We start from the raw sequence: 65,653 nt of genomic DNA on the forward strand, positions 1-65,653 counted from the left end.
AGCACATCTGGGGTAGAGAGGAGGTAGGCAAGAGCTGGGGAAAGGGGAAGGAGAAACTGTGGTTGGGATGTATTATGTGAGAGAAGAATCTACTTTCAACAAAATAAATGAAAATGAAGTCTTGCATGAGTGTTCCAATAATGTAACTTGCACTTTATATATCCCCTTTGATAATTGACCACAGTGCATAACACACTTAGAGTCATCATTATATAACTTGAAATGTATTCGTTATACTAACCTGGAAAGGAATTTTCAACAAACTTGCCTGTCTAGCCCAGCTGTAATGCAGTCTCGCTGAGTTCACGATCACCGTCCCTCTCTTTGAGGAAAAGATGCTAAAACTGGTCTACTTGGTGTTGGTTCACCCTTTCAGAAGAAAAAAAAATGGGTTGACTTGGGCTTCAAAAAAACTTGTCTAAATGACAAATGCCATTAACTTGTAGCTCCTTTGAGGACTATTCTGGACAGGATTTGAAGAACTGCCCTTCTTCTCTCTTCTGATAAGAAAGCAAATAAGAGCACATGTAAGGAGCTGTCCGGATATCGCCATTACAAGATGGTGCTGGCGATCATGCAGCTTGGAGGTAAACAAATCCTTCTTTGGTATTGCCACGTGGGACTGAGCGCCCTTTGCTTGTACATGCGCAATTGAGCCTTGTCACTGCCCAATCCCGAGGCTTCGGGCATCAGCAGACTGGTATTCAACAATCAGGACAGTACCCGAGTCCCTTTAACCTATAAAAGCAGATGCCACTTGGCCTTCGCTCTCTCTCGCTTTCTCTCTCTCTCTCTCTCTCTCTCTCTCTCGCTCTCTCTCGCTCGCTCGCTTTCTCTCTCTCTTCTTGTTCTCTTTTGTTTCTCTCTCTCTCGCTTTCCGCTCTCCCTTTAACCAAGAGGCTCCAATAAAATGTGATTTAAAAAGGATCCTCAACTTCGTGGTCGTTCTTCCTTGCTGGTCAAGGGGCGCTCCACAAGCACAAACCCTCAGAGTTGCTGTTCTAAGCAACTGCTAGGCAGACACACAGTCTAAGGAAAGTACTGGATGAGAATTACCAGAGCCAATGGCCCCAGTAGGAGGGGATTGGCCCAGGCTGCGCTGGAACAAGCAGTCTCAACATCTCAGCTTAAGCACTGAGTTAGACTTGAAAACAAAATTACCGAAGACCCTCCATCCTTTCTACACCAGGGTCACACCCACCACTGCGGCACCCTTCACTTCCAAGGGCTTGGATCAACCAAGTGTTTAATATTAAAGATTCCTATGTATTCTTCTGTCCTGAAAGGCCAGCCCTTAGCAAATTCTGTATCAGAGTAAGATATCGGGCTATGGCGTCTACCATATGGAAGCATGGCCTGCCCCTGGAGCATGTTGAATCAGAGCAGAACCCTGTCTGAAATTACAAGAGGAGACTAAAGGGAGCTAACAAGGACAGAGTGACAGGTCTACAGGCTTCTGAGGGTGTCAAGAGGAGCAGCTAGTAAGACTTTGTCTAAAGAAGGTTTTCATCTTGTGTTTGCTTCTTTAGTCCAATTTATCGACTCCCCATCTATAGAGTGTTTTGTAGATGCTGATCATACCCTCCCTCTTGTCTTTTCTTCTGTCCTGTAGGGAGGTCTGACACACATCTCTCCTGGATCTCCCTCCGTGACTTCTCCCCAAACTGTTGCTGCTGCTGGGCCATCTGTCAGGCTTCCAGCATCTGCATCTCTCTCTCCCAGCAGGCTGGGGACTCAGCCCAGGGATGATGCTGCAACCACATGGAACTGTGAAACCAACGAAAGGGCCAAGGAGAAAGAAGCTCATTTTGAGACTCACAGAAGAAACTCCAGGTATTTGCTCAAGATTCAGATAACCAAAATATGTAGGACAGAATCTTTGAAACACAAATTTGTTTTAAAGGGCTAATTCTCACCCCTAGTGATCATGAATTATGCCCTCCATGAAAGAACTATAAGGGGCTGTCATCAAATATGTAATGCTCGACCAATCAATCCAAACATGCTGAAGATCACTGAATAAAACCTCTCTAGTTTCAGATACAAAACAATGGAATTCAGAGTTGAAGATAAAGGGGACTTTACATACACTCTGCCCTCCTCACCCATGATTTCAACGCTTAAGTTTAACTAACACAAAATTAAAGTGATCAAAAAAAAAATTCCATCATCCTGAATATCTACAGGTTTATTTTTCTTGTACTTACTAAATAATAAAGTTTAACAACTATTTGCTTAGCACTTATATTGTATTAATTAATATATGCTATCAGGAGGTATTTAAAGTATATGAGCTTTATACAAACACTACACAAATAAGCATAAAGAAATTATGCATTGCAGAGTTTGATAGCCCTGGGTAAGTTCTGGAACTAATCTTTCATGGATACAATGGGACAACTCTGTGTGTGTGTGTGTTTGTGTGTGTGTGTGTGTGGGGCTGTCTGTCTGTCTGTCTTGTGTCTGTGAGTGTTTGTATGTCTGTGTGTGTCTGTATGTGTCTGTGTCTGTGTGTGTATTTATGTATGAATACAGCACACAAATACGTACAAATATGATTCGGTAAACTAGAAGAGTTAATAGTTACAGAATAAAGATCAAAGATCTTTTAAGAAGAACAAGGGTTTAAATAAGGAAAGGCTGTCTATTGTTGTTGATGGGGGTCTTAACTGTAGTTGGACCTTGAATGTGACTGAAAAAAATGATGGGGGTCTTAACTGTAGTTGGACCTTGAATGTGACTGAAAAAAATGATGGGGGTCTTAACTGTAGTTGGACCTTGAATGTGACTGAACAAAAGTAATACAAAAAGTGATCAAGAACAGAGAAGTAAGAATTGTCATTAACACTACAAAAAAAAAGAAGCCAAATTATTTCTGAGTGATTTGAAGATGTCAGGAGAAATAAAAGTAGGTATCCAGAAGGAAAACTATTGAGTAAGGGCAATTATGGATTCCAAGCAAAAGAAAATTAAAATAAAAGCACGTAGGAGTAGAATCTCTGAGCCAGGAAAATCCAAAAGCAGAGCCTGCATCAAACTGATGTTGTATGTTATCAGGAAGCACTTGTCCTGGGGGATATGGGCTACTTTGTGGGGAAGGATTTGACATACAAAAATGCATCCTTAAATCAATATAAATTAGAAAGCCTTTGCAATTCCTACTAAGAGGGAAGTTCTGATAAGTTGCAACCAAAGAATAAGTACAAGGCAAAGTACAGCAAGAGGCATCATTATTGTGTGTCTACGCTCCTCCAATCAAATAAAAGAATCACACTCTCAGCTGTTGGGGGTCTGTCCCTCACCCTCTAATCCACCTTTAATACCAGATTGTCCCTGGGAAGAATACCTGAGCCCTGGCCTCCTTCAGCCTCCAATTTATGCACATATCTCAGATTATCAGAAATCGTTCTGGTTTCTTATCATCAAAAATTCTCTCATAGGTCAGTTTTTTGTTTGTTTTATGAATGAAGTCATTCTGTAAGTATCTCATGTTTGCCTTTGCTGCAAAAAAAAAAACCTTAAAAACTGGGAAAACAAGGGTTATGAAGAACAACATTTACCAAAGTTTTGAAAGAATATTGGGCTTCCCAAGGGACACTCATCAATTGCAAATAATTCTAGTGCAGTTTTAAAGGAATGTGGGGACGTAGAAGCTAAAAATCACATAAAGTCTATAACACCCAAATTTGCAGGGTTTTTTTATCTGCACAAAACAGATGTTCACTGTGAACATCCCTAAGTAACTAACAAAGTATCAAAATTAATACAAATAAACATCTAGCTCTGTCCAGTAGAATAAGAAGTAAAGAAATAATTTTCAAACTTGTGTGTTTGCTTATGGAATTTTTGATATATAACACTATAGCTAATAACATATCTGTACACTTTCATACTAATACCCCAGCATACTAGATACAGGATAACTAATTAAGCAATACTCTTTTTGTTTTCCGAATCCTGTAAATCTGACATTCTCCCCAAACAATGTTATGACTTAAGCAAGAAATTCCACCATGACTCCCATTTTCTTTTCATTTTATACTACTCTGTATTTCCTGGTCTCTTGTGTATGTCCCTTTCCTATTCTCTCTCCCCAATATGTGAAAGGTTAGAAACTGCACTCCCTACTCCTAACCCACACTGGAGGAAAATGAAAACAAAACAGCAGAGCTTCCCCTGCCTGAGGCTCTGCATGGTTGATTTCCATAGGAAACAATCAACTTGACTCTGATGTGATTGTGTGGCTTTCAGAAGCCGGTTGAGGGGAGGTGGAAAGCAGAGGTGTCCCTGCCAGCTGCTTTAATGAGAGTCAGGACTGGGGCAGTAATTGTGACAGATGGGATATGAATATCAGACTGGCACCTTAGAAAAGTTTTTCTTGGGCCTGCTGAAGACAGAGAGGTGTCGGAATCAACTGTCCAAGCAATAAAGAATCCACACCTACCCTGCAGGTTTGGGGAGAGACTTGCCACCAAAACACGTTGCCTTCCAGAAGCACTGGTTTGTTAGAGTATGGCCACTAGATGAGCCATTCTTAGAGCGGTCACTGTGCCTGACATTGGATCTCTTGGCTCCTCTGGGTAGAAGCCTCACAATGCTTTCCCAGCCACGTCAATGCCCAGTCTTAAATGTGTTCCCTTAACAGTGTTCTTATATCAAGATAACACAGTCACTTCCAAATGGGGGGTTTGTCCATGGCTGCTTCTTTCAGTCAAGCTTTATATGAAATTCTTCTCTCTTTACAATTCTGCTTTATCGGAATTAAGTTTTTGACATGTAAACTTTCTTCCCTGGTAATGTATGCTACGATTTGTCCTTCTGATACATATACATCTTCAAAAAAAAAAAACTAAGGAAAGCTTTATGATGTTTTCTTTTCTGTTTTTAGACATTGTCTCACTTCGTAAATAAGAGTGGCTTCTAATTTGGGGGAATCATCCTGCCTCTGTCTTCGTAGGGCTGGAAGTACAGACGTGTGTTGCGCTGCTGTTACAGGCTCATCTTTTGCTTTTCATCCTGAGGCCGGATTCTGGTGACAATTTTTAAAAATGTCTGTGGAGATGATTTCGTTGCTATCCTGGCTGTCTCATGAGATTATAGATGTACCTGAAGCATGTAATACATTCGTCTTTAGTTAATGCCCAATACAGCAAGTGGAAGCCATTTTCAACAGTGAATAACAAAATTATGTTTATAGGTTAGTATTTGTTTAGTGCGTGTGTGCACCTTCTGTTATATAGAGAATCCCTCTTTATTATTAAATTGTCTCAAGAGGGTGACAGAGATAAGGAAAATTAAATTAAAGCTTAGGTATGCAGCTTGCTCACTACTACATAAGTGGTGACTACTAAGAAGGGGCTAGAACCCTGGTCCAACCCGAGGAGTTATCAGCGGACCTCTGTGTTCCATGAAGAACACTTTTCTCCTGCAACTTTGTTGTTTGTTCACTTCTGAGAGCAGTTTAGGAGATATGCACCTTTTGTGGAAATTTGCTGTTTTCCTACATGATGTGTAATACAAGTTTAAGGTAGAAAATAAGTGGGAATACAATGTTATAGATTCAACCCAAAATTTTCTTCTACAAAAGAAGTATATGAGGTGTAAATATTACAACTCTAGAGATACTTAAAGATAGTAACCAGAGGGAAACTTAATTATTAAATGATTGTATACAACAACCGGTAGTGAAAAGAACATTATTAAGGATGAGTGGTCCTTGGTTTTAATTCTCTATACCATAGTGAGATGGGGTAAGTTCATTTTGTTCATCTCACTAGCCCAATTGAATTAAAACACTATGGTCAGCCTAGATATTTAACTGTCTTAAATATTCTGTAATGTTTTGTGTTCTTCAACATCTTTAATAATTTAAATAGGGGATATCAGAAGAGCCTGAACTATATATAAGTAAGTTTTAAAATTATCTTTTAGATGATTAAAAGTGCATGTAGTGATATCAATAATCCAGGCAAGTTATGGGCAATAGAATATAGAGTTTGGGGATGTTTTCATTGAGTATTCTAGAGTAGTAAAGTATTGATCTTAATAAGCTAAATAATCTACTGTTAAGCATGTAGAAAGAGAGGCAGGTGATAGAAGATTTATCAGAAAAATCAGAAACTCGACAGTGAAAATCTGGATAGAAGAAAGATACATTCTTGCTCAGAGTCGCAGTATCATCTTTAGGCTCAGCATTGCTGCCCCTAGTCCTTCAGAATAGGACAGAAAGACTTCATTGCTTGAATTTTTTTAATTAATTGATTTTGAAAAACTTCTCCCTGTTGGAGCTTTTGCAAAACAAAGACAGATAAGCAAGGTTCCATCTTCATCTGAGCCCTATTTTCTGCAAAGCTGGATGCATTAAACCATAATCCTTTGGGCCTTAGGGAGCTGCCGCACTTTGACTATGACCCTTAATCCTCTCTTATAGGTCCCCTAGAGTAAGTGATACTGTGCTAACTGCCCGAATGGGACTCTGGTCACATCTGGTCCCAGGACTCTATGCTCTGCATAGAAACAGAAGGACAGATAAACAATTTGGAATTTTCTCCTATTCTCTTTTGAAGGGTACACCTTATTATACAATGTGCTGTGACCCTGACTCCATTTTTCCGCTAATGTGATTATATGCTAATTTGAGTTTTATTTTGCATCTGATTTTCATGCTATTTACTTTATTTTCAGATAAGCTAGGGTCCTCTCAACTATGAGTCCCATCATCCAGTATTGGGCATCAGTCCTTCCACGCTCTGTGACAAAAGGGTTCTCCAGTTGAAGTTGCTTTGTTGGATATTGGAGTGTATGAGAGAGTAGGTTTTTCTTTCCCTCTCTTTTTATTACCATTTTATCAGTCCTCAAAATGTCATTTGTTTAGTCCCTGACAAGCATCTATCATAGAAAATGGAAACTTCTAGCCAATTTAATATTTTACTAGAGAAATATAACAACATATCAGTGGATTCTGACTGAATTTGATAGATTTTATTTTACTTTTCTGTTTTCAATAGAAACATGGAAAGTACATGTTCACTTGCTAAACCTCCAAGTGGTATAGTCATTCTGTGTGGGAGATATAATCATTAGATGTGTTTTAAAGGCAAATTAGTCAAGTTACTGAGGAATGGTATGTGCTTAAAGCTAAAGTGTTAATAAAAAATCAGGACTGGGATAAGGTTTTCTGTCATTTGGTGAATAAAAGTTAAAAATGAAAACACAAAGTATATGACCATGACCATATCAAAATAAATTACTATTCAAACAGTCTTATCTAAATTCAATGTGAAAGATTGTTGTGCAACTCAAACCTAAACTTTAAGACATCTCAGATCAGAATAATTATAATCAGAGCAACAGATATAAGAAGGATAAAGGGGTTAACAAAACAATTAGCCAGAATTTTTGAAAATGTATCTTATTTTTTTAAAATTGATTTGCTTGGTTATCTCTTTGGAAACACAAAATTCCTTCAAATACATAATTCTTTCATTCTTCTCAGAAGCCCTGAATTTAGTGACCGTTACAGAACAACTTAAGACAGGTTTAATGCAATTGGTTTGAAAAAAGCAACCTAAGAAGTCAGTTTATCATCCAGTTTTAAAAAGATAAAAATGGAGATTGGAGATTCTGTTTAACAGATTACGGCACTTGCTGTTCTGGCAGAGAACCTGAGCTCAGCTCCCAACACCCACATGGCAGATCATAACTGTTCTTCTGTCCAGTTCCAGAGATCCAATGCCCTCTTCTGGCCTCTGTGGGCACCAGACATGTAAAGGTGCACAGGCACACATGAAGGAAAAATACTCATATATATACATATATACATATATGTTTACATAAGCAAATATTTTTTAAAAGTTAAACATATGTAAAACAAGTATGTAAATGTCTCTAATGAAAGGCAGAATGTGATTGGTTATATTGAAAAGGCCACATAGTGTCATGGATACTTAGGACTAAAAAGAAAAACCACAAAAACAGACCCCCTACTGGCTTCAAAGAACCTTCTGAGGAAGCATCCTTATTAAAAGATGGTTGCTAACTGTGCCAGCAGAGAGTAAGTAGAATGGGAACCCATAAACTCTTTAATGGTATAAGTAGAGGTGTCAACAAAGTAAATTATTATTGCCTTCTAAAACCCAAAGAACCTTGCCAAAACTGTGTATACTCTTCAAAAGAGGAAGTAGAAGGGTGGAGGTGGAAGACACAGGAAGTCAGAATGGGTTTAGATTGCACCTCCATCCAAGAATTGGGGGAAAGAAAGATCAGAGAAAAGTTGCTTTCTTCTGACCTGGCCATAAATAAGGACAAAAAATAAAACAGTAAAAACCCCTCCCAGTCTAACAGTCATTATTGTGAGCACTGTTGATCCTCATTGTGTTCATAAGATTGTGTCCAACCTCTAACGGCAGGCCTAGCTAGCCCAGATGGCGCTTTTCAACCGAGCCTGACTGCCTATTCTCTGGCTAGCATCAGACTCCAGCCAACACAAAACTCCCCTCTAATGGTAATTGAATCCACACTTTTATAGTTCATTACCTCCCTGATAGATTAGATTAGATCAGGCTGAGCTGTGGCTGCTTCTGCCATCGGTTTATGTTGGAGCAAAGAAAAGGAGAGGAGGCTGAAATGGGGGGGGGGGGCGCTAAAAAAGTGTGTGATAGAGTGATCTTTCTTTCCAGCCACCAATCCATTTCTTTTCACAACACCATCTCCAGCCCGCATGGACACACACACACACACACACACACACACGCACACCTTTTCCGAATGCCAAAAATTGAAAGCTGTAGTAAAATTCAAGAATGAAAGTGATATCTCAGAACTGAAGACTGTCTTGCCTAAATGACTTTGGTTAAAATAAAGATACTGAAGCTCAGATGAAGAAGGATATTCTCCAGAGTCTGAACCCAGAGAAGCCAGAGGTGGTTACCATGAAAATGTACTATACAGGACTATATGCAAGAGAGAGTGTTGAAGTGAGTTAATTTGACAGACAGGTCCAGTTTTGGGTCTCTGGATACACTTCTGTATGCAGGGAGGCCACATCAGTCCTGTGGCACCCCCAATAAGATAGAGCACAGCACAGGTCAGCAGCTGGCAAGATTTCTCCATGGGAAATGTTGACTCAGAGATACTTTATGCTTTGACATAGTCAAAACTCCAAGAGTTTGAGTTCACTCCCTGTACAACCGTCCTCCTGTCTCTTTTCCTAGGCATCAGAACTGCCCTATGCTCTGAAGGTTTTCCCTGCCTGTTCAAGCTGACTTTCCTTAATCCTTCATGAATATCTTTTAACCTTGAACTCCACCCTTTCAAAAAATTATCTTGCTTATCTAGTCCAGTTATTATCTGCTGCTCAGTCTCCTAAAGTGATATCCTTAGTCTCTACCTTACATTGGCGTAACACCCTCTACACACACACACACACACACACACACACACACACACAGTAACATATTTTCTCTATGCAGTAACCTTGGCTTTTTATTTTCATGAACTGAAAGACTTAGAAATTCATTATCATTTTTATGCATGTCTCCATTTTCTAGTGCCACGGATAAGAGAATTTAAGATAAATCTCCTTAGACAATGGGAAGTGGAGGGTGGTTTCCAGATGTGTTCACCCGTTTGGAGCCTGGATGCTTAAGAGCAATGAGCAGGAATCTTTTAGAATGCTCCTGGGGAACCCCATGCCCACTGCTTCATCTCGGTAAAGCCGCATTTTCCTAGAGAACGGTTCTCATTGCAATGTTGGAGGGATTCACGTAGAATTCAAAGAATGGATTATTTCTGCACAAATTCTGATTAAAATGTGTTCCCCAAACCTCAGCCAAAAAGATTAACAACTGCTCTATCTCCTACAACCAGCACATCTTCGTAAATAACTCCTAATCTCCCTACTGTTAGTTTATCTGCCAAGCATTAAACAGACAGGCTGATCCCTAAACTTGTGTTAAAAATAATGACATGATACAGCACTCTGGCTCCTGACAGTTGTTAAGCTCAGAGTAAGGGACCTCAAAGTCTCCTTTCCAGCTAACTCTATCCAAGGGTATATGAGCATTTAGAGAAGGGAGTAAAAGAACCCTGCCTAAATTTTAAAATTTCTGAAATCCTCAAAAAAAAATGGAAATAAAAATATTAAAAAATAAAGAGTTGCTACCATCAGAATAAACATAAAATCCCAAAATAACAAACACACAGAAGTTTGGATATGGAGGGATATGAGCTGTGGTTGATCACTGGCTATAATGAGGAAAGTCATGAGCTTCCAGCTTCACACTATGGTATTTACAAGTAACCCAACAGAATGGCTAGAAGAGGAAATTAGTTATCGAAAGGCTGGAATTCAACTCAGCTACTGTTCTCTTAGACACCCAGTGTTCTCATTTAAAAATCAAAATAATGCTTGCCATATTGCCAACAATAAGTCATGTGTCAGGTTTTATTAGTTATCGTCAAGTTATGGGAAAGATAGTTGAAATCCATTAATGTTTGTTCTTTGTTCTTACTTACAGGATAAAGGGGAGCCAGACACACAGTTGCTCAACACCTTTGCAACCGAGACTAAGTCCAGGCCATTGATAACAGTCACAGGTTATGGTCTCACACTGCAGCTTTCCTCGTGCCCTCTCTATGTCTACCCTCACTACTTAGTCTCTGTCCTCACATGGCTCAAATGTAACCATAAGGGCAGGATCTAGAGCAGCAGCTCTTGAGATAACATAAAAGCTACATGTTTAAGCTGGTGAGAAGCTAAGTTTCTGAGTCCTTGGCGCTGTATATTTTCCCCCAGTGAATCTTATTTATTCTTTTGAGATTTTTTTTTTAATTAGAGAAAGCTAGACTTCTAAACTTCTCAAGCCACAATTGTTGGTTTTTGTTTTACTATTCTTTGCTAAGTAGTCAGACAAGTGCCACAATAATACATAAGTACACATAAGTACACAAGTATTGTTTTATTTTATTGATTTTTATTGAGCTCTACATTTTTCTCTGCTCCCCTCCCTGACTCTCTCCTCCACTCAACCCTCTCCCAAGGTCCCCATGCTCCCAATTTACTCAGGAGATCTTGGTTTTTTCTACTTCCCATGTAGATTAGATCTATGTATGTCTCTATTAGGGTCCTCATTGTTGACTAGGTTCTCTGGGATTGTGATTTGTAGGCTGGTTTTCTTTGCTTTATGTTTAAAAACCACTTATGAGTGAGTACATGTGATAATTGTCTTTCTGAGTCTGTGTTACCTAACTCAAAATGATGTTTTCCATTTGCCTACAGAAGTCAATATGTCATTATTTTTTTCTGCTGTGTAGTACTCCATTGGTACACAAGTATTTTCATAGATGTCACTTCAGTAACCCAAAGGCACAGGGACAATTTAAGTTCTCATAAACTATGTATATCTTAATGAGAGATTCAAATTTTAGCTGCAAAGATCAAAACCTTCTAGAAACCAGAGAACTGTTTTCACTTTCATGCTAATTTAATACAAAAAGGTGAATTATAATTTTAAAGTGTCTCTGTATCATAAGTACTTTCATATTTGATGGTGTTAGGCTTTAAATGTGAAATGGCTTCCTTTGGTTCATGTGGTTGAGCTCCTGGTCCCCAGCTTGTGGTGTTATTTGGGAGGGCTGTTGAACTGTTAGGAGGTGGGTCATGACTACTCAGAGGTTCCTGAGGACAGGACTTTGTGGGTTATAGTAGAGTCCTGCCTGTAGTTACTTAATCTTGCTGACATGAGCTGCACCCTACCATCCCAGCCATTACTGACTGACCCAGCAATAAGTCACTGAAACCGTGAATTAAAATGAATCTGCCATCTCTTATTTTTCTTCTCTTAAGTACTTTGCCTCAGTAATGAGAAAATAATATGTAGGGACTGCTCTTGTACTTCACTTTCCCTTTTACTCATCAACTTTAATATGTTCTTGTGGTTTTGATTTTTTTGAGAGTTTCATAACGTGTGTTTTGATCATATTCACCCCTTCTCTGACTCTTCCAGGCTTATTCTTCTGCCATTCCTAACTCACCCAGCTTCATGTCTTTTTTCATGGAGATAAAACCCTATCAATACCCAAATATTCTTGAATGTATTTTCTCCCACTGGAGTGTGGTCAGCTTTCCAAAGGCTACACTCTTTGAGGAAACAATCTCTCCTTTTTCTGCTAGCTAATAATTGCCAGTAGTTCCACAGCTAAGGGTGAAGGTTTCTGTAATCTCCATGCTGGTTATTTATTTATTTATATTTTTGATCTGGCTTGAGCTTGCACAGGTCTTGTGAATGCTATTGCGGTCGTTATGTCTTCATGAGCGGCTGCTCTGCTGCGTTCTGAAGAGCCTGCTTTCTTGTATTCATCCTTCACCCCTGGCTCTTACGCTCTGTCTGTCCTCTCTTTCTCTAATGATGCCTGAGAATTCTAAAGTCTCTTGTTCGCTACACCTTGGCGAGCTGTGTGTCTCTGCGTGCATCTCCCACCACTGAGCATAGAGGTTTCTCTGATGAGGGCTGAGGGATGCATCGAGCTCTAACCGTGACCATCTCACTAGGAGTCAGGTCAGTGTTGTGCCTATTTATCCAGAATAATAGCTGCTTCTCCCCTAGGGCCTGTGACTGTTCTGGTCATGGGTTCCACGGCATTCTTTTTCTGCAAACATTTGGCCTCTTTAATTCCCAGAGAACACCTTTCCTTTCTTATCTAACTACATGACTCTTCCCTTTTTCCTTTCTACTCCACTGTTTCCCCACCTTTTCACACTTCACCTTCCAAATATTTTTATTAATCTGTTAAATTACTATTGTCAGTTTATAACCTCAGGAAAAAAATTAAGTTTACTTTTTCTGAGGTTCTTACCAAAAACATATACACTGTAACATGAGGAACCGGCTTGTTGGAGTTTCTGTCCTGCCCAGTACCCTACAGCCGGCAACTCCCAAGGAAAATCACACACAGGACTCCATAAGATTATAAACTGATTGGCCCATTAGCTCAGGTTTCTTGTTAATTCTTATAGCTTATATTAACCCATTATTCTCATCTATGTTAGCCATATGGCTTGGTACCTTTTTCAGCTGTCAGCTTACATGTTGCTGCTTCAGTGGTCTGTGCAGGAGTCGCAGAGGGAGCTTCCTGCTTTCTAGAATACTCCCAGGCTCTTTGCTCCACCCCTACTTCCTGTCTGGCTTTCCCGCCTATACTGCCTGCCTGGCCAATCAGCGTTTTATTAAAATATGATTGACAGAATACAGACAATTCTCCCACACCATCGTGCTCACCATAACTTTTGTTTTAATTTGTCTCTTGTTGCTGTGATAAAACACTTACCAAAACCAATTTGGGAAGAAAGGGTTTCTCTAGCTTATACTCCCAGGTCACTGTCCTTTACTGAGGAAGGTCAGTGCTGGAACCTGGAAGCAAGAACTGAAGCAGAGACCGTGGAGAATGCTGCTTACTGCATCACTTCCTCTTCCTTACTGCATCACTTCCTCTTCCTTACTGCATCACTTCCTCTTACTTGCTCAGCTACCTTTCTGATGCATTCTGAGTCTATCACCTTAGGGGAGAAATACTGTGCACAGTGAACATGGCCCTCCCACATCAATCATTGATCAAGAAATTTTCCCACAGACAGGCCCTCAGGCCAATCAGATGAATGAATTCCTCAACTGAGGTTCCCTCTTCCCAAGTGACTGACACAGACTAAGCAACACAGCTACTAAATAAGAACGTGCTGACATATTCCTAAGAAGCAGATGTCTGCTGATTCCCTTGCATTTTCCATAAGAGCACAAGGCACAGATCTTACACTTGCTAACAGCCGAGAAGAAAGAGCTGTCAGAAAACCATACATACATATTGTCATCCTTTTTTTATCTGAAAGTTGCATTTGCCCTTAATTTTAGGGGATGATGTCACAGTTATTACGGCAAATAAGAAGAGTAAATGGAAAAATAACTTAGTGACTACACGATTATTGGCAAATTTCAAGTTTTTCATTAACTTTTATCAAAACATCTTAGTATAAAAATTTATACTTATTATTATATATCATGATATAATTATATATTGTATATACACAATTATATGTTATATATCATTCTGTGTCTATCATAACTCCAAGGAAAGGTTAAATGTGCCCCCAATACTATGGCTCCTAAAACCAATAAAATGAGCACTTTTATTGGTATTTTTTTGGTATTTATTGGTATATTATTTGTGTTTTAATAAATAAAGCTTGCCTGAAGATCATTGCAAAGCAACCACACTAGTCAGCCATACAGGCCAGGCTGTGCTTACACACACATTTAATTCCAGCAGCCACACTAGTTAACCATAGAGGCCAGGCGGTGGTGGTGCAGGCCATTAATCCCAGCTCGAGAGAGGAATATGAAACAGGAGAAGACAGGTCTTACTCTCAGTCTCATCCTGAGCATTTGTGGAGGCAGGATAGCCATTTCGGTTTGAGGTAGAGGTAAGAGCCTGTGGCGGGCTGGTTTGCTTTTTTCATTTTTCAGGTTGAACCCCAGTATCTGTCTCTGGGTTTTTATTATTCGTACTTCAAGGCACAGAGTTGCTTTCAGACCAAAGGATTCAAAGGAGAGGGCAGAGATGCCTGCTGGACATGCCCTTAGAGGCAGATGCCATTTCCTCGGGAAGTATAGCACATTTGCTGGCAAACGAAATCTCCCTCTAGGGCAGGCAAGGGAGGACAATACAGACACGTCACCACCCACCATCTGTCGTGAAAACCAACAACAGCTGACAGGGAGGCAGCTCAAATCCTGCCTCCACCCCCAGACTAACGTCAGCAACCCTTTTGCCTGATCTCCTGAAGGCTGGCAGGGAGTGAGAGGAGAGGTAGGGATTATCCACAGGGGAGTATGGGGATCAAATTTGGGGTCACCCTGCCCAGATTGCTTGCACTTCTCTTACCACAACCCCCAAAGCATCAGATTTTCAGTGCGAGATGAAGGAGCAAAACACATCAGGTAAGTAGAGGTTAGAGTAAAAGAGCCCAGAAAAGCAAGCCCTTTATAGATGAGCAGACAGACTGTTGTGTCTTGATGTCTAAGACCTCAGAGGGAGAATGACATGTGAGAGAGCCGACCTAGGGTTGGAGAATAGCCAACAGAAACAATTGAAAGAACAAAAGAACCAAGCAAAGCCAAGTGTAATACAAATAGAAATCCCAGAATCAAGGTGGTTCCTGAGAGAAAAGGCATTCAGAACTGTCATGGAGAAAACACTCAGCTCTTCCCCGCTTGTAACAGAACCAGTATATATAAGAGAATCAGAAGACCTGGCCTCTGTGCTGCCCACCACAGGAAAGTTCTTTATTAGTTCAAGAAATCTTCTTCTCTGATTCATGAGTAGCATAAGTGGATGTTCTCGGGACAAAAAAAAAAAAAAATACATTTAAAAACTCTGAGACAAAGCCAAAGATGTGACAAACCTTAATAATAAAATTATATTTCCATCCCCAATACAGAAATTCAGAACCTCGAATTTCTAGGAGACCTGATCTGAGGAGTTTAGGCCCAGATGGTGAATCCATGAAAGAGGTGGAATTATACTGTTATTTTCTTCTATCTTTCAACATTTCCTTAGGAAACTTAGAACTGGGAAGTTTAGGTCTGTTTATTTGAAAAAAAGGCGAAGACCCTGTGGGCTTTCCCCTGTCTATTTTGGGTATAGCTTCTGACTTTACTAGGAGACACAGTCTCACAGCAAACTCCCTGATTCCCTGGCTCTTACAATCTTACTATTTCCTGACTTTAAAAATCCTTTATTCTGAAAGTTTCCCTTATCCTTAGGTGCTGGAATGTTTTCTAGATGTATCCTTAGGACTGGGCTCCACAACTACATTTTGATTGATTGTACTGGTCTCTATCTGTTGCAAAGACAAGTTTCCTTAGTCTTCTCCAGGAAGAGAACACCAATTAGTTATTCAAGACCAAATGATCAGCCCTGAAAACATATATACAAGTAACATAATACAGGCTGAGCAGGTTACAGCTAAGAATATAAATGTATATGCACGTACATACATGTATGCAACAGCTGTCAATGAAAAAAGAGGCCATGAATTTTAAAGAGGGAGAGGGGAGACAGAAAAAATGATGTAATTATAATGTTAAATATAAAAGAAAAATTCAAAATAATAAATCTTTTAAAAGTAGCCTCACTAGTTCTACAAATTGAGAACTCATTAATCAACGAAGATAGTATTTATAGTCAGTTTTTCTTGTCATTGTAAGAGAAACAACTTAAAAGAGAGAAATTTATTCTAACTCATACTTTATGGAAATTCAGGTGGTGCTGGTGGAAGAAATAAGGTCAACAGTAGCAACATTTGTGGAGACAAGGACGTGGGTCTATATGTGTTACATCTTGGTAGATCAGAGAGCAGAGACCATGGACCAAAGTGAGGCCCATCTTCTAGCAACTCACTTCCTATTCCAGTCTTCCAAAACTGTACCACCATGGGGGACCAGTGTTCAAACTCATGAGCCACTGACTGATAGTTTACCTCTAAACTATAGCATTCTAGTCCTAGACTTCATAGGTTCATGATTATGTCATATTGAAAAATGCATTCAGTTCAATCTCAGGAATCTTCACAGTGATAAATTATTGGAAATGTGCAAATGTCCCAAGTCTCTTTTGAGACTCAAGGCAAACTCTTATTTGAGTGTCCTTGTAAAAATAAAAATAACCAAGATTTATGCTTTTAATTACAATGACACTAAGCATCTCCATTCCTATGGGTAGAAAAAAGAACATAGCAAGGGGAGGACGAGACAAGGTAAGATGAAAATGCAGAATGGCAAACCCCAAGCCCAGAAGTTCTATACCTGATATCTAGAGCTTGTGTTGGCATCAACTATGGGCCACAGTGGTTTTGGGTATCTCCACACCCACAGGCCAATCACTTGCAGCACACATGGCCTCCTTCCTGGGCCAGCTCTCCTTCTGCCTTCACTTTCTCTTTATGATTCTTTTTTATTTTATGTGCACTTGTGTTTTGCCTGCTTGTCTGTGTAAGGGTGTTGGATTCCCTGGAACTAGGGTTACAGACAGTTGTAGGCTGCCATGTGGGGGCTGGGATTTGAACCCGGGTCCTCTGGAAGAGCAGCCAGTGCTCTTAACCACTGAACAATCACTGCAGCCCCACTTTTTCCTAACAGATATTTCATGTTTCTGGTATTTCCAAAATCCCGGGATCCCTGTTGAAAATTAGGTTTTGCTGTCACTGCTTCATAGACAGTCAGGGACTGTCTTCAGGGAATTCGCTCTTGTTATACATTTTCTGACCTCTTCAGCTGTTTTGTGGAACCATGGTGTAAGATATAATAACCTTTCTTTCATATTCTTCTGGAGACCAGATCTGAGGCACAGGAAGAGCATTGTCAGATTTATTATATCAAAAACTCCAGTCCTGGCACCATTTCTGTGGTAGTTAGCTTATCTGGTTGCTGTGACAATTTTATGAGGGATATTTACCCTAGTTCATGGTTTAAGAAGAGGGTTCATATCGCCTCAGAGAAGACATGGTAGCGAAAGAAAAATTACAGCGTGATTTGATATATCTCAATCAATAAGACTTGGAGAGCTTAAGACAGACAGAATTAGAGCCAAACTGTAGCCCTCAAGGTCCACTCATAGCCACCCATTTTCTCAGCTACGCTCTCCCTTCTAAAAGCTCCGAAACCCATCCAATCAGCAGCAGCAGCTGGGGATCATGTGTTTGCACATGAGTCTCTGTGGGAAATCATACTGGCTTTATTTCCCATAATCTGGAGGAGGATAACAGACCAAATTCAGTGTGTACATTGCTTGCTTAAAGTTTCAGCTGTCTATGTTCTCAAAAACAAAAATGATTTTCTTTGGATAATTCCAGTTATCAGATACAAACAGTTTATGACTTCCACCTATATATCCAGTACATTTCCACTAGGTAAGTCTGGAGCTTAAAATTTTTCCTACCTCTACCCCCCTACCTTTTTTTAGAAAACTTGAATTTAGAGTTTTGTCCTCTCCCTATTGCAGTAGCATAAATAAAATCTCACCTAACAATTTTCTAATGAAAGTTCTGGTTAGACAATCTCTGTGGCATGTTTTTTTTTCTAGAAAATGACATTCCCTAATTGGCAATTAATTTTTTTTACACATCAAATTTACAACTAAAGCTTTTCGTTGATTTAACAAACATTTACCACAATGCCTTGAACTAAGTCACGCCTTAACTTGGTTTTCACTGAAATATGATATCTATTAAGTTCTGGTAGGTATAATCTATAACAGAAGATTTAAAAGTTAGGCCAAGTGGGTTACTTCTCTGTTTGTTATTGGTCAACAAGGCACCAAAGTCCCACACCCCAAACAACACAGGCTATTGTCATTGCTCTTGATTACTTACCAACTAGATGGTAAAACCCTATTGCTAAAGTCAAACAAACTTTTGTTGCAGGACATAGAAAATATAAATTTGAACCACTGTCCACTGAGAGTTAGTTTCTGGGGGTATCTTCATTCACTCTTAGCCAGAGAGGGTCAGTCTGTTCAAGATGTGCTTACAAATTAAGGACTTCTCTTTGTCACAGTAGGCTTCTCAGGTGGAATTTAACTCCCTAGTATAACCTTCCCAACCTGTTTCTGAGATGTGTATCTTCTTTTCGCTTTAGAATAGATACTGCATATTTTCCTTGTCTGCCTAAGGATAAAAGAAATCTAAACAATAATACAAAAGTTATGTCACATTTGAGTGTTTGTTGACAATAGCTAACACAAACTACTGCTACCATCTAATGTTAGAGATGGAAAGGAATTTATTATGCTGGAGAGTAAGGGGAACACTCATCCATTGTTGGTGGAATTGCAAACTCGTGCAACCACTTTGGAAATCAGTGTGGCGGTTTCTCAGGAAACTAGGAGTCAACCTACCTCAGGATCCAGCAATTCCACTCTTAGGAATATACCCAAGAGATGCCCAATCATACTACAAAAGCATTTGTTCAACTATGTTCGTAGCAGCACTATTTGTAATAGCCAGAACCTGGAAACAACCCAGGTGTCCCTCAATGGAAGAATGGGTAAAGGATGTGTGGCACATATACACATTAGAGTTCTACTCAGCGGTAAAAAAAAAAAAAAAACAATGACATCTTGAATTTTGCATGCAAATGGATGAAAATAGAAAACACTTTACTGAGTGAGATAACCCAGACCCAAAAAAATGAATGTAGTATGTACTCACTAATAAGTGAATCCTAGTCATAAACAAAGGATATTGAGTCTATAATTCGTGATCCTAGAGAAGCTAAATAAGAAGGTGAAAACAAAGAAAACATATATTTATCCTTCTGGATATTTAAAGTAGACAAGATTGCCCAGAAAAAGTTAGGAGCACGGGGGTGGGGGTGAGGTGGGGGGAAAAGGAGATGGGGAGAGAGAAGGGAGAAGAGGAGGATTGGGGATAGCTTGGGGGAATGGGGTAGTTGAGATGGAGGAAAGGTGGATATGGGAACAGGGAAGAAGATATCTTAATTAAGGGAGCCATTTTAGGGTTGACAAGAGACTTGGCTCTAGAGGGGTTCCCAGGTGTCCAAGGAGATGTCCCCAGCTTGTTCCTTGGGCAGCTGAGGAGAGGGTGCCTGAACTGGCCTTATCCCATAGCCACTATGATGATTATATTGCATATCACTATAGAACCTTCATCTGGCGATGGATGGAGATAGAGACAGAGACCCACATTGGAGCGCTGGACTGAGCTCCCAGGTCCAGCTGAAAAGCAGAAGGAGGGAGAACATGAGCAAGGAAGTCAGGACCACGAGGGGTGCATCCACCCACTGAGACACTGGGACTGATCTAATGGGAGCTCACCAAGGCCAGCTGGACTGGGAGTGATGAAGCATGTAATCAAAATGTACACTCTGAATGTGGCTGGCAATGAAGGCTGACTGAGAAGCCAAGGACCATGGCACTGGGTTTTGATTCTACCGCATGGACTGGTTTTGTGGTAACCTGGTTTGTTTGGATGCTCACCTTTATAGACCTAGATGGAGGGTGGAGGACCTTTGACTTCCCACTGGGCAGGGAACCCTGACTGCTCTTAGGACTGAAGAGGGATGGGGAAGTGGGGAGGGAGAGGGAAAAGGGAGGTGGGGAGAAGGTGGAAATTTTTAATAAATAAATAATAAAAAGATGTTTAAAAAAAAAGTCTTGTTTTAAGTCAGGGTCCCATTATGTAGTTCAGGCTGTCTTTGATCTCACCTGCTCTATCTTTCTAACAGCTGGGATTACAGAAATGAAATAGCATGTTTGGTTCTGAAGGTCTTCTTTTGCATTGCATTATAATACATAAATACATTTTTGTGTCCCTCATCAAAATAAAAATAAAGCCTGAAATAATTATTATTACCATTGGTAACAGAATTATCCGGCTGTTATTTTGCCTGAAGACTCTGAACCAATCACATAACAGAAAAGATTCTGTAAGTTGGAAATCATGTCCAGGGTCAGTGCATAATATATTATCAGGGCAAATGAATGAGAGCTCTTGATCTCGACAACAAATTGAAAATCACCTCTCAGAATGAGTATTTTCAATTTGTGTACAGTCCTCTGACTTCTTGTTTGGTCCTTCTTTTCCACTAATCTTAACCAGTGGAAATGAAAGCAGAATAGCAAGGCGAAAAGGGAGGACAACCACTGTGTCTACATGTTAATCCAAATGCATATCACTTACAATTCTCTTAAAAAGTTATATAAGAAAGATTGTCATCTTTATTTTACAAATGAAAAGCAAAGTCAAAATATAGTGGATGGATTTTTTTCAAGAACACAAAGCAAGAAAACAATAAACCAACATTTTTAGGCAAATGCCAGTCACATTGAACCAGAAGAACGGCATTCCAAATCCTCTTGTATGATTCGTCAACCTCTAGCTCTCCAGCTTCAAAGAGTCTTTAAATCCTCAACTTAGTCAATAAAGTCTTCACCACACATCAGTATGGTCTGAATGCCTATGTCCTCACAAACTCATATGTTGGAACTTGATACACAATGTTGTAATATTAGCAGGTGTTGTTTTTAGGAGGTTGTAAGATTATGAAGGCAAGACCTCATCAATGGTACTCCCCTCTCTTAAAAGAAGCTTAGGCGAACCTCATACTCTGCTACCATGTGAGGACACAGATAAAAGCCATCATTGAAAGAAGAAAATATTCAGAAGACAGTGAATTTGTTGGTGCCTTGGTATTGGACTTGCTAGCTGCAAATGCATGCTGTTTAAAAACACCCCAGCCTGAGGCATGGTGTTGTAATATCCCAAACAGAGTGTGGATATAGTGTCATGTGCTTGAGGATGAACTGGGATAAGAACATAATCCTGAGCAAAAATGTCCAAGGATAATTGCTGGAGCAATGAGGGCTAAGCCCATATGCCCTCCTTCTCCAGATGTCCTACTAAATGCAAATATCTGAGGAAGTAAAACACTAATATTTTTGCGGACAGTTATTAATATTAATTGATATTAATTTTATCATGTCACACAGGAGCTCTGTCATTAAATAATGAAAGGATACACATATCCCAAGCAAAGTTCAGGGCTGATGGTTTGATGTTTCACTACTGATAGCCATCATCTATTCTTCTGAACTGTTATGAGAAGAAAGAAAATAGGAAAACAGAAAGTATTTCAGTGTTGAGAAACTTAATTGGATGGAAGTGAAATTTAACCCTGTAATCTAGTCACGCTGAGAAAATGTTTATTGAACACCTAGGAGATGCCAACACCCATGCTGCTAATAGTTCTAAACACTGGTCTTAGTTGCTGCAAACGAACCTGGGTGAACAGAAGTAATCTCTTAGATACTGTGGCTAACACTGATGGAAAAAAGCAGAGAAGTATCTGCGAGCAAACACAATCTTTTTGAGTCTCCAGACACTGGTATAATTGGCTGTGCATCCCTTAAAAGCAAGACTTTCTCTGCCTTCTACGAAGAGCAGTTTTAACCCCAATCACTCTGTGACTCCATTAATATGAAGAAAATGTCTTCTTCTTTGGAGATAAGAATTAAAGTCAAAACATTTAAGCCTAGAAAGTGATTTCTGAGTCTGACTTCAGCCTTTGTCAGGTGTCTCTTTCTTCACAGCACAGAGGACATGCCCATTTCAGTATTTAGAAGTGGGATGACCATTATAGGTCTCTTCCACCTCAGTACATGGTCCTTTGGATGCCTGTAATTTTATTCACCATTTACCTTTCTTTAACTGTGAAATTTTGTGAAATTTAGACCTGCTGAAATATTTTTAAAGTATTCTAGAAAGTGTCAGGGACTCTCCTTGACAAAAATACCACTCACCATGGTAGAGGCGTGGGGATTTAGAAATAGAGTAATCTTTATTTTTTATTGGTGTAGGATGTCTTTTTGTCTTTGTGTTGCTTGTATTGGTTAATGAATAAAGAAACTGCCTTGGATTAATAGGGTAGAACTTAGGTAGGCAGAAAAGACAGAACTAAATGCTGAAAGAAAAAAAGCAGAGTCAGAGAGACACCATGGATCCACCAGAGAAAGACGCTGGAAATTTTACCCGGTAAGCCACTGCCACGTGGTGATATATAGATTAATCAAAATGGGTTAAATTAAAATAAGAGTTAACCAATAAGAAACTAGAGCTAGGTTCTTCCCAGAGAGGTGAGTGGGTGCTAGCCTGGGCAGCCTGCCTGCCTCTCCGGGAAGGGAGCACAGCCCTTCCCCCCTCAGCTTCTGCAGCAGGGTCTTCGGTGTTCCAAGGGACCCCTCCCCTCCCCCCACTGCTGCGGGCCCTTTGTCTCCTGAGTCCTGGGAAGACCAGCTAGCCCTGTTGCCCTGCTGAGCAGTTCTTCCCAGAGAGGTGAGTGGGTGCTAGCCTGGGCAGCCTGCCTGCCTCTCCGGGAAGGGAGGACAGCCCTTCCCCCCTCAGCTTCTGCGGCAGGGTCTTCCGTGTTCCAAGGGACCCCTCCCCTCCCCCCACTGCTGCGGGCCCTTTGTCTCCTGGGTCCTGGGAAGACCAGCTAGCCCTGTTGCCCTGCTGAGGAGTTCTTCCCAGAGAGGGCTGAGGAGCTCTATCCAGAGAGTGCTGTGAAGTCCTACCCAGAGAGTGCTGAGGAGTTCTATCCAGAAAGTGCTGAGGAGTTTCATCCAGAGTGGGGGAGATGGGCAGGCGCCAATGCAAGAATTCCTCCAACAACCTGAAAGGCAACATGACATCGCCAGAATCCAGGGAGCTCGAAACTAGAAGAATTGAACACCCTACTCCAGAAGAAATAGAAGAAATCGACTCTAAGCGCTTCTTTATGAAAATAATAGAGGAACTTAAACAGGAGGTGAAAATCTGCCGTAAAGAAATGGAAGATAAGTATAACAAAAAAATTGAGGACATGAGTAAAGAATTGGAAGAGAAATATACCAAAAAGTTTGAAGAAATGAGTAAATCCGTAAATGAAATTCTGGGAAACCAAGAAAAAACAATCAAACAGGTAATAGAAACAGTCCAAGATTTGAAAACTGAAATGGAGTCAATGAAGAAATCACAAACCGAGGGCCGGCTGGCTATGGAAAATCTGGGTAAACGAACAGAGACTTCAGAAACAAGCTTAACCAATAGAATACAGGAGATAGAAGAGAGAATCTCAGACTCTGAGGGCACCATAGAGAAATTAAACACTCTGTCCAAAGAAAACAGCAAATCCAACAAATTCTCATCACAAAACATTCAGGAACTGTGGGACACAATAAAAAAACCAAATCTAAGAATAATAGGAGTAGAAGAAGGAGAAGAATTGCATTTCAAAGGTCCAGAAAATATACTCAACAAAATTATAGAAGAAAACTTTCCCATCCTAAAGAACGATATTCCTATGAAGGTTCAAGAAGCATACAGAACACCGAATAGACTGGATCAGAAAAAAACATCCCCTCGTCATATAATAATCAAAACACAAAGCATTCAGACTAAAGAAAGGATATTGAGAGCTGCAAAGGAAAAAGGTCAAGTAACTTATAAAGGTAAACCTATCAGACTTACACCAGACTTCTCGATGGAAACCATGAAAGCCAGAAGGTCCTGAATAGAGGTACTGCAGAAACTAAGAGACAATGGATGCAAACCCAGACTACTTTACCCAGCCAAGCTATTGTTCACTATCAACGGAGAAAACAAAATATTCCAGGATAAAAACAAATTTAAACAATACGTAGCTACTAATCCAGCCTTACAGAGAATACTAGAAGGAAAATCACAACCCAAGGAATCCAACATTCCCAACACTGCCTACATTAACTCAGACATCTAGCGACCCTTCACAAGCACAACTCAAAGAAGGAAAACACATACACGCTACTACCCAAAAAAATGACCGGATTCATCGATCACTGGTCATTAATATCACTTAATATCAATGGTCTCAACTCACCTATAAAGAGGCACAGACTTAGAGATTGGATACGAAAACAGGATCCAACATTCTGCTGTCTACAAGAAACACACCTCAACCACAAAGACAGACACCTACTCAGAGTAAAGGGTTGGGAAAAGGTTTTCCAAGCAAATGGACCTAAGAAACAAGCGGGTGTGGCCATTCTAATATCTAACAAAATCGACTTCAAACTAAAATCAATCAGAAGAGATGGAGATGGACATTTCATACTCATAACAGGAACAATTCATCAGGAAGAAGTCTCAATCTTGAATATCTATGCCCCTAATATAAAGGCACCCACATATGTAAAAGAAACTCTTCTAGAACTCAAGGCAGTCATCAAACCACACACACTAATAGTAGGAGACTTCAACACTCCTCTCTCACCAATGGACAGGTCAAACAGACAGAAACCTAACAGAGAAATAAGAGATTTACTGGAGGTACTGAATCAAATGGACTTAACAGACATCTATAGAACACTCCACCCAAATAGGAAAGAGTATACCTTCTTCTCTGCAGCTCATGGAACCTTCTCGAAAATTGACCACATACTTGGTAACAAAGCAAACTTCCACAGATACAAAAAAATATTAGTGACCACCTGTGTCTTGTCAGATCACCATGGATTAAAATTAGAATTCAACAACAATGGTACCCCCAGGAAGCCAACAAACTCATGGAAGTTGAACAGTCAACTACTAAATCACCCCTGGGTCAAGGAAGAAATAAAGAAAGAAATTAAAGTCTTCCTTGAATATAATGAAAACAAAGACACAACGTATTCAAACCTATGGGACACTATGAAAGCAGTGCTAAGAGGAAAGTTCATAGCACTAAGTGCCCACCTAAAGAAAACAGAGAAAGCACACATTGGAGACTTAACAACACACTTGAAAGCTCTAGAAAAAAAAGAAGCTGATTTACCCAGGAGGTCTAGAAGACTGGAAATAATCAAACTGAGGGCTGAAATCAACAAAATAGAAACACAGAAAACAATTCAAAGAATCAATGAATCAAAAAGCTGGTTCTTGGAGAAAATTAACAAGATTGACAAACCCCTATCCAAACTAATCAAACGGCAGAGAGAGAACTTGCAAATTAATAGGATCAGAAATGAAAAGGGGGACATAACCACAGACACAGAGGAAATTCAGAGAATCATTAGATCTTACTACGAAAGTTTATATGCCACAAAGTTGGAAAATGTAAAAGAAATGGACATTTTTTTAGATAAGTACCATATACCAAAGTTGAACCAAGACCAGGTGAACAATCTAAATAGACCTGTTAGTCGTGAAGAACTAGAAGCTGTTATCAAAAATCTTCCTACCAAAAAAAGCCCAGGACCAGATGGTTTCAATGCAGAATTCTACCAGAACTTTCAGGAAGAGCTAATACCTATACTCCTTAATGTATTCCACAATATAGAAACAGAAGAGTCACTGCCTAACTCCTTTTATGAAGCTACAGTTACCCTAATACCAAAACCACACAAAGACACAACCAAGAAAGAGAATTACAGGCCAATCTCACTCATGAACATCGACGCGAAAATTCTCAATAAAATACTGGCAAACCGAATCCAGGAGCACATTAGAAAAATTATCCATTATGATCAAGTCGGCTTCATTCCAGAGATGCAGGGCTGGTTCAACATACGCAAATCTATCAATGTAATCCATCATATAAATAAACTGAAAGAAAAAAACCATATGATCATCTCACTAGATGCTGAAAAAGCATTTGACAAAATTCAACACCCATTTATGATAAAGGTGTTGGAGAGACTGGGGATACAAGGATCATACCTAAATATAATAAAAGCAATATACAGCAAGCCGACAGCTAACATCAAACTGAATGGAGAGAAACTCAAAGCCTTTCCACTAAAATCAGGAACACGACAAGGCTGTCCACTCTCTCCATACCTCTTCAATATAGTGCTTGAAGTTCTAGCAATAGCAATAAGACAACATAAGGGGATCAAGGGGATTCGAATTGGAAAGGATGAAGTTAAACTTTCGTTATTTGCTGACGATATGATAGTGTACATAAGCGACCCCAAAAACTCTACCAAAGAACTCCTACAGCTGATAAACACCTTTAGTAACGTGGCAGGATACAAGATCAACTCCAAAAAATCAGTGGCCCTCCTATACACAAAGGATAAAGAAGCAGAGAGGGAAATCAGAGAAGCATCACCCTTCATGATAGCCACAAATAGCATAAAATATCTTGGGGTTACTCTAACCAAGGAAGTGAAAGACCTATTTGACAAAAACTTTAAGTCTTTGAAGAAAGAAATTGAGGAGGATACCAGAAAATGGAAAGACCTCCCCTGCTCTTGGATTGGGAGAATCAACATAGTAAAAATGGCAATTCTACCAAAAGCAATCTATAGGTTCAATGCAATCCCCATCAAAATCCCATCAAACTTCTTCACAGACCTTGAGAGAACAATAATCAAGTTTATATGGCAAAACAAAAAACCCAGGATAGCCAAAACAATCTTATACAATAAAAGAACTTCTGGAGGCATTACCATCCCTGACTTCAAACTCTATTATAGAGCTACAGTATTGAAAACAGCTTGGTATTGGCATAAGAACAGAGAAGTCGACTTATGGAATCGAATAGAAGACCCAGATATTAACCCACAAACTTATGAACACCTAATTTTCGATAAGGGAGCTAAAGGTATACAATGGAAGAAGGAAAGCATCTTTAACAAATGGTGCTGGCATAACTGGATGTCAACCTGTAAAAAAATGAAAGTAGATCCATATCTATCACCATGCACAAAAATCAAGTCCAAATGGATTAAAGACATCAACATTAATCTGTCCACTTTGAACCTGATAGAAGAGAAAGTGGGAAGTAGTCTACAAGATTTAGGCACAGGAGGCCTCTTCCTAAGTAGGACCCCAGCAGCACAGACAATAAGAGAAACAATGAATAAATGGATCTACTGAAGCTGGGAAGCTTCTGTAAAGCAAAGGACACTGTCAGTAGGACAAAAAGGCTGCCTTCTGACTGGGAGAAGATCTTCACCAACCCCTCATCAGACAAAGGTCTGATCTCCAAAATATACAAAGAACTCAAGAAACTAGGCACTAAAACTCTAATTAACCCAATTAAAAAATGGGGTACTGAACTTAACAGAGAATTCACAACAGATGAACTTCGAATGGCCAGAAGACACTTAAGGTCATGCTCAACCTCCCTAGCGATCAGGGAAATGCAAATCAAAACCACTTTGAGATACCATCTTACACCTGTCAGAATAGCTAAAGTCAAAAACACCAACGATAGCCTATGCTGGAGAGGATGTGGGGTGAGGGGAACACTCATCCATTGTTGGTGGGAATGCAAACTCGTGCAGCCACTGTGGAAATCAGTGTGGAGGTTTCTCAGGAAACTGGGAGTCAACCTCCCTCAGGACCCAGCAATACCACTCTTGGGAATATACCATAAAGATTCCCTAACATACTACAAAAGCATTTGTTCAACTATGTTCATAGCTGCACTATTTGTAATAGCCAGATCATGGAAACAACCTAGGTGCCCCTCAATAGAAGAATAGTTAAAAAAGGTGTGGAACATATATACATTAGAGTTTTACTCGGCGGTAAAAAACAATGACATCTTGAATTTTGTATGCAAATGGATGGAAATAGAAAACGCTTTACTGAGTGAGGTAAGCCAGACCCAAAAAGAGGAACACGGTATGTATTCACTCATAAGTGGATTCTAACCATAATTAAAGGTCTTTGAGCCTATTATTTGTGATCCTAGAGAAGCTAAATAAGAAGATGAACCTGATGAAGATTATTTAGCTATCCACCAGGAGGTAGGAAATAGACAAGAGTCCCAGGTAACCTCGGGTGCATGGGGGGGTGGGAGGGTCGATGGAGGGGGAGAGGGCTAGAGAGAAGGGAGTAGGGGAGGAACGGGGAAAGCTTGGTGGCCGGGGATGGGGGGGGGAGGGAGGTAGGATGAATATGGGATCAGGGAACAATATATTTCAACTAAGGGAGCCATTATAGGGTTTACAGGAGACTTGATTATATATGGGATCCCAGGTCCAAGGAGAAATCCCCCAGATTGCTCTCTGGACAGAGGAGAGGGTGCCTGAATCGGCCGTGGCCCATGACCATACTGATGTATATTTTGCTTATCACCATAGATCCTTCGTCTGGCGAAGGACGGCTATGCAGTCGGAGGCTCACATTGGAGCAACGGATTGAGCCCCCCGAGGTCCGGAGGGGGAGCGGAAGGAGGAGGAACATGAAAGACGAAATCAGTACTACGAGGGATGCTATCACCCACTGATACAAGGGAACGGATCTGATGAGAATTTACCAGGGCCAGTCGGACTGGGACTGAACGAGGACGTGATCTAGCCAGATTCTCGGAATTTGGCCGGATTCTCTGACTGTGGCTGGCCCGGGGTCTTTCTGAAAAGCCATTGACTATGACACTGGGACCTGTTTCCTCTGCATATGCTGGATTTTGGGGATCCAGTCTGTTTGGACGCTCGCCTTCCTGGACCTGGAGGGAGGGGGAGGGAGCTGGAGCTTCCCACAGGGTAGGAAACCCTGACTGCCCTGGGGGACGGAGGGGAAGGAGGGGGGGAGTGGGGGGAGTGGGAGGGTGTTGGGAGGGGGGGCGGAAATGGAAACTTTTATAATTTAATAAAATTTACAAAAAAAAAAAAAAAAAAAAAAAAGGGTTAGCACTCTGTTTTTAGTCCCACCAATATCTAGTTAATGGTCAAAGTTAAAACTCAAGGCTTGAGTCTTCACCTTTTACCATGACCTTTCTCCACCACAGTATATAAAACTGTCAAAGTAAGTGTAAATACACCAAAGCCACATTTGACTTGTTCGCAAATAAAGCTATTTCCCCTTTCTGAAAAAAAAAAAAAAAAAAAAAAAAAAAAGAAACTAGAGCTAATGGGCCAAGCAGTGTTTTAATTAATACAGTTTCTGTATAGATATTTCAGGGCTAAGCTAGCTGGACAGACAGGATGAACAAGTGGCCTCCCCCTGCAACATTTTATTACATATAATCTTTACTTATATGAAGACACAAAAGAAAATAATAAAATCGAGAAACATAGGATAGTACTGAAATCACCCACATTTAATTTCCAACTTCTTAAAATACCCCTGACCCCAGAAGGTAGGAGTAAGACAAAAAACTGCATTAACATGATACAAGGAAATAAACAGACCAGTTGAAGGTTGTAGGCTACATTTATAGTTAAGCATTCTTTTGCTAGAAAAAAAAAAACAAGTCACGCTTATTCCCTAGACCTGAACATTCTGTAGGCAAACCACTCCCTAGGTAGAATCCGATGTTGTCTCCTTATGGGAACTGGAACTTAGTTGGATCCATAGACTTTCGTTTGTGGTAGAAAGGTATCTACTTCTCTATTCCTGAAATACAGGGTCTGGTTATTAGCCACACCTGTTGACAATAATCTTGAGAGACCAGAACTCTCTGATCTGAATCAACTAGGTGGGATTTTTGTCTGAGATAGAAACACAATAACCTTGAAGGAATAGAGGTAAGTTCCAACTCTCTGACCTTTCGTCAATGTAGAAATAGGCTCACATTTTTGGGCCTCCACAGAAAGTCCCCATATATCCAGCATCTACCTTCCCCTTTATATATCTGTTATAAATATTGAACCTATATTGATACATTATGATTCACCAAGGTTGGTTCATTGGATTTCTTTAGTTTAAACTATTTTTTGAAGACGCTATCTAGGTTGCTTTATTATATTTGGTCCTCATGTCTTTACCTCCACCTCCTCTTGTCTGTAATGAGCTTTAGATTTTCCAACTCCCAGCCCCTTTTTTTTTATTACTTTGGTACTTTTGTATAGTACTTGTCAAGAATATTTTATGATGATCCTTAATAGAAACTTCACTGTTATTTATCCCAAGATTGTATTTCAGTTTATATTTTTAAGAAAGTGGCATTTCTATCATATCAAGTATACGTTGATATATACATTGATATGGTGATTTATCAGCCCTCGCCGCTCTTATTAATCTTCATCACCTTCCTGAGGTAGTGTTTCTTTCTGTAAACAACTTCTATAAATCTTCTCTTTCTATAATATGCCTTTTCATTAGTAAATTATTTATTTTTGAGACTATAAGTACATAGTTTCTCTTTCCTTTCTCCGAACCCTCCCATATATCCCTTTTTGTTCTCTTTGAAAGAACGTCACTCTTCATAGCTCATCCTCAAGGAATTAAGCACTATTTACTGTCTGTCTACTTTCTTGAGGACGTACTATCTACATAACTTACTCAGAATTCTTCTACATATGATGTTCAACTATTCATTCTCATTTATTTGTTTAGAGATCTTATTTATCATTTATTTATATCAGTAAAAACACATATTTGTATCTTATTCCTTGTACACTTCCCACTTATATTTAGTTCTTAAATAACAAAATCTACCCTTGTTACAATCACCTTCATGATGCTCTGATTGTTCCCTCAGCAAGAGGCTGGAGAGCGAATGAGAGAAGGTAAAGGCTGATTGAAGGCAAGACTAATTAACTAAGTCAGCTTATTTTAACCTCATTCCTCTTCTGGAAGAATATATCCATTGACCTTTCTCATAAACTTTAACATTTTACAATGCAAATCAACTATAACTGAGATAGATATATTTTAGTGGTTGCTGTCATTGTCTAGAGGAAGCATCGGCAACAAGCTTTCTGTCCAAGGCTTATTTATATTGTATCTCCTAAGACTACTGACAAGTTGGTGCCTGATGGTTTCCTTCCAAGTTCTCATAGCAAGACAAACGTTAATAAAACTCAATCAATCCAAATCAGATTGATGTGTTGAATTTGTTCCCCAAATGAATTTAATGTAATCTTCCATTTTTCTAAGAATATGCACAGTCATTGGAGTAATTTTCTTAGTCATAAAATAATAGAAATCTATTCCTCTAACTTCTGTTTCCCCTTTTTAAGAGCCTACATTTTAAACTTTCCAATACAGACATCATTCAAACGATCAATTGAGACTTGTTGAAAATATATCTTGGGGCCAGTGAGATTGCTCAGCAGGTAAAATCAGGACATGAGTTAGATCTCCAAAGTCATAGTCAAAAAAAAGAACTAACTCTTGGAAGTTGTCCTGTGACCTCTATAAGCATACTATAGCTTATGCATGTCCACAGTCATATATACACACCATAAACACATACCTCAAATTGTTCGTATATATATAATTTTCATATAAATATTATGAAAAATATGTATGTTGAATGAACCACATTAATATATAACATACAAGGATATGAATGGGGAGTGTTTGGGAAGAAAACTACTTCTTTTCTTTTGAGACTGAAAGTATGTATAAAGCAAAGGCAGAATAAACAAACAGCTCACAGCTTAAAATAAGCATAGAATTCATCCCCTCTATTTGTCAGTGTTTAACTCCCATTTATCTTTAAAAGAATACAAAACAAAACAAACAACAACAAAAATACACCTATTCTCTTTGCCTAAGAAGCCAACAAGTTATCTGTTTGTTACCTCTTGGTAGAATTCAAATGTGAGACATTCAGTCCTGCAAATCCCAAGTGAGACAGCGAGCCTTCCTCAGAGGACAAATTACTGCAGAATTACCAATTAGTTATTTGGCTGCCTCCTTAAGCCAACATGAATATGCAGAAGGAACTAAAAGCTGCAATCCTGTTTGCCTGGGCCTGGAGCAAAATCGTTACAGGACATTTCCAAGTTTTTTTTATTTACAGCAGAAAAGAGTAAAGTGTTTCTTGTACTTTGTTTTCCCCTAACCTCAACCCTGCACTGAATGTATAGGGGTTCGTGAAATCAGACAAGGAACAAAGAGCAAGACAATGAGGTCAACAGCCAAGGTCACAAATGCAGAGTTACGTTCTGACTGATGCTCTCATACAGACACATCCAAGCCTTTGCGAACTTTACAATGAGTTGTTTAATAACAAGACTTTTTTATTAATTAAATCAGTCCAACTAGGTATCTTTTTAATCAAGTAAGAATGGTCACACACTCTTCAGTGCAAGATGTAAATGTAGGATGAAGACAGGATAGGACTCAGCATGCAGACATTTACTTGATGGAAAAAGTTCATTCCCTGGGTGTGAAGATGGCTTATGGCTTAACACCGATATTCATGCCATTGGAGGTAAAGTCAGAATGTAATAGTGAAGAGTAGATCAAGCAATGGCCTGCCTTTTTAGACCTCTACTTAATATAACCATATAAATAAGAATTTGCTTTTCTCAGAAACAATAAAAAGATGGTTCCCTTTTGAAATATTTTCCCTAATATCTAAACTACCCTATAGTTTCAAACTGATCCTTATTTCTGACTTTTTGTTATTTTTAACAAATTTTATTTTATCTATTAATAAATTTTATTGACTTTTAGTCAGAAGATTAAAAAAATCATCTAGTCTAGGTTATAACATCTGTCAATTGTGTGACCCTAGGAAAATAACAAACTCAGAGTCTCTATTTACTATCTGTAAATGGGAGGGAACCAGATCTTTGCACTAGGTTATTGTGAATATCAAACAAAGGTAGATTTAGAGAAATAATATTTGCTAATATATATTTGCCATATAGCAGATGTAGTGGTTAACTAATTTGTGAAATGTCATGATCCAGGCAGATAGAATACTATATACCACCAAGTGTCATGAGGAAACAGGGGGGCCTACGCTATCACAGAAGCATACCCAAAAGGTAAGGGAATGGAGAGAATCAGTCATGCAGAGTTTCAATTATTAGAAAATGTGATAGTGACCATTTGCAGGAGAGGTCACAAAGGCCATAGCTGGGATTTGGGAACTCGGAGATTAATAGCATACAGATACAACTGAGAAGAGATGTACACAAAGTACATGCAACTGTCTTCTCCTGTTATGCCTGTACCAGTCATGCTAATCTCACAGATACCATCAGTCCCTGAGCTGGAGCATGGGAGGGGGCAGTGGACTTGTGGAAATAGTGAGAGGGGTGGAAATATCAAACTTGACTATTAAGCATTCCAGCATCTGTCAGAGATGCTTTGGGGATGCCAGACTTGTTCTACTAGGGCCCAGCTGTCAGCTGAGTCCTCCTGAAATCTAACAATGAGCAGTTGAGAGGTCAGGAGGGAATGGAGCAGCGAAGCAGGGAGGACAATGAGATTCCGATGCTATAGAAAGAGGAACAATTGGGACAGAGGGAAAAGAAGTCAAGTGTTTCAGAACTGTGTGGAATGGCTGCAGGGTGGAAAGAAACAAACGTGAACATAACACTAAGATGACTGAATTTCTACAGGGTGTCAGGAAACAATGACGAGAGACTCAATCCTTGGTTATTCTGCTTAGAAGAGCAAAGATTAGATTGAGAACAGAAAACATGTTCTTTGGTTCCTAACCTTGGGCTTGTCTGTCAGGAACATGAATTTGCTCTGTCGCAAGAGTCTGATCTTATGTCGCTCAGTTGTTCATACTTTTGTCCACTCACTGAGTATTTATTTAGCTTTTGATAAGATCAAAAGTTTGGAATACGTTAGGGAAAACAACTGTAACCTACTCTTCCTGCCATTACTGAGCTAGGCGCTTTCGGCCGAGACATATTTGGAAGCATGGTGTTGCAGTTGAATGAGTTAAGTGTTTCCTTGGAGGTTTGAGTCAAATACTTTGTGAGGATTAGAAAAGAGAAGTTAGTAGATCACAAAGAAGGGGAGCCTCGCTCTCCTGGGGTGCTTGTCCTCAGGAAAGGATCAAAGAAGCTGCCAAAGGCAAATGACATTGGATCTGTCTCATGAAACTTAAGTAGAAATGTGACAGATAGAAAACCAAGTGAAGGCAAAGAAGCTGGTAGTTCATTGCTAAAAGATTAAAAAGTTTGAGAAAACAAGTAGGAAATACTTGACTAACAAGGCCCTGGAATGTCTAGAGGACTAGTTGATTGATGCTCAGGTGGATTATTTAAGGCACCTCCAGTGATCAAAATAAAACATTAGTAAGATTATTGCATGGATAAATGTGAGGTTTTTTATGTATATTTGTAAAAACTAATAATCCCCCAAGACTCTGATGAGTCATTGCAGAGAACTTTTTCAGTGACATATTTAACATTTTTTTAAAAGGTCACTATTTACATCTACTGAAAGAAAATTGACAGCCAAGTGAGGTGCTTGGATAAGGCCTTTTGAGAAAACCAGCATGGACGGGGAAATCAAGTGGAAGAAGAGTGAGGTTGCAATTGTGCTACCTAAATTCAAAGGTCCAGAGAGACAGTATCTGTAAGGACAACTCTTTTCTTTTAATTCCTAAATCAATTAATTTTCTTGGAGTCCATAGAAGAATGTCTTCTCAAACAGGGAATCTACCACCATACTCATGATGACTGAGAATCTTCTGTCATGATAGATTCTGAGAAATTTCCATGGTCAGATAAGTGGGTCACACTTGATTAAGGATCTATGTGTGGCTGAAGTCATGAAATCTTATGTTGGAAAATATTAGTAACAGGTTGATAAAGGGCAGTATGAAGCTGGAATACTGGTTGGGTAGGTCCTAGTCATATAATAATACTTGAGTTTAATTGTAATTAAATAAATTTAAATATCTCCTCAGATGTGTCAGTCAAATTTGAAAAACTCAGTGTACTATTGGACAGATTTAGTTGAGAATAGAAGATTAAAACACAAACTTAGATTCACCAGGCTAAAATGAATGCCATCAAAATACAAGTAAGTCTGGCAGGGGCGAAGAAAGAATGAACTCTCACATACTGTCCATAAAAACATAAATCAGTATAGCCATTGTGGAAAACAGTATGGAGTAAGCTTAGAGAAATCAGAACTAAAGGTGCCACTTGATTTAGCAATCCCACAGCACAGATCTCCAAAGTAAAGACATATCTGCACCCCTATATTTATTACAAAATTACCCCCAACAGTAAAGATATGCTATCAACTAAGGGGTCTATTGAGAGTCAAAAAGATGCAGAAAATGTGTTTCATATATACAATAGGATATAATTCAGCCATAACAAGAATGGAAGCAAACCATCTGCAGCAACAAAGATGGAACTTGAGGACATTATGCTAAGTGAGGTCATCTAGGTTCAGGAAGACAAAGACCACATGTTTTTACTCAAGTACAAGCTGAAAAGTCTGATCTTACGGAAGCAGAGAGGAAGAATAGTGATTGCCAACAGCACAGAAAGGGGAAGAGGAGGGAAGGGCATGGCTATTAGGGGTAATGGTGCAATTAGTCAGGAGGAATCACTTCCTAAAGCTCTGTAGCTCACTGGGGTAACTAAGGCTGATGGCAATTAATTGTGCATTTCAAACTACAGAAGGTGTTGAGTTTTTAATATAAAGTAATGATGTTTCCAATTAATGTGCCAATTTTTCAAATCTAATCATTGTACATTGCATATGTGTGTTGAAATATCACCTTGAATTCATTAAAAATGCATAAAATTACATATCAAAAAAATATTTAAAGCATAATCAAAAGATATATAGGCTCAACGTCCTGAAATCTCCATCCTGATAAGTGTTAGTTATGTGCCCTGATGGAGGGACACTCTGCTCTTGTGCCTCAGACTTCCATGTGAAAAATTCAAAACTGTTACTGCAAGATATAATGCTATCATAAGAATTATATTATTTCACAAATGCAAATAGCAAGCATTTTTAACCCTTGGCAAGCATTCGGCTAGTATTATCTTTTAGAATAATTATCTATCCATATTTAGGTTGCAATCTAAGGGCATAGATGAAGTTCCAGATCCTATCTAGGCCTTTCAACAATTATATCAGCCAGTTTCCAATAGAGAACACCATTTCACATTCATAACACCCTCTCCTTGCCACCCTACACATCTCCCTCTTTGCTCAATTTCCTTAAGCTGTGCAATGGAATCTCTCATCCTGGGCACCCATGCCTGCCTCTTCTCCATTTGTTTTGCCTGATGCTCACTCTCCCAGGGAATCCAGGCTCCTTAGAACAGCTGCAGCTGCTCCATCTGCCTGCAGCTGCTGCTCAGAAGCAGGGCAACATGTCAGCAGTGCTCCCTCCCAGGACTGATTTTCTTTCTCATTTATCCCTGAAAAACTTGTCGAACTGTGCCAACTGTGGGCACAATATCAGCTGCCCCCTGTGTGTCCCGGATGCTTTTGCTCAGGGACCTTTTGTATGCAGGCTCCAGCTGAGTCACACACTCCAGCCTGTAACCTAATAATTCCTTCTGATGACTTTTGTGAGTATTCAGAACCGCTTCTGCTCCCATGGGTCACCTTTTCTCTTTGCCCTGATTCTGCATTCATCTCTTTCACCAGCACAGTGTGACAAATATCTCATCCTACTAGGAGGAACTGTAGATGGTGATGAAGGTAATAATGACTACAAATTAGTAATGAAGAGAGTGCCAGATCTGTTAGAGTACATATCATGTCAAGTATGATTAATGTCATAAAACAACTAAATATTTTTGTTATTGTTTTGCAGATAAAGACTTTGAAGTTTAGAAAATTATGAAATGTGTCCAAAGTCAGTGACAGTATGTGAAACATGTGGCCCTTATCTAGGGCTTGTTGGATCATCAATCCAGAAATAAATCATGAACCTCTGATGATTATAAAGGAAAGATTCTTACTCACCTGCACAGTTGGTGAAGATAGTTCTGCTTGTCGCACCAAGACATTAGTGAAGGCATGTCCAGTGATTAAATAGAAAGTTTTATTTCTATTTAACAGAAATTTTCAAGGGAATGAAATTATACAAGAACTTTTGTTGCAGAATATTACTTTAACTAGGCAAAGATGTATTACATTTACTTATGGTGAGGAATATTACTTTAACTGTGTAAAGATGTGTTAAATTTGTCTATGCTACACTTGTTTAATGATGTAAGGATTGTGTGTTTAATTATGTAAAAATACATTGCATTTGTTTCACCTTGCCTGCCTAAGGTATCAGATTGGTCTAATAAAAAGTTGAATGGACAATAGCTAGGCATGAGAGGGATAGGCAGGGATGGTGGGCATAGAGAATACATAGGAAAAAAATCCAGAGAAAAGGAAGGAAGAGAGAATGAGGAAAAAGAAGAGGGAGACACTGGAGGTCAGCCAGCCAGCCAGGCAACTTCAGTCAGCCAGACAGAAGAAGCAGGAAAAGTATGACATACAAAAAGAAAGGTAAAAAGTCCCAAGGCAAAACTTGGATAAAGAAAACAGATTAAAATAAGAGCTAAGCTATTGTGGAGTGTTTAAAGCTAATAAATCTCTGTGTCATGATTTGGGATCTGGTTGGCAGCCCAAAAGAAAAATACCTGTTACATACTCTAAAAATGAAATTTCTGTTTTTCTCCAAACAGGGAATTGCAGTTTGCTTATAAAATGTTCATGTTTTTAGAGATTGATCTCCAAATTATGAATCCAATCTTTGAAATGTGGTTGGGTTTTAGAGACTCCAACCTAGAAAAAATATATTAACCCATTGATTTATCACAATTGAATAAACTCTTAAGAGTTGGTGGAGAGTGTAGAGCATGGGCTTAATGGTGGGTGGGAATCAAGTTGCTGAAGCATTTGAAGAGTTTTCTGTCTCTATTTTCTCATCACAACAAGTCTATGATGATAAGGTCAAATGACTTTAACTGGACTCATGAGCCACAAATTAATAATAATAATAATAATACCTTCAGTTACTGAATTATATTTTCTATATATTTTTTGTATATTTACAAAATATACAAAGATATTTTGTAACTATGACAAAAACATGTAATCCCAGCACTCAGTATCCTGGGGCAAGAGAATCACAAGTTAGGTGTTAGCATGGACAAAGAAGAAAGGCAGAACCAAACACTCCTCCTACTGTTTTATGAATGCATTGGAATGCAAAGTCTACATCAGAAGTCCCAACAAATATTTTAAGTGTCTCTTTGTAAAAATTTATTTATTCTCCTTTTTTTATCTCTTGCCCTGGAGAATGTCAGTATAACAAGTACCTTAGGCAGCGTCCTCTCTTCAGTAACTGAAAACATAGAGGGTACTTAAGTTGAAATAGAAACATAAGTCTTAGGATCTGTCATCATGAGCCCCTAAACTGTGAAAGATGGAGTATATAATGACTACAGAGATACCCAGGGAATCTTTTACTGGATTTCCATCCAGACCTGGGTTGGGGCAGAGTGTTGAAAAGTTTTACTAATTAAGGAGAGCACTCAGGAAAACTTACTTCATTGAGCTAAGGTGAGTAGCAATTTCACTTTGTGGTGATTCAGAGAACAATATGAACTTGTACAGCATAGCAAAGTAAAAAAAGCATGGAATGTGTGTCTTCCGGGTTTAAGGGAAGAATTAGTGGTATATGTATATAGAGAACTGTACATTTGGGTGAGGGGTACTAAATATTATGTTTAGAAGTTTATTGGAGGGCTGCATGCTGTGACAGGAGGATCGTTTCAGAACTTTTAAATCTGTGTGTCTATGGATGTGCTTTGAGTCCATGTTTGTGTTGGTGAGTACAGGTATTCACTAACCACAGTGCATGCCAGAGGTAGAGCTTGGGTGTCTGACCTTTGCCTCTTATTGATCACTGTGCTGCATAGGTTAAGTTAGCTGGCCTAAAAGATTCTAGGGATTAAGGTGTCTCTGCTGGCTACCTCGCGGTAGGAGCACTGAGTCTGTAGAGCCAAATGTGCTACTGCACCTTGCTTTCTGTGGGTTCTGGGGTCTGAACTCAGGTCCTCACACAAGTGTGGAAAGGTGTATGGAAAGTGCTTTATCTGTTTACTCATTTCCTTGAGCTAGGGAAGATTTTTGAAATAAAAATAACATGATATAACATGATTCTTACCTTACTTTAAAATAGTTTACCAGGATAGAGTGATAGAGGAAAGGAGACATTAAATATGAGAAGTATCATCACTGTCGTATGAGTCCAGATGCATTGATATTGAAGGTCTGAAACCAGGTGGTTGGAGCAGCAAGGGAAAGGAAACATGCCGGGGATCAGGTGCAAGGAAGGCAGGCCTTCAGATCCTCATAAAGGTTCTTCTTTTTTCACATCTGGCTCTATTTTACCCTCCTTCCACCAGTTTTCCTGGAACTTTGATTCTCCTGTATTATTTTCTGTCAGTACCTGCTCATGTTTTTCTCTTCTTCGTGGAAATCCAGACACCAAGATTCAGTGTTTTTTCTCAAGACATTTCCTAGGAGAAGGACTAGGTTCTTCCTTCCAGAGTTTCTGTTTGGATGAAAGCTTTACCTCAGAGCTGCAGAGAGAGGGGCTTTCAGGACTATCTCTCAGGCTAGCCTGTGACTCTCAGACTAGTCTCTAATCCGTCCTCTAACACAAGGCCCCTCTGATTCCTCCTGGTCCTCCATCTGTCTACATGTGTCCTAGATCTCCTTAGGCAGGGATTAGGTAATTATGCCATTCCCATCAGCGTGCCCAGGGGTCTGGCAGGAGGGAAGCTGTAGGCTGGCAGCAGTGGGGTGGGCAGGAGCCAGGGGATAGTCTGCTCCCGAAGCCCCCGAGCAGCTTGCGACTGTGCTTGGCCCTCAGTGGGTCAGCCACGTGCCTGCCTGCCCTGAATCTGGCTAAGCTTAGAGGCCAGCTCTCAAAGGAGAAGAAGCACATTAGACAAGGAAGAATGATTGCCATTGTCAAACTGTCCCTCTAGGTCCAGTCCAAGGGGAAGAAATAGCCGCCCCCCCGCCTCCCAGTTCCCACCCTACCTCATCTCTTGGAGCCTAAACTTCCAATTTAGGTTTAAAAACTGTGTTATTGAATGAAAGAACTGTCGATAGACTTGCCAAAAATTAAGTGATCCTAAAGTATTCTATTTAGAGTATATTTAAACATATTACACACGTGCGTGAGCGTGCATGTGTATATGTTCAATGTACACCAAACTGTGTTGAAATATCCACATTTTCAAGTGTACATGGACAAAGCAGACATTTCTATATGCTTATTTCAACTTGGATGCGTTTGTCTATGAGTCTATATAGAAACACAGTGTAAAATTAAGAACACTTGAGCTCATACTGAGACACGAGTTTCCTATCAATATTTTCAGCAGTCCTCAGCGTAGATGGGAAATATTTTCTTCAGTGCTGTAGTTACTAGCAAGTCACCCATGCTTTGATAAATACTGCCTAAGCCATGTGTGTAAAAGCATCCCAGCCTGAGCTAGGTGGGTCACATACAAAAGAGACAAGGTAATAGAAGGGCCGTTCTTGGGAAGAAGGATGTCAGCTGGAGAGGGAGGGGTTGAGAGAGAGTAATAGAGGATGAACATGTCTGAAACACATTCTATACATGTATAAAATTGTCCATAAAATAATTAAACACAAAATTAATCCTCAGTACAGAATATGCTTAGGAATAGTTTAGGATTGAGCATATTTGCAATAAAGTAAATAATCCAGTCAACTTCATTCTGTTTTTTTTTTTACAACTTTGGGAGGAAACAGAACAGTTTATCAATTATTGAAATAGTATAACTTTTCCATTTGGCCTTTGAGAAATATATTTTAGCTAACTGGAGACTAAGAATAAATTCATTGCCAACAAAATCATTTCCTTAATGACAAAAAATTAAAAACACACCACAACTTAAATAGTTAAATGCCATTATGTGGTTTTACAATTGCTAATCAGCTATCTTCAGCTATCCCCTAGAGTTTAACAGGAAGTTAATAATTTGTTTCTTTATAAGCATCTATTCAATCATTCATTTTTTCCAAAATATGTAAATTTGTTGTTCTGTCAGGTAGAAAATAAGCACAAACTGTTAATAGAATTAGTAATGTATTAAACTAAAAGAAACATCAGGTATCTAATTCTAAGATATCTTACTTTTTAAGTAAGATGATGGAAGTTTGGAAAGTTTATTAAACAGCACACTTATCTAATCCCTGTCCTGGGAGATCCAAAACACGTGTGGACAGACTAGGAGGGAAGGATACTTCCTTACTTATTATATTATTATTATTATTATTATTATTATTATTATTATTATTATACCTACTTATTTATTGGTAAGTTTGTACAAAATGGAGCCTTCTTCAATGGCTTTTTTTTTCTTTCTAGAAATTGACAAAATGCTAAAAAAAGATTTCTAGTAGCTTTTTGCTATGATTTGGTTTAAGATGACATAGAAAAAAAATATTCTTACTTCACAAGTATGTAGACTTAGCTCAACAACTTAACCTTTTTACTTTTCTGTGCTAACATGCCAATTTAAGCAAGAATTCCCTTGTTCTTTTCTTCAAACTTTTAACTGTTGTTTCTTTTGTTGTTGTTTGTTTGTTTGTATTTATTTATTTTCTCTCTGTGTATCCCTGGCATTTCTGGAACTGGCTCTATAGATCAGCCTAGCTTTGAACTCACAGAGATCTACCTGCCTCTGCCTCCTGAGTGCTAGAAATAAAGGCATATACCACCACAACTATGTCCCACCACAGCCTTGGTCCAGCCTTAAAGTGATGTGCTAGACTTTGTTGACTTCCCATAAGAAGCCTTACCCTCTCTGAGAAATGGATGGGGAGTGGAGGAGGGGAAAAGCAGAGGGAGCAGGAGGAGGGGAGGAAGTGGGAACTGGAATTAAGATGTAAAATGAGAAAAAACCTTTTTGAATAAAAAAAAGTTTTGACTAGTTAGAAATAGCAAATACTAGTGTTTGGGTCCTGGACAGTCCTAAATTTTGAGGCTGGTTCCAGTTGCCAATACTATATAAATTTAAAGGACTTTCCCCTCCTTTGTTCTCAGTGACCTCAGCTGCTTTCAGCCTATTGTCAGTAACAAAAATAAAAGGAAAAACAGAGCCAGGTGATGAAGTGGAAAGTGTCAGATGAGGGGAAAGTGAATCCAATAATCTCACACTAACCCTAAATAGGGTATACTAAGGTTTTTCTTTATTAAAAGGAAAACTCATAGATAACAACCAGGAAACAAGAACAGGGTGTGGTGAGTGGGAAGAGAGAGGTCAAGTGGGCACTCCCATGGACTTTTTGCAACCTAAAAGCCAAACCCTACCTGATCCAGCCTCTCAAAGGCCATTGGCTGAAGGAGGTTCCCCATCAGGGTGGTGATGGCACAATCCTTTAATCCCAGTACTTGGGAGGCAGAGGCAGGCAAATCTCTCTGAGATTGAGGCCAACTTGGTCTATAAAAGCTAGTTCCAGGGCAGTTAGGACTGTCACATAGAGAAACTCTGTCTTGAGAAAGAAAGGAAGGAAGGAAGGAAGGAAGGAAGGAAGGAAGGAAGGAAGGAAGGAAGGAAGAAAGAAAGAACAGAGGGAGGGAGGAAGAGAGGGAGGGAGGGAGGGTGGGAGGGAGAAAGAAAAAACAAAAGGAAAAAAAAGAGGTATTTTCCTCATGCCTGAAACTGATCAAAATACTCTTCTGGAATTATTAACAGTTTTAATAATCATATCAGCTCTCTGGCTTAGCTAAGATAGAGATGTTAATCAACCTGCTTAAACTACATATCCAGTTAGCTTCAGATGTAAGTCTGTCTGATTTAACACTCTTAACTAAGGAACTCTGTGAACTTTCTATGTTTGAAGGAGGCACCATCTGGACTCCTCAGACATGTATTAGAGACAAATTAACATTAATATATAAAAAAATAAATGAATAATAACAAATGATGGCAATCATCTCTTATTAAATATGAGCTAAATACTTTGGATATGAAATCTCAATTAATTCACCATCATAACCCACGAAGATGGTACAATTAGCATTTCCATGATCTTTCTTATAAATATGGGAGATGTGATGCTATAAAGGTTAGCCAATAGAACAAAGATTGTTTATCCAGTAAATAACCTAGATAAAATAAAATGAAATTTGAAATTTATGCCTTGGCAATGCTGAAGCATGCATGAGCAGCCCATTTATAGTGGTTCTGTTGAACTTGTTCATATTGGGTTCCATGGTCTAAGTTGATGAGGATGACTGACCAGGTCTCTTCCTCAAGAGGGCACCAGATTTCATTACAGATGGTTGTGAGCCACCAATTGGTTGCTGAGAATTTAACTCAGGACCTTTGGAAGAGCAGGCAGTGCTCTTAACTGCTGAGCCATCTTTCCAGCCATGCTGCATATGGACTGCCCACGCATGCAATCCGAGGTACTATTATTCAAGATCAAATGTTATGATGTAATCACTATACCACACTGTCCTTCAATTACACAGGCTGAAGGAGCTAAGTTTGAACTTTTGGCATTTCTTTGCTGATATATTTTATTTTCATATCTTTAATTTTCTAGTAAAGCATCTTTCTTATATCACAAAATTATGAAAATTAAATCATAAAATGGATGTTACCACTAAGAATGGTGGGTGCTTTCAAGCAACAATAAACTAACCTAGGGTCTTCTCATCTTCTTCATAGAATACACAGGTCATATCCAATACAAAGTTCATATTTTGTAAAGCAAGAGAGTGTTCCTTTCTCAGATTCTGTTGTGGATGTGGTAATTGGTCAGACTGGAATGTACCATACCAAAGATTGTCTCCTTGGAAAAATGACAAAGCAAAGATACTCTTGTAACTGCCAAATGACGTGTCATTCAATATTGCAACCTAAACTCTTTATCTTAATTTCATGAATTATAGTATTTTATTGTTTAATGATAGCCAGTTGTAACATCACAGTAAAAATAATTTAAATATAAAAAATCTGAAGATATATGCTAAAATATTAAGCCAATACACAAAACTGCATTACAAGGACATCTGTAGAAAAGGAGAGGAGACAATAATATCAATTTTATGATAAATGTACCAAATATTTGCTTCTGTTTGTATAAAACATCTCTGGTAACTATTAACTAAATGTATTTAAAACAATGGTGACTATGTGGAGACCAGGAACAGCAGACAAGAGACAGGCTGGAAGATGACATTCCTTTGTACATTTGTTTCTTAAATATTTAAGTTCAAGTCTTTCCTTTGTTAACCAACTTTATTTATATTAATCATCATCATTATTAGATCCTTTGAATTTGAATTGTATCCTTTTAAGAAGAAACCTTAAAATATTAACAAAAGAAGATTAAAAATCAAAAAATATTAAAAGACAATTGCCAAAAACATACTTCATATTTTTTTCAAAAGTAGGCAAGCTCATTTAAATTGAGGATACTAGTCCATCCATCTATGGGCTACCCTCTGTGGCTGAACTAACACCCTAACTGCAAATTTTATCGTTACTGTATGAGTGATGGAGATGCTTATTTGGACTAAATTGTGACCCTCCAAATCTTCCAGGCAGAACACACGGAAGAAGGAATATGGAAACCTTCTGCTCTGGCTGAAACTACTGTTCTAGCTGCCTGTCAAATATAAATGCAAACACTAAATGAAAACTTCAAAGAGAAACACAGTCAAGTAAAACACAATGTATAATAACGTCCAAAGCTTTATTACTACTGAAAAAAGGAGAGAAAACATAGTCATTTCTTTTAAACAACTGCTTGCTTTTACCTAACAACTGCTTACTTTTACCTGAAAATGTTCTCAGAAGAATGGATATTATTTGAAGAAAGAGTTCTTTTCAAACATAGTACAGTTCAAAAATTGTATTCAGTTATAAAATCTCTCTTCACAATTCTACAGTCTTGATTCATATGTACTACACTCTTCAAAGGCATAAACAAAAATTTAACTCTTACAGGGGAAAATCCAAAACCAAAAAGTTGCATAGCTATTCAAATTATTGCTCCTTTATATAAAACCATCACAAGCCACCAAGAACTGTTTTTTTCCTTTCCTTTCATTCCAAACTTGTAAGCTACTTTCCCAATGAAGCTTTACGGAGTTGCAGATATATCTATGGGATCCAAACTTTTGCATAAAAAGATAAATAAGTTAAATAAATAGAATCTAATAAATAATGGAGATAGAAATTATTATCTACAAACATAAATGCTACAAACATTAAACTCTAAAAAAAAAAAAGCCCACCGTGGATGACTCTAGAGACACCTCCCTTTGCCTATTCACACTAGGGAACTTCAAGATGTGTGTAAGGGGGGTGCTGTGGTGGTGTAGTTTAAGATCTCTCTACAAAATTTTAAATATATTTATAAGCCAGGGGTGCAAAGTGGAGCATATTAAGTGCTGCAATAAGATGGACACAAAATAACTTATGGTGTGAATAAATAAATAAAAGCAAAAAAGGAAAAAGATGCTTAGTTTGGTATATAAAATGGCATATGCATCTGTCATTAAAATTGCTCAAATTTATTCCTGTAGTTGTACCTGACCCACTATCAAATAAGCTATTTATATTCTTGGGTTGGGCTTAAATAATTGTTAAGATAGATCAGAATAGTAAAATTTCACAGAACGAATTCTCTGTAAAAGAGAAACTTGGCCGAGCCAGTGTGGATACAAAGTAAAGAGATGTCATATAAAGAAAAATAATCATTAGACTAATCAAAACCCATGTTGAAGATAAAAACTGATAAAAACATTCACTGACCCTGAATTTTGATTCTCAATTCTAAGTCACTTCTCTTGAAATATCTGCTATAATATAAAGCAATATTACATCTCAGGAATGAGGACAGGGTAACAATCAGTGGAGGATGTGGAGTGAGGTTGTGCTGTGAGAATTCAAGCTTGATTATTGACTGCGGTTCTGGGAATGTATGATAGTGGAGCAAATGGAGCTCCATGGAATTAGTCACTTTCCTTTAAACAGTGAAATTTATCTTATTTGAGAAAAAAATCATGTTTTTCTGTTGGCTATGTGTTAGGCAGAGTCCCTCAACTTGTTTAGCTGGTAGGGAGCCAACCACCACTTTATTACCCTGCAGTGTGAACTTGGCTGTGTTCTGATTCTAACAGAAGCACCTAGACATTGGCAGAATTCCCATAGCCCTTTAATCATGGAAGCTAGGAAATGCACTCACTGATATTTCTGTGTTCCATTGGCCACACAAGTCAGATATTTCAGTGTCTTTCTTGCTCAGTTTCTAGGACTAAGATAGTTGTTTTTAAATAGTATCAAGAACAAAATTCATAGAAACAGAGGCAGAGGAGTAGATGTGCGAGCATAAGTAGAAGGGGAGGAACTGGCAGGAGGGGAGGAAGGGGAAACTTTAGTTGGTATGTAAAAACAAAATAAAGAAACAAAAGCACAAATGATAAATTTTTTAAAAAGGAAAAGAAGAAAAAGTTTGTGTGAGGTTTCTGTCATGGTTCTGAAATCACTAAAAATGGTGTGCATACCTTTCAGCACAGCAATAAATAGAACTAATCTCTTAAAGAATGTACTTGGTTATTTACATTAATAATCAAGTTGTTATATTAGACTCTGAACTTTATGTTTAGATAGATATAAAGATCTGTCAAATTCACACAAATTTCATGTTCTATAAGTCAACAGACATGTACCTGATGTCTTCCAGTTCCATTTAATCATTCCATTCATGATATTTTCTCTTATTGCTTTTTAGTTTAAGAAATTTGTGAGAGATGAAAGGTATATGTTGACTTAGAATAGTTGCACTATGTTTTTCAGAAAGCAACAAACACCAGAAATAGAAAGTTAGTTGGCATAGCATCCAATGAGTCTTTGGTACCACTGGAGCAGAGCCTTGGTTTTCTATACTATTACCATGTGAATATAAACTGTCAAATATTTTCACTTGAGAATCCCAAATACAGGAATTGATGCAATGTAAGACGTTAATGAGAAGGAAGTTAGCAGGAATAGGAGATTCTGATTGGATTAGGGTCATTGTGTTTGATGTATATCCAAAGAGTTCTTTTAAATTCTCTGAGGGTTTAGCTCAGCCACTAGAATCATAGAAAATACCTCCACCTCATTTTCTGAAGTGTTGGTGTTTATCTTACTGGTCTATTCAGTGAAGATAGTATTAAGCTGAGTTCCAATACCATGGTTGGGGAAAGAATCATAGGTCATGTCTATAGGAGCATCATAGCGGGAAGTGCCAGCCTGAAAAGGAGTAGAATGTGCATGCCCTGAACTTAGACTTGCAGAGGTATAGTGTGGCATGAAGCTGTAGGATTTTTCCAAGTCAGGGGAGCCACCTTGCTTCAAGGAGAAGTTGCCACTGATGCTCAGTGGTGGTGTGAGTGGACCCTCATAAGGTGGGGTACTGCAATCAGGTGGATGGCTCCCAAAAGAAGAGTCTTCCAAACTCTTAAATGGTTGAGGCTTGAAATGGAGAAGATGTGTTTCCATATGGCCATAAGGAGGGCTGGGGAGCCCTGGAGACTGATAGTTGAAGCTGTGGACAGAGACAGTAGAGTCACAAATTGGAGATTTTTCCTCGTGCTTCTCCAAGAGGGCAGACTGAGATCCCAGTTGGAGGCATCCAGCCACCAGGTTGCTTGTGGGCTGAGAGAGCCCTTTACAGAGCATCTCCACAAATCCCTTCCCTTCAAGTGTCTGGCCAGTCTCTAGGACTTCAGACAAGGCCCAGATATAGTTCCTTGCCAGTCGAAGAGTCTCTATCTTGGAAAGTTTTTGGGTTTTGGAGTAGCATGGCATGACTCTTCTAAGGTTATCCAAGGCATCATTCAGGCCATGCATCCGGGTCCGCTCTCTAGCATTGGCCTTGACTCTTCGAGCCCTGAACCTCTCCAGGCGAGCTTTGGTCATCTTCTTTTTCTTGGGACCTCTTCTTTTAGGTTTCTCTCCATCACCTTCCTCTTCTTCCTCTTCTTCAATACTGTCATGCTCTTCAGTTAAGGTTCCAAGCATCCCATAAGAGCCTGACCTTCTCTCCTGTTCCTTCATCTCATTTTGAGAACTCAGACTTTTGTCCATCCAGGATTGTGTGTTGACCAGCTCTACTATATCCTTCGATTTCACATACATTTTTGCCATTACAGATTCTGGAAAAGGGAAATATAAAAAGGTAAACCCCAAAATACTTAATGTAAATCTAAACTGATGATGGCACATGCCTATGATTCTAGCTCTTGGGATGTAGAGACAGGAAAACCAGAAGTTCAAAGTCATCTTTAACAGCATTGAAAGCTCAAGGCCAGCCTGAGTTACGTGAGACCCTGTCAAAAGACACATAAAGTTTGTTTTTATTTCATGATTATAGACCACATTGTTTTGGAACTTCATATTTCATGATTTCTTTGCCCATCTGTCACTTTAAATTGAACCAAGGCTCAAAGAACTACCCTACACATAAATCTCTTCACAGTACACTATAAGAAAAACTAACACAAAAGAATAAAATGAATATTCATTGGGGTTTGAGTGTCTGTCTTTTTATTATCAGATTATTTATCTTATGGAACACAAATAAAATTCCAAGCACACATTCTTTCTTTTGTAAATTTATAATGTGAAGAAAATAGATGAACATACAAATTATTGCCCCAAAAGAAAAAATACAAGATAGCTAAAACAATACTATACAATAAAATAACTTCCAGAGTCATTACCATCCCTAATTTCAAACTGTACTACAAGGCTATAATAGTAAAAACTGCATGATATTGGCATAAAAACAGACATGTTGATCAACAAAATCAAATCAAAAACCCATCTGCAAATCCATACACCTATGGACACCTGATTTTTTATTGGAAAACAGCTGGAAATATACAGTGGAAAAAAAAGAAAGTGTGTCTTCAACAAATTGTACTGGTCTAAGTGGATGTCTGTACATAGAAGAAAGAAGATAGATTTACATCTGTTACCCCATACAAAACTCAAGACCTCAACCTAAAACCAGATACACTGAACCTGATAGAAGAGGAGGTGGGGAATAGTCTTGAACACATTGACCTGAGACAACTTTCTGAACAGAACACTGGTAGCACAGACACTAAGATCAACAATTAGCAAATGGGAATTCATGAAACTGAAAAGCTTCTGTAAGACAAAAGATACCATCAGTAAGACAAAACAGCAGTCTACAGATGGGAAAAGATTTTCACCAGCACCAACATCTGACAGAAGGCTAATATTCAAAATATTATCCAAAATAAATCCAAATTATCAAAAATAAAATCCAAGAACTCAAGAATTTAAATAATCCTATTAAAACTGAGGTACAGATCTAGAGAATTCTCAATAGATTTTCAAATGGCCACAGAACACTTAGGGAAATGTTGAACATCTTTAACCATGAGGGAAATTCAAATCAAAACAACTTTGAGATTCCATCTCATACCTGTCAGAATGGTTAAGATCAGTAACACAAGTGACAGCTCATGCTGGTGAGGAGGTGGAGCAAGAGGAACATTACTCCTTTGCTGGTGGGAGGGCAAACCTTTATAGCCGCTATAGAAATTAATATGATGGTTCCTCAGAAAATTGGAAATTGATCTACCTCAATTCCCAGTTTCCATCTCTATCACTCTTTGACATATACCCAAAGGACATTCCATCCTACCACAAGGACACTTGCTCAACTGTGTTCATAGCAACTTTATTAATAACAGTCAGAAACTGGAAACAACCTGGATGTCCCTCAACTGAAGAATGGATAAGGAAAATGTGGTATATTTACACAGTGAAGTATTGCTCAGCTGTTAAACAAATGACATCATAAAATTTGCAGGCAAATGAATGGAACTAGAAAAATATTATTCTGAGTGAGATAACCTAGACCAGATAGAAAAACTAATAAGTACTCACTTATATGTGAATATGGGCTGTTAAGGATAATCACACTACAATCCCCAGACCCAGAGAGGTGAGTGCTCAAGTAGGGATACATGGATCTCCCTGGGAACAGGAAATGAAATGGACTTCATTGGTGGATGGAAACAGGAGAGATCAGGTGGGGTGGGGGACGGATGGAGGGAGTACTGGAAGAGACTGAAATTAAAATTGGGGGACATTGTGGAAACCTAATACAGTGGAAACTCCCTGGAATTTACAAGGGTGACTGACCCTAGCAAAGACTTGTAGTAATGGAGTATATGGAGCCTGAACTGACCGTCTTCTGTAACCAGGCAAGGCTTGGAACTTGGACATCAACCCCACAACAAAACCTTCAACCTACAATTTGTTCTGCCTGAAAGATGAACTGGGACAATAGTGGTGCAGAACTTGTGGGAATGATCAATGACTGGCTCCACTTGAGAGCCCTGCCACAAGAGGGAGCCCACACTGGACACTGCCTGGATGACCAAGAAACAGAGAGTAGATAGCCCAGAGAGTTAGGATAGAACCAAACACGATGGGGAAAAGAAACCAATGAAATGATTCCTAATAATATTCTGCTATACTCACAGGTTGATGCCTCATCAGACTTCATACAGCAACTGATGAGAACGGATGCAGAGAACTCACAGCCAAACATAAGGTAGAGCTTGCTAAATCCCACAGAAAAGGGGGAGGAACGACTGTAGGAGTCAGAGCAGTGTAGGACACTAGAAAAACATGGCTCACAAAGTCAACTAATTTGGGTTCATAGGGCTCACAGAAACTGAAGCAACAATCACAGAGCCTGCATGGGTCTGAACTAGGTCCTTTGCAAATATGTTATGGTTGTGTAGCGTGTTGCTACTGTGAGACTCCTAACAGTGGGAGAAGGAGGTATCTCTGACTCTTTTGCCTGCTCTTAGGACCCTTTTCCTCCTACTGGATTGCCTTGCCTAGCCTTGATTTGAGTGTTTGTATCTAGTCTTATTGTAACTTGTTCTGCCATGTCAGGTTGATGTCCTTGGGAGATGTTCTTTTCTAAAGGAAAAAGAGGAGAGAAGTGGAGGGGGGGCAGTGGGACTGGGATGAGTAAAAGGAGGGGAAACCTCAGCTTGGATGTAATAAAAAGTAAAACATAATAAACAAATAATAAATAAAAAATGCTGAAAGTGAAAAGTGATTTTTAAATAATTATATAGTATAAAAATAAATGTTATTTCCAAATAAAATATATATTGAACAGTTAAGCAAACTGTTCTGAGTTTCTACCATAAAATAAATGAAATGCTATAGCAATCAAGATTACCTTCCTGTGTTCTCTAGAGATGTTTCACGTGCGTTTGGCTTGTACAATCCCATATTCCCCACTGACTCTGCTAACAGGTGACTTCAAGCACCTCCTATAAAATAGGACCATCTTGGCTGGCCTGCTTCATGTCCAGAAGAGCACTGTGTTTCTTCCTAAGCACCCTGTGTACTCTCAGGGCTAAGGGGTGTCAGATATTCTAGTGGCACAGCATCTTGAAGGGGCCATGAAGAAAAGCTGCCACTGGTCATCTATCAAACATGTCCATGTGTTGATAGCTCTTTCCTTTGCACATGTACTTCACACCATCAGAAAGACCATGACAACATCTAGATGCAGAAGTCAGTTATCTACTAAACCTATTCAAGACTGTTCTAATGAAACAGTCAGAAAACCCTTCACTAAAAATGAAAAAATGGTACAAATATAAAACAAAAGAGAACATGGTGACTCTGAGCATACCATGGGGCTATTTTGGGTAAACACAGAAAAAACACTTCAACTCACTTGCCTAACAGATACGGTTTGGTTTGGGTTACGTGCAAATTTTTACTATATTAAAAATAGAGACTAGTTATTTAGTAAATGTCTTGCATTGGATATTACAAGAGTTTGAACTGTTTTCAGATCATTTGGGTTATTTCTAGGTATACAGGTTACCAGATAAAAGAATCTGATAAACCCACTGGGATATCACAGTTTACTAGCTAGTCTTTGAAACATTAAACCCTCCCTCACCTTTCATTATGAGAAAGGGAAAAACATGATAACATGTCATTTGATCTTTGAAGCTGGAGTCTCCAGTCAATGAATTCAGGGATTAGTACCTGGAGTTTACAAAAATATTAAAATATGATTTGAATTGTTTCTGGTAATTGGAGCTTGTTTTCATTGTAACCTCATTTACCTCCTGTAAATAATTAATGTTACTGAATTGCGAAAACAGACTAGGTTTCATATTAATCAGCAAGGAAATCATGTCAGCTTGACTTACTCACTTCATAAGGCTTCCTGGGTAAGCAGCTTTATTGAAAATACACATTGGAACCTATTGGTCAACCGGCTGCCCAGGCCAAGGCAGAAAATCCCACTTTTAATATGGATGATGAAGCTTGTGTGCTGAGCTGCACTTCTAACTCAGGCAAATATCCAGAGGGAGGGGTAAGGATCTAATTAATTTTCTGTTAAAGTAACACAGATCTTCCAGAGGCAGGTGCATGCTGAGACTAAAAAGGGTAGGGTGGGCTTGGGAAACCTAATGCTCTCTGTGTAATTACAATAGCATTTGTGTAGCATTCTAAAGTTTGCAGCACTTTTACACTCATTAATCTATGGATTCCATAGAGCACACTGTTGAGGGCAATGAGTACAGCCCTGTTCAGTTTAGAGCCAGCAGCACCATCGGTCAGGTCCTCTAAGTGATGGACATGTAAAGACACAATATAACAGGACATAAAAATATTTCTGACCTCAAATCCTAGGTTTTACAGTCCTTTTCCTCATTTTTTCCACCATAGCTAAAAAAGAAAAAAAAATTACTTTAGCAAATGTAGATAGATCAGTAGAGCTAAGTCAATAGGCATGACCATTATCCAGTGAATGCTGGCTTAGAAGTTCTGAGGCAGCTTTTAACTCTCATATTCTAGGCTTCAGTCCTCTCTCAAAGGCTTTCTTTGCTGCTTTTGACTATTCATCCTATCCTTCTCCTCTTCTGTACCCTTTTCCTTTTCCTCCTCTTCTTTTCCCCATCTTCATTAGAATCATTGCCTTGCACTGTGTCTTGCTGATGTGCATGGGGAGAAGGAAGTTGACAGAGAGAAGAGCTACCTGATGCAGCAGGATCCAAGCACTGTTCTCACTTCTGTTCTTGTCTTTCCTTCCTGCCATCTCTCTACATTTCCTAAGTCTTGCTCGATCTCGCTAGACATGTCAGCAGGCACCCTACCAGGAAATAGAATATAAAGATAGAGTTGACCAATCTTAGTCTTTAACTTATTTGGTGATTTTAAGAAGCCGTTTAAAATCATACTGGTGATAGGTATATAGGAAAAGAACTGACTGGATTTGGCCAAACAATGTGAAACAAAACAAAACAATGAGATTTCACCTTTTGTCTGTTACCAACTATGAAAAGAAAAGGGGTGGTTCTGGTTCAGTTTCCTCTGTTTCTATCCATACTTGTCCATTAGCTCTAAGATAATTCTGTAGGTATACAAACGTGACTTCAAAACCGTGGTGACTAGAAAAGTATGGATGGAACTCTCTCCCAGAATTTTCAATTCCTGCTTCCTAATCCCAGTTTTATTTATTACATTCTTTTTGATAGTATAAAGTTAAGATATATTTTACATTCTTCTCATAAGACAAAATCATGCCAAAGTATAATGTTGTAAAACAAGGTCCATGTGTTTATTTTTGAAATTTTGAAAGTCTATTCTAATCTTTCATTTGTTTTCTTCATTCAAAATTAAAATTTTCTCACAGATGAATAAATAAAATGCAATGTATTCGTTGGTGTCTCTTGTTATCTGAATGCCACATCACCTGATTGGTCCAGAGGTAAATCTGATAACTGCCCCATATTCTTCCCTTCTCAACCGGACTAGACAGCATACACTGTGCCGCCGGATTGACTGGGTCCAAATTCAATTTTACTACTTACTAGACTTCTGACTTAGACTTTTATCTGCCTTAATGTTTTCCTCCTTGAATGGGATAATAATAGACCTAACTCACAGATAATTCTCAGCGTAAAATGAGTGGACATATATAAGCTTTGGATTAGTGCCAGGTGTCACAAATTCAACCTAAGTGTGAGATATGATTACTCCTAAGCATCATGAGTCACAATGACAATAGTAGGTACATATAACTATAATCTATGCTTACATGTTAATTTCATGACAATGAAAATTACTGGTCTATTTCAGTTTTTGTTTTAAAGTGTTTGAAAAATTCCTACTTTCCCTGTATGCCAATGAGGCTAAATATCAAAGGAATGGATGAAGATATTGAGTTCTATCAAATGCCTCTACAGTCAGACATGAAATTAGTTTCCAAATTTTTATTCAGTTTGTATTTGTAGAGATGAGAAAAGGAAGGTTAAAGAGAAAAGATTCTATTTCATAAAGACATTTGACTTGACATTCATTCTTAGTTACATATTCATAAAGTTTCTAGTGGAATGCACACACCATCATCAATTCAGACCCTTTTACCTTTGCTTTTCTGTATGAGGAATACAACTTTTCCACAAGCTCCAGAGAAAAAAATGAAGTATCTCATAAACAGAAGTAAAAAACAGAAATCTCCAAAGATAAAATTTACTTTCTATTTTTCTACCTTTAATACTCTCAAGGCATCACAAGATTGACAAAGACAACTCAGTTTCAGATCGGAATGTTGAAAATGTGTAATGCATTCCTGTTTGTTTTTTTTAACAAATTAAACTTAAGTGGATCCTCTTCAGAGCAAGGAACTAAACTCTTGTGGCCTTTATACTGTTAACATGCTACCTCAGAGGTGTCCTGAAAGGAACATGAAAGCAAGATGTGTTCTTGTCCCTAAAGTATGAGATGAACATAGAAAAAATGTTTTAATATTTTGTAGATAGTCTATGAATATGAAAGACCATGGTACTGCCACATAGAACATAGAGATAAATCATATCAAATTTCTCTCCATTTCTAGAAGAGAAGTTAGCCTTCAAAATATACAGGAAACAGATGCCAATGTGGCTAAAATGTATTTATGAATATGAGCTTTTGAGTACAGAATTCTCCTATCTCCCAACATGTGCAAACATGTTCTGATCTTATAAAGTCCATTTTTGTCTTTGGTATTAGTATTTGGGTTTCCCAAAACACCTGCGTAGGATCTTCCTATTTATTTCCTTCAATAAAATGACAGTTTTTGAGTTATTTTCTCTATTTTAAAATTTTATTCTCACCCTTTTTTTTCACTTTAAACCTTTCTTGAAAAGAAGTATTTGCCATCGACAATTCTGACTGCACACTATCTTAGCTGATGAGACCACAATCATTGTGCCCTTCTACTACATAGGGCTGTCATGGAATTCTTCCTATACTTTTCTAATTGCCATATATTTTGGAGAAGTTTAATTGAAGAGCGAGTGTAAAGTATTTATGTGTGTTTATGGTAGGCTAGCTAATATCTTTCCCTTTAAAAGTCCATGGTGCTTGATTACCTCCTGATGGTGGGACTCTAAATCAATAGGAATCAAATATCTAGACTAATTTCTAGAGAATTTAAGGAACACATAAACTAAATGTTTTGCTCATAGCTATGCAGCCTGCAACTAAAAAACAAATAAAACAAAACACAAATCAAGGTGTTTACAAGTGGTACTGCATCGAATCAATGAGTAGGCTGGTGGGTCCTTCCTAGTCAAGCTTTTATATCTTTAACTACAATTCCCCATTGATTAATAACTATGCATGTGCTCTCTCTCCCTCCCACTCTCTCTCTCACACGCACACATATACAGTGGTGGGGAGCAAGGACATACTGTATTTCATTGACTTCTATAGCCTCGGACCGTAATAGTGAGCTTCCTTAGCAGAATTTAAACAATTTTCCAGTTTTCCCTCCATGTTCTTCACTATGTTAAAAACTAAAATGGGGTCATTTGCATTTGTTAGTATTTTTAGAATATATATATATACATGTGCATATATATATATATATATATATATATATATATATATATATGAAAGTGATGAGTATATGACAGAAGAGGAAAGACACACTTGGACAATCATTTTCTTCTAATTTACAATCTCAAATAGCTGGGGGTGGGGAACATTTCCATTCCATTCAAACTATTCAAAACTTTTGGCAAAGCAAGTGAGAAGTGATGAGAATCTTTGCCTGTGGCCTTCCAAGATCTCCCTCTACTTATCTGATTTCTATTCTGCTTCCTCTCCCTACACTCTTCGCCTAGACCTCGAGGTTCATCAGCAGACCAATGAATTGGGCCAATTCTTCAACTTGCTTTCTAAGCCACTTTGGGGAAATAGCTAAACTTTTGCAGCCTTTTAGCATTATTCAGATGGAAGGTTGGGCTTCACGGGGACAGAGGAGTCATTCGCAGCCTCTTCTCTTCTGAATCGGTGGGGACTTCACACAGAAACTTTAATACCCGCACCCCACCCATCGGCTCACCTTAGGCAGTGGAGTTCCAAGATTAAACTCTAATCTGTGTTCTGGAAGACAGTCAGAGCAGCCAAATCCACCCTAACAAGGCCGATCGTGGGAGACAGGGGATGCTTTCAGCCTTCCATATTAAGCCGGTAGCTCCCTCCTAGTGCCTGTTCCTGGTCTGGGTCCCCTGGCTGTTACTTATTCTACTTCTTCCTGAAGTTCTGATGCATCCCCAGGACGCCTTTGGGCTGGCGCCTCCACCAAAGCTGGTTTCCCAAGTCTCTTCAGTACCTCCTGGCCCCGGTTAGCTCCCTTGAACAGCTCTTTCAGAACCACAGTCTCTGGGCAGCTCCTGTGATCTGACTGGAGCTTCTGACCTGAAGCCGTTTTAATGGCTCTGGCAGCTGACCAGGGCGGGGTGATGTGGCCCACAGGCAAGCCCCTCCCCTTTCAGCCTACAGACCCACCTCCTTCACAGGGCTCCTCTGAGGAGGTCCAGCTTTGCCACTGCGTGTTTGTTTTTGTTGAAAAGAGGAAAGGGCTAGAGGAGGAGAGCGGCTGAAGTTGGGGGTGAAAATCGAGAGAACTGAAAAAGCTTGTGGTTTGAAAAGCACAAGACTCTGTGCAGTCGAGCAGGCTGCACAGAAGGAAGTCAGAAAACTGGAGACAGACTTGGAGAGCAAGCTAGAAGGGTGGGGGAGGCTGCTGGCCCGCTCCTAAAAAGAATTAAAACGTAAGAAAACTGCACAGCAAGGATGCAGTATCAGTAAGCGTGTGGGGGGTGTTCGTTGTTTGTTGTTCTTTTCTCAGAGGTTCTGTTTCTTGTAGATACTAAGCTCACACTTTACCACTAAGCTAAGTCCCCTGCTTTTCTCTCAGAGCTTTAAGTGTAAAAGGAGGAAGTCTCTGTCTCCCTTTTCAGCATAACAAGCACATTCCTGTCATAACCATATTTACTGTGCTGTTCTGTCGTGTGACATTTACAAAAACAAAAGCAAATGTGAAAACCCTTGAAGTTCTGGCCCCAAACGATAGTTTTATTACCAGCGTAACTAAAGACTATCTTAGGTCTGAAATAGTTAATATTAAAACTCTGACACAGGCATGTTGTGACTCTTGGCCTTCATAGAAAACTAGGAAAAGAAAATGAACTATTCCCTCCCCCCAGTTTTTATAGACAACTAATAATTTTCAGCAAATTTTTAAGGTTCCCACTAATCTTTTTGTTTTCTTATCCAAGAGCTATCTGGTCAGCAAAATAAACTTAATTTTTTGAGAAATTAACCAATACATGATCGGTATGGTAAATTTCTGGAAAACATCAGAACGCCTTCCTCAGCCAGAGGAAGGTTATATATGAGACACTTTGCCTCCAGATAGAGAAGTTTTAATAATTTCTAAATGAATGCTTGTCAGATGGCTTGGTCTCCCGATTTGTGTCTTTAAAGACATATCCCTGGATATTAAAAAGTTGTTGTTGGACATGGCATCCTGCTGGTGAGATTTACTGTGGGAGGGGAGGCGTAGAATATTAGCAGAAAGGTGAACATATTGAGACAAAGATGAGGGTGGAGATGGAGCATTGTGCCCGACCCCTTGATTCTTCTGACAGATGTAAGGAGTTGAACATAAGAGGATTAGCTCACAAAATACATTCAATTGTGTGTGTGCACGTGTGGTGTGTGTATGTGCATGTGCGTACTCGTGTAGTGGCAGAGGGAGTGCTGGACACTGAGTTTTCTTTATTGCTTTTTTTTTAATCCCCAGAAAAAGTGGGTGGAATCCATTTCGCTGGGGTTGCTCTCAAAACTCCTGGACAGTTGTGGGGTTGGCTGTTGAACTCTGAAAGGGCAGGAAGGGTCAGGAAGGGTGTGCAATCAGCAAAGGGGAGGGGATGGTGACAGCCTTCAGGAAAAGAGAATAAAGGGTATTTGCATTCAGTCTCCTCCCCCGTGTTTCCTAGGCCAGAGGGCCAATCCACAGCCCTTCCCTCTCTTTCTATTGCTTTTTTGTGAAGCTCTGAGGTAACCTGTTAGAACCATCTGCTGAGTATGGAAAAGGAGACCAGACCAGCACTCAGTTGCTGGCCTACAGGCCTGACACTAGGAACCATTGAGAGAGAAAAGAGAGGCAACAGGCAGATTTATGGGCAACAATCTGTTACACCCCGCCCCCACGCCCCTCTGCCAGGAGACAGACTGATAATCCATCAACCCCACTAATGAATTAATTAGTATTCCCAGTAATCCTGACCCCCAAAGGAGACCTGCCTATAGGCCTGTAAGTAGAGTAGAAACTGCCTTCTGCAACCAGACACCGAAGAAGTGGGACCAATGTGTGACATTGGCCCCAGGGCACTGGGCTGCAAGCCTCAGACACTGTGGGTAACTGTCCCCAGATGTCCTCCTTCTCAGCTTCATCTCTGGAGACCACTTGTCTTTGCCGAATTAAACTACCGCTTCCAAACAAATGGGGTCTAAAGGCAATAAATCAGGAAACTATAGAAAGTGGGAAACTGAGCTTTAGGAAAGAAATTTCTGGACTGACTATATTCTCAGTAAAACTTGAGCAGATCATAAACCTGTTCCACAAGAATTACCCTGGGATGGGGACAGCAATGAGGCAGGGCACCAGCTGAGGAGAAGGCAAAGGAGACAGTCTCTGATCTAAAGAAGCTCAGTGTTCAAGTAGCAGAGTGATAAAGAAGTCAAAATTGTGAACTGGTTTTTAAATGATTGGTGACTGGTGACACTCCTGAACGTGGTCTGGAGCAGAGTATAAAGACACTGGATGAAAAAAAAGAAATAAAAGGTAAAGGAAACGTGACTGTTTTCTAGGTGTGGCAAAAGACAAAGTTTATTGTAGATAAAAGGGAGAATACATCCAGGGGTAGTGACTTCTGGGAGAATCCAAAGTGGACATGCCCCTGAGCCATGTGAGGAGAAAGAAGAAGGGAGAGAGAAGAGAGGAGTATATAAAAAGGGGAAGAGAACCAAAATGGTTGGATTATAAAGGGAAAGGCAGCTGGGGGAGAGGATAGCCCAGCCCCTGGGCTGGAGAAGTTTTAGGTAGGGCTTAAGGTATGACAGCCAGGAAGGTTACCCAACAGATAGGGACTGAGGAAGACCTTGGAGGCCAGGGCGGTTTGATATGTTGAATATGCCGTGCTATTTTTTAATTGTTGCTGTGCTTTGAGCTACAGTTACTGAACTCCACCGCCACCAGCAGAGATTCTGTGGTAAGAGCTGAAGTCTGCAGAAATTCTGTTTTCTTGGGCACTGATTCTTTCAAAGATACAAAGGAAATTTATCTAAACCTCTGTCCCTCTAGAGAACTCAAAATCCAAAGGTTGTGTTCTGAACCTTAACCTAGGACCAGACCTCATTTGTTTGACAGTATTAATCTGAATTCACTAAAAAGCCTGTGGGCTTTCCAGGATCTTGGTAAGGGGGGTCTAATGGTAAGTAGTTCCTGATAGTCAAGGATCAGGGTGGGTCAGGATCTCTGATCTTTAATCTCTCATGTTCTTTCTACCTCTAACATTCAGTAATGCCAACACGGTTAAATATTACAATCATCTTTTGAGGCTAAATAATTCAAAGGCCTTCAGACTTGAATAAAGTTCCAAAACTGGTTAGTAACCAAGTCATAAACATTAGTGTGAGTGTGTCTCCAAACCGGTAATTTGGTTCAGTTTTCCTCTACTCCATTTGTTCAAAGGCTGCGCATCTAAGCATTTACAGTGTGTGTCATTCTAGCTACATAATGTTACCCACATCAGCTTAAATCTGCTTAACAACTCTCTTTAAAAACCTCTGTACTTCTTGGCAATTGTTGTCCCCAAAAGTCCTCCAGGACTCACGGGATCTTAGCGATACTATTTACTAATGACGGAACATCAGACAGTTTGTTTGCTTCTCTACTTCTAAGTTCCACCATATGTAACTGGGGATAATAAGGCTTGGCTAATGAATTTGCTCTGAAGAGTATAAACAAATAACAGATGGTGAGTTGCTGACTCCTTAGTATAATGTCTGACACTTAGCAAGAAACCAGGGAATACTACTTGTTGATATTTTATCTTAAATATTAGATTCTGATTTTTTATTTGCTAGAGACAAAAGGAGATCTAATATTAGGTTCTCCTTTTACAAGATCTGTTTCTGTATTTCTGTGTTACAACAATAATCACACTATATTAATTTGTCTAGTGAATATGTTTTATGCAGACTTACCGAAAGATTAAACTGATAGAGGTATTTTCAAAGCTGAATTTCCCTCTTTCCAGATGACCTTAGTTTGTATCAAGTTGGCAAAATGCTAACTAGACAGCACTCTTAATTTTTAAAATATACAAATATATATTAAATGGTGTACATTTTTATACGTTCATTCACAACTTGTATAACAGCACTTCTTTATATAAGGATATCTCTGGTACAGCATAGAGTTAGACAGTCATCAAAAAAAAATTTGTTTCCATTTTTGTACATATAAACTAGCCATTTGTAAATTGCTAAAGTAAAATTGGTTTTAGAACATAACCACAATGTATTGTCTTTAAACTGACATTTTCTATTGCATTAGTTACTTTTCTCATTGTTGTAAAACATTCCTGACAGAAGCAACTACAGCAAGAAAGGGGTTTTCTTTGACTCATAGTTTGAGTCCATTGTTGTGTGGACATCATCACATTTGAGGGTACAGTCCATCGTTGTGTGAACATTGTCAGAGTTTGAGGGTGCAGTCCATCGTTGTGTGAACATCATCACATTTGAGGGTGCATCCAACGTTGTGTGGACATCATCACATTTGAGGGTGCAGTCCATTGTTGTACAGACATCATCATATTTGAGGGTATAGTCCATCGTGTGGACATTATCACATTTGAGGGTACAGTCCATCTTTGTGTGGACATTATCACATTTGAGGGTGCAGTCCATCGTTGTGTGGACATCATCACATTTGAGGGTACAGTCCATCCTTGTGCGGACATCATGTAACAGGAGTCCGAAGCAGCTATTCACATTGCATCCACAGTCAGGAAGCAGAGAGAAATGAACACTTGTATACAAGTCTCTTTCTTTTTTATTGTTTCTCTCTTTTATGCTGTTCAGGGTGTGTGTCATGAGATGGTGCTACCCACATCCAAGGTGGACCTTCCTTGCTTTGTTAAACTGTTTGTCTAACATGCTTGTTCATATATCATAGGTCTGTTTCTTTTCTTTTTTTGATTGTTTCATTTTTTTTTATTAAGAATTTCCACCTCCTCCCCGCCTCCCTTTTCCCTCCCCCTCCCCACCTCCCCCTTCCTCTCTAGTAATAAAAGCAGTCAGGGTTCCCAGCCCTGTGGGAAGTCCAAGGTCCTCCCTCCTCCATCCAGGTGTATAAAGGTGAGCATCCAAACAAACCAGGCTCCTACAAAGTCAGTCCATGCAGTAGAATCAAAACCCAGTGATAGGCTTGTTTCTATGGTGATCTTAGATTGTATCAAGTTGATAATTCAGGAAACAATAGCATCTACTCATTAGCTCCCACCAACTCCTCCTTGCTCTTCTCAACCGCAGGAACATCTGCCAAGTCTTTTTCTTTTTTTCATTTATCAGACAAAATATATTCATAATCTACAAATATGAACCACATATGACTGTCTTTCTTGTTAAGATTACCTTTTATTCCCACAGAACTGTAAAGTAACCCAGTTGAACAAAGACAGGCAAAGATGTACTGACTGCCCCAGTTGTCCTCCAGTGGAATGATGTCTAAAGCAAATGTGGTCTCTTTATACAATGGAATACTGTTCAGCATAGGGAAAGAGAGAAGGAAAGAGAGAGAGAGAGAGAGAGAGAGAGAGAGAGAGAGAGAGAGAGAGAAGAAACCCTGCATTCACATATACATGATGGAAGTGAAAGGCATCATGCTATGTTAAATAAGCCAGGCACAGACAAACACCACATGCTCTCACCTAAATGAGGACACATATGCAGAAGAGTGTGCATCAGAGGCGGGGAGAAGGAGTGTAAAGAGAAGACACAAGAGACACAAACACACAGGAGAGGTGTGCCAATTCTTCCGTGCACACAGGTTAATGACCTACAATACAATCTGCAATGAGAGGAGAGCAAAGATTCCCAACACATAAAGTGATGAATGGTTAAAAATAAGTTTTAAGAATGATAAATGGCTGAGAAGAAAATACCAACTTAACTATCACATCTTTAGCACAGATTCTGATGCATCATCTTGTATCACCCATTGGCATCATCTGTCAATATGTGTCAGTTAAAAGCAAAAAGGAAGTTATGGAGCAGCAAAAAAATAGAAAGCAAATAAAGAAAACTAGAAGTAATGACACATCATAAGCAATTGCTTTCAATCTCCAGTAAGATACATGCGATAATATTATAGCACATTGTCTGGCATTTTTCTTATGAGTGGGTAAGTTAATATTTTCTTTGTAATGATTTTATTATTGATGCTGTTGTTGTTTTTACGTCCTGACCGCAATTTCCCCCACACCACCCTAGACACGCCCTATCTCATCTGCCGACTATAAGAACACACTTTAATTTGAATTTGAGAAATTCTGATTTTATGACCCCTCGACCTAGAAGATACGTGGTGTAGGTCAGTGGGGATTTTCTGCAAAGATACAAAGCTACACCACAACACAATGAAGAGGTATGTAAAGCAAATCCAACCTTCAAATGCTTCCAGTTGTCTGTGAGGAGCAGACAGAGCACTGGTCTGTGTACTTGCAGATCAAAATCAAAACTGCTTCACTAAGGAGGCCCTTGGAGGGTGAAGCCTGGCCCCAGCTCTAGACATCCTCTGTTTCATGGTCCACTGTCTTATGATTAGTGTCTACCACCGGGAACCCCTGCTACAGAGTGAGTCCCTCTGTACTTAATGCCTTCTCTACAATAATGGAAAGACACTCCTAAAGCTATAAATCTTAATTAATCTTTCTTACTTGATTTCTGTTGATTATTTTGATCATAGTGGCACAAAGAAACTAACACCTACTTCGATAGTAAATGGTTCTTCAACAATGTTCCAGTTTAACTTTGCTGCCTCTCTGCTCTCATACCTAGAACTTTTTTCTTTTCCAAACATGCTAATGTAAGTATGAGTTGGGAAGGCAGGGAATCAGGCAGTACAAAGAACACACTGCTGTGCTTACCCACTGAGGCTCAAACTGAGTATGTCAATATATCAGAATTACAGAGAAGGGGAAGGGATAAAAGTAAATGAGGAAACCGACATCCTCTTGATGAGTCTATGCTACAGTCCTTACATCAGCACTCTGACAAGTTATCTCTTTTGAAATACATATTGTTCTGTTTCCATGTAGATAACTTTACCTACAATAGTTCTTGTGATAGATGTGGTTATTATTACTCTTTGTTTACTTCTTTGTCTTTTTTCCCTGATCATCAAACCCAAGGCCTTATACATTCTAAACAGTTATTTGATGATAGAACTACCTCCCTAACTTCTTATCAATTTTTAATAGAAGAGAACAAATTTCATTAATCAATTTATTCAATAAAGATTTGAGTGTTTCTCATGCATTGTGGGTGCTGGGGATGTATCAGCATGCAAAACAGAAATGATAGCTTGCTAAGGTAACAAAACCAAGTAAGATTGTGCTTCTTTGAATGTCTGCTTAATTCCATGCCTCTTGATTGGTTTGACTTTTCTATGTGTCTAAGTGTTTGCCTTCATGTACACCATGTGTGTACCTGATGCCAGGGAATCCAGAGAGGATATTAGATTCCCCTGGAATTGAAGTTATAGGTGGTTATGAGTCACCATGTGGGTGCTGGGAATTGAAACCGAGTCCCCTGTAAGAGTATCCAGTGTACTAAACACTAAGTAATCTCTCCATCCCCTTATTTTTATTTTTAATATCTGAGCTCTAAGAGAATATATTTAAATGAAAATTCTGTAACTTAGCACTCCATTCCAGAAACCTACCTATTCCCAGGAGTAAGGTTGTTTATATTAAGGTAAGCCCTTACGTCACTATAAACCTTTTCTCTTCTCCTCCAAGTACCTTCCCCCCCACCTCCTGCCTCCATTCACATTACATCCAAATTTAGTTGTATCTACAACGACGTTAAGTTCTGATTTACTTAATACATTCATAGCTTATGCTTGTTAAAGACCTATGATTCCCTACTAATGATTTTAATTTTTTATTTTATTGGTGTACGAACAGTTTTCAGGACTTTAGTATCATTTTTCACTTTGGGTCAAGGCTAACTGGCTTGTAGTCATCTGACCAAATCTCCTATTTCTTCCTCTGATCCCACTATATGAATGCTGGGAATACAGACAGACACCACCACAATTGGCTTTTATATGAGTTCTGGGGATTGAACTAAGATGATCAGGCTTGTGCGGTAATCATTTTTTTAACCACAAAGCCCTGTGTCTGGCCACTTTTTTTTTTATTAGTTTAGAAGTTCTTTAACATTCTAAAACATCCCAACTTGGAGGCTCATTGTAGGGTCTCTTTACTTATGCTCTTTACTGAGGTATAGACCTTACCCATTCCTGGATTTTTTTAACTATCTCTTTGCCTTCTTTATCTAGGCTGTACAGGATTGCTGCAAATGGATTCAGAGGATTATAGAGATCCAGGTTAGGTTTGGGGGTTACTAGGTAAAAGGCAACTGGAATGAGAACTGGGAAAGATAAAGTGGGGAAAATGGGAAATAGAAGGTGAAAGAAGGAAGAAGGGAGGGAAGGAAGGAGGGAGGGAAGAACAGAGGGAAGGAGGGAGGAAGGGAGGGAGGGAGGGAGGGAAGGAGGGAGGGAGGGAGGGAGGGAGGGAGGGAGGGAGGGAGAAAGGTAGGAAAGTCTTTCTTATCCCATTCTGTGACTCAGTGGGAAAATAGCCCCTGGCTCATCTTCTTGATATTCAACCCCCATCATCTTCCCTTCACCCTGATGAATCAGAGTTACAGCATGAATAAATCTTGAAGGGTTAGC

At 39.2% G+C, this 65,653-nt stretch overlaps 1 protein-coding gene across 1 annotated transcript; it reads right to left on the reverse strand.

Moving 5' to 3' along the window:
- Positions 1 to 44,934: 44,934 nt before the first annotated feature.
- Positions 44,935 to 57,024, reverse strand: Neurod4 (neuronal differentiation 4). Its single transcript, XM_048418729.3, has 2 exons — positions 56,675 to 57,024; positions 44,935 to 48,404 (listed from the first exon to the last, which is right to left on the reverse strand). Exon 2 carries the CDS (start codon positions 48,394 to 48,396, stop codon positions 47,401 to 47,403), a length of 996 nt encoding a protein of 331 aa, XP_048274686.1. The 5' UTR covers positions 48,397 to 48,404; positions 56,675 to 57,024; the 3' UTR covers positions 44,935 to 47,400.
- Positions 57,025 to 65,653: the final 8,629 nt, after the last annotated feature.

Source organism: Myodes glareolus, chromosome 26 (genome assembly GCF_982192425.1).
Source record: "Myodes glareolus chromosome 26, mMyoGla1.1, whole genome shotgun sequence".
Taxonomy (NCBI): domain Eukaryota; kingdom Metazoa; phylum Chordata; class Mammalia; order Rodentia; family Cricetidae; genus Myodes; species Myodes glareolus.

Excerpts from the sequence above, each read along its gene's own strand:
- Neurod4 (XM_048418729.3), bottom strand. The coding sequence starts at position 48,396 with ATGGCAAAAATGTATGTGAAATCGAAGGATATAGTAGAGCTGGTCAAC.